A 72,089-nucleotide genomic window follows, 5' to 3' on the forward strand; every position below is an offset into this window, starting at 1 on the left:
ACAAACCACTGTTCAATGAAATAAAAGACGACACAAACAAATGGAAGAACATACCATGCTCATGGATTGGAAGAATCAATATCTTGAAAATGGCCATACTGCCCAAGGTAATTTATAGATTCAATGTCATCCCCATCAAGCTACCAATGAGTTTCTTCACAGAATGGGAAAAAAACTGCTTTAAAGTTCATATGGAACCAAAAAAGAGCCCACATTGCCAAGACAATCCTAAGTCAAAAGAACAAAGCTGGAGGCATCATGCTACCTGACTTCAAACTATACGACAAGGCTACAGTAATCCAAAACAGCATGGTACTGGTACCAAAACAGAGATATAGACCAATGGATCAGAGTAGAGTCCTCAGAAATAATACCACACATCTACAGCCATCTGATCTTTGACAAACCTAAGAAAAACAAGAAATGGGGAAAGGATTCCCTATTTAATAAATAGTACTGGGAAAATTGGCTAGCCATAAGTAGAAAGCTGAAACTTGATCCTTTCCTTACTGCTTATACGAAAATTAATTCAAGATGGATTAGAGACTTAAATGTTAGACCTAATACCATAAAAACCCTAGAAGAAAACCTAGGTAATACCATTCAGGACATAGGCATGGGCAAGGACTTCATGTCTAAAACACCAAAAGCAACGGCAACAAAAGACAAAATTGACAAATGGGATCTGATTAAACTAAAGAGCTTCTGCACAGCAAAAGAAACTACCATCAGAGTGAACAGGGAACTTACAGAATGGCAATCTACTCCTCTGACAAAGGGCTAATATTCAGAACCTACAAGGAAATCAAACAAATTTACAAGAAAAAAAACAAACAACCCCATCAAAAAGTGGGCAAGGGACATGAACAGACATTTCTCAAAAGAAGATATTCATACAGCCAACAGACACATGAAAAAATGCTCATCATCACTAGCCATCAGAGAAATGCAAATCAAAACCACAATGAGATACCATCTCACACCAGTTAGAATGGCGATCATTAAAAAGTCAGGAAACAACAGGTGCTGGAGAGGATGTGGAGAAACAGGAACACTTTTACACTGTTGGTGGGACTGTAAACTAGTTCAACCATTATGGAAAACAGTATGACGATTCCTCAAGGATCTAGAACTAGAAGTACCATATGACCCAGCCATCCCATTACTGGGTATATACCCAAAGGATTATAAATCATGCTGCTATAAGGACACATGCACACGTATGTTTATTGTGGCACTATTCACAGTAGCAAAGACTTGGAATCAACCCAAATGTCCATCAGTGACAGACTGGATTAAGAAAATGTGGCACATATACACCATGGAATACTATGCAGCCATAAAAAAGGATGAGTTTGTGCCCTTTGTAGGGACATGGATGCAGGTGGAAACCATCATTCTCAGCAAACTATCGCAAGAATAGAAAACCAAACACTGCATGTTCTCACTCATAGGTGGGAACTGAACAATGAGATCACTTGGACTCGGGAAGGGGAACATCACACATCAGGGCCTATTATGGGGGGGGGGAGGGATTGCATTGGGAGTTATACCTGATGTATATGACGAGTTGATGGGTGCTGACGAGTTGATGGGTGCAGCACAGCAACATGGCACACGTATACATATGTAACAAACCTGCACGTTATGCACATGTACCCTAGAACTTAAAGTATAATAATAATTTTAAAAAAATTAAAAAAAAAATCAGAATATATAGGTTCATTGCAAGGGTTAAATGCAATATTACATGCAAACCTCTTAAAATGGTACTTGTCTTATACTAAGCACGAAATTTGTCATCCATATTAAATGCCATAATAATAATAATAATAGAGGCATGGAATACTGATCATGTATCCTGAGTATCTCTAAATGCCATCTATACCACTTTGTATATAGACTTCTGATTCTATATTCAATACAGTGTATGACTTAGTACAATTGTCACTGGACTAAAATTAAGTACTACATGTGTTCAGCATTTTAACTAATACACAGCATAATTCAAAACACATAGATAACACAAATAGCTGAATTTTTGGGGGGATTTGTTATTGGCATTTATTTTCATTTCACTCCAGAAATGAATGGAATAATTTAAATTCTTCAGCTATAATTGACATGTAAGAATTATATATACTTAAAGCTACAACTTGATATTTTGATATATAAATGCATTGTGAGATGATCATCAATATCATGCTAATTAACATATCCATGACCTCAATAGTTATAATTTTCTTCTTGTGTGTGTGTGTGTGGTAGTAACACTTAAGATATATATTTGAATTTATATTCCTTTGTCCCAGGATATTGTTTTCCTCCTTCTTGTCCTTTTTTTTTTTTTTTTTTTTTTTTTGGTACAAAGTGAACATCATTTCTAGTCTCCTTATCTGGTTTGATTCCTACCCCAATTTTCTGTTCCTATTGAATCCGTGAAGACTGGCCAGTATGTGAATTGTCGTTTGACTTTTTGTTGTGATTTATACAAAAATAAAAACACATATTTATAATCTATTACAAGTTCTAAGAGATATTCAGTTCCCTTCAGCATAAGAAACTGTAATATGTTTGCTTCCAATATATTTCCCCTTTTTTGGTTTAAATATTAGCATCTATCTGTTAAATATTGGGTAAAATTTCAGAGTGTTGAAGAGTTTTATTACTTGCCTCTCCTTCTGTAAGTTCCCTTTACTTTTGATGAATCATCTTCTTCCTATTTCTCATTATCAGAAAAAAAGGAAATCATTGTAGGAGATACCAGTCCACTTATGGATTGACTATGTATCAGCAGTGAGAAGATTTTCTTATCATTAGAATTATATTCTTTATCATTTGGCCCCACTATTGATGCCATTTTTTCTTCCTTCTTTTAGGCCCAACACTACCTCTTAGTCAATTCTAATATTACGTATCTCGTTATATTCTCTGATGTTTCAAAAATTTTATATGTCCCACATAGTTATCTCAAGGTCCAGCACACATTTTCCCAGTACTGATTATCTTAGTTATGCCTGCTTCATTACTTCATTGCCAGAGAGAATCCTACCACCATAACTTTGGAAGGACGATTTTTCCACAGGGATGTCTTAAAACGTGTGTTTGTCTTATGGAACTTTTACTTCTTACTCTGTAACTACAGAAAAACTCAAAAATCTTTGCCTCACCTTGGGATTTTATTGATTATGCGTTTTTGCCCACTCTCATGTATCTCTGCCATGGGTATTGTCTTTGAGAAACTCAAGATCTCTCCACTCCTGCCTGCCAGCATTTATTAGGGAAACAAAGTGACAGCCATTGTATTCTCACACATTCAACTAAACTATTTTCCATCTTACATGTAGCTCTACAGAAAAATAATTCTAGAAATGGTCATAAGATAATCAAAAACAAAGTGAGAGATTAGGAGAGAGGTGAGCTCAGGACTCAAACAAAAGGGGGGAAAATGAAGAGTCAAACAAAGAGTAAATATATGGAACATTTGAGGAAGATGTGTTAAAAACAAGTCATGATGAGAACTGAAAGTCTCCATTAGATTTCATGGCTAAGAAGTGATAAATGAGGATAAATAATAGGTCAAATGGATTGCAGTATATATTCATAGTATCATTTTCCATTCACCTTTTCTAGAATAAGCCGATTAGTGATTATCTTCATAAATAAATTATAAATTTCATAAAGGTAGACAGTACGATGTCCTCATTTATATATATAAAGTATACACAAATAATAGATATAGAAAATTCACATATAGTATATGAGCTTTGTTCTGTTTAATTTTAATTTTAAATCTCATTTCATTCTTCCTACAATTCTCATGACTAAAAATTGATGAACCCATAATTTAAACAAACATGGTGCCATCCAGAATCCATCTCTTAACTTCAGTAATTGTGTGTAGTTAGATATTATATTATTGTAAAAATTGTTGAATAAAAGGATCATAAGATTGTCTTAATGTGACAAAAAATGGAGCTAGTAAGATGAAAATGATGTATAACAAACATATGCTTTACCAATTTCTAATGTTTATTTGTTCCATACAGTGTTAAAGAATATAAAATAATTTTAAAATAAGTAAAGTTATATTAATATACACATTTCAAAGTATTTGGCAGGGTAAAATGACATCTGTGATATTGGGCTACACATTACTGCCAAACCTGGATCACTAAAACCACTTGACTGAAGCTGTATAATGTGTACTGTCTGTTCATTGAAAATAAGAATTTAATTTCAGGCTTCATATATCCTTTTTAACTTCTTAATCTTTTAAATTATTTATGTTTGCTACTTGGTTCCTATAAACATTAAAGACTGTTTCCTACTGTAGAAAATACTTTTCACATTAAAAAAAAAAAGTATTGATGAAAAACTTGCAGTGGAAGGAAGGTTAAACATCCAAGAAAAGGGATCTGGGTTGATACAAGATGTCATAAACCAATTTTTTTTTTGTCCCTATTAAAACAACTATAATCCCGGGAGATGGTGCACAAGACAACCAAAGGAGAACTCTGAGAGCGTAAGAAAAAGTCAAGCTGATTTGGGAACTCAAGGAGGAGCAGGACATCAGCAGGTCTTTTTACATCCCCCCTGTTAAAAAAAAAAAAAAAAAGAAAGAAAGAAAAAATACAGAAAATACAGAAAGCTCCTCAGACTATGAGTTTACTGACCCTGCATCTAAGAAAAGAAGGAATCCCACAGAACCAATAGAAATCCCCCAGGAAACACCAGGCGATTTCTACATCACTCACAGGAAACACAACTGGGAGAAAGCAGTCATTAAAACCAAGCATACAGGGGAAATAATCTCTTTATCATGACTGAGAATCAATTTCTCCTTTGAGAGACACTAGAGTGAACAGATTCCCAAAAAGGGGCACAGTCACAGAAAATGGCCCAACCAGATAACCTCTTTTTTCACTCTGGTTAAAACTTGTCTCTACTCAGAGACACAAGGGAAGTCAGATGTCACTAATAGGATGCCACTTAACCCTCCACCATCTGAGAGTTGCCAGCAGGCACCAGATTAACCAAGCAGACAAAAATAACACTAAAAGGCTCTGGAAACTCAATTGTCATTTGAACCACAGCTCAAAACAGAAGGCCAAGATTATCACTGTGGTAAATGTAGGTATACTGAATGTCTACCAAACAAATATTTTTTAAAAAGAGTTAACTGAGACTCAAAATCTCTTAATATAATGGACACAATGCCTAGGATAAAGTACAAAATAGCCCATCATATCCAAAACCCAGTAAATCACAACTTAAATGAGAAAAAAAAATCAACTGATGCCAATACTGAGAAGAATAATATGCTAGAATTAACTGACAGGAATTTTAAAGCAGGTGCCATAAAATTGCTTTAGCAATTGCTACAAATATTATTGATGAAAATAAAATGGAAAACATCAGCAAGGAAATGAAGTTATAAAACAAGAAATAATTGGAAATTGTTACTATAAAATGCCAAGTTAAATATAAAAATTAAAACATAGTACACACTAATATTGCACAATACGGTATTACAATGCAATATAATAACAAATACAAAAAGTTGAACATAAAAAAAGACTTGCTTAGCAGGGTTACTAGCAGAATGAAGACCAGAAGGCATGAAAAAAGCAAACTTGAGGAAAAATAAAATATTCACTCACTGTGAAAAACAGAGAGAAAATTGACTATAATTTAAACATACACAGAGTCTGAGAATCATAGAGGAATAAGCAAAGAATCAGTATTTCTATCACTAAATATCCATAATAATGTACAGTGAGAGTAGGCCTGAAAGAGTATTCAAAAAAGCAATATCTGAAAACTTTCCAAAAAAATGGTCAATTATGAATTTTAAATCTGGGAAAATTATTCTTCAAGAATAAAGAAAAAATGAAACATTCTCAGATGAAGTAAAACTAAACAGATTTTTACACTAGCAGACCTGCCCTTAACAAAATTGGCTAATGGAAGTTATTCAAATTTAATAAAGGAAGCAGTATTGAAACATGACAAAAGAAACAAGGAATAATGGAAAAAGCAAAATGTGGATGAATGCAAGCAACAGACTTTTCTTTTCCTGATGAGTTTTTAAAACCATATTTGATGATTGAAATAGAAACTCTAACACAATCTGATATTTAATACAATAATATTTGAAAGTGGTGGAGATTAGGTGAATTAAGGGAAATGTGGTTTCCCTGTTTCACTCAAATGTTGAGTAAAATATTCAAACCAGTAGACTAATATAAGTCACACAGGTGTATTAGAAACACCAGGCCAACCTCTACAAAAATTACATAAAAAGAAGGCCATTACCCCAACAGAAATAACTCAGGAAAAGACAACCAATACCGCATGTTCTCACTTAAAAGTGGGAGGTAAACAACAGATACACATGGACATATGGGGGGAAATACTAGACACTGAGGACTCCAAAAGTGGGGAGATAGAGAGGGAGAGAGGGTTTAAAAATTATCTACTGGGTAAATTGTTCACTGTTCAGGAGATGGGTACACAAGAAGCCCAAACTCCACCATTATGCAATATATACATGTAACCTAACTTGCATATGTACCAACTGAATCCATTATATATATGGATTCAATGTGTGTGTGTGTGTTTACATAAAGAGATGCATTCCATACACTATAAATAAATTAAGAAACTAAATCTTAAGTAATTTTCAAGTAACCTTCAGAAAGGCAAGGAAAGATATACGGGGAAATAAGAACCCCAAGATATGTATATTTAAAGCAAAGAACAGAATAGCACACCTAAGTGGCAACATACTAATAATTGATTTAAGTGCCAACGATCTATGTACAGCAATCAAAAGATAGAAATTAGCGCAGTGAATTAAAACAAAATTATACAGCCCTTACAAGAAAGTAATTTCCAATTCAATAAAACTGGTAGAATAAAAGTGAAAGGATGGGAAAAAATGCAACATGCCCACATTTTAAAAAATCAGGAATATGTCTGAACCAAACTACAGACATTCAAAATGCATGAATAAAACATGAATAGATCTGAAAGAAAACATATAGATAAATATAAAATTAGGTCTGTGGACTTCAAACTCTACCACGCTCCCAGCTACTTATTGATCTACTAAACAGAAAATAAGTAGGAGTAAGCATTTATTGTATGAATAACACACTTAACCAACAGGGACAGACTGACATACATATGACACTCCACCTAACAACAGTAGAATACACATTTATATTTTTTCCAAGTGTCATAAAATATTCACCATGATAAAGTATATGAACCGTAAAACAATTAAAACAAATGAAAATATTGGAATTATAATAACAGAAGACAAAATATATATTCAAAGAGAGAAAATTAAACAACATACTTCTAAAAAATCTGTGGTTCAAAGAAAAAGTCTCAAATGAAATATTTTAAAAATAAATAGAACTAAACAAAGTCAAAGGATTACATATGAAAATATTTGAGATATGCTTAAAACTATGTTTAAAGAGATTAGTAGTACTAAATGCTACATAGAGTACATAGAGTAGTACATAGAAATATGAAATGGTCTCAAATCAACACTATTGAAATTAGGAAAAAAATATAATTTCAATGAAATAAAAGAGTGCTTCTTTGAAAAGTTGCTTTAAAAAACGAAGCTATAGCAACACTAACGAAAATGAAAGGGCAAAAATACGTAAACTAACAATATCATATGTGAAATAGAGAATAGACCTAAATCTTCTGCAGCCATTAAAAGATAATAGGTGAATATTACAATTGTGTTTTCATAAATTTAACAGTTTAAAAGACATGGACTTATACCTTGAACTCCACAAACTACCAAAAGTTAACTAAGATGAAATAGACAATCTGAACAACCAACAAATATATGAAATCTATAATTACATAGCTCAACCCCAAATAAATATAGATGCTCAGGTGGTTTTACAGAAGAATTCCACCAAAAACTTAATACAAAATTATCACAATTTTGTCATCTCTTACAAATAATAGAAGTGGAGGAATCACATCTGTATTTAATTTATGAGGCCATTATTACACTGATAACCTAACCAAAGACATTACAAATAAACTTGCTGTTTTAGTCTGTTTTGTGTTGCTATAATGGAATATCTGAGACTGGGTAATTTCTAAAGAAAAGAGGTTTATTTGACTCATAGGTCAGTCTATACAAGAAACATGGTGTCAGCATCTGCTTGGCTTTTGGTGAGGGCCTTGTGCTGCATCAAAACATGTAGAGAAACTCAAAGGGAAAGCAGGTGCATGTGAAGAACGATCAAATAGGAAGAGGAACCTCACTTTATAACACCTACTCCAATGGGAACTAATTAATTCTCTGAAGAATGAATCCCATTTTGCCAGAATGAGAAGACACAACCTCAAGGGGAGTGCTAAGCCTCTCACGAGGAATCTACCCCCATAACCCAAACCCTCATCCCTGGTACCAACACTGCCACACTGGGGATCAAATTTCAACATGAGTTTTGTGGGAGGAAAAATAAATCATATATCCACAGTCACTACAGACAAATATCTCTCATGAACCTTATGTGCACGAAAATTCTCAACCAAATAATAAGGTCATCAGTGAGAATGAAAGTAAGGATATGAATTAAAGTAATTTGGAAAAAAAATGCCAAGCAAAAATAGACACAACGGGATGGAAGATCATAGATTACTCACGCTAATTATACCACTTTATGTAATTGAACTTTTTTTTCCCAGCAGCACTCATCTTTGCAGTCATGTTGTTAGAATGATTCATAAAAAGAGGCTTATAGATGGAATGGAAAACCATCAAATTATTTCTTTATGCAAATTCCACATTGTGATTAACACAAGAATCCTGTGAAGAGCAAAACTCCTGGTCTTACTGATCACAAAAAGAAAATAAATTTACCACTTTCTGGGTATATCTTTCTAATCTCTGTCAAAAAAAAATTGATGATTTTGTAAAGGTACAGATACTCATTTCTGTGCAGCAAACAGTGGCATAATATTAGATATCGAGGTTACTACTATAAATCAAAAAGTAATAATTGAAAGTCAGCCCTTATAAGCAGAAATCTTGAATGAAAAGAGTAATACATTTTATAAGTTAAGGTTTATGATAGTTTAATTGATATCAATTTACAATGATTAGTCTTCCTGTATTAATCATATGCTGACATTCAATATAATTATTTGAAGATAATACATAGAAATCCAGCATTTTAAATGTTGATTAGCATTTCATTCTGTAATTAATGTCACCCAGGCTATACAGTTTGGTAGTCTGCAGTTTGTCCTTCCATTTTTAGAAAACCTATGCAATATATCTCTGTGTGTATGGTTACGGAGGAGGGATTTCTGCAGATTATTTCAAAGTGTCTAAGCCAGATTCAGGCCACTTCTTTCCATTTTTATCATTTCTGCTAACTTATACGTAATCTCATTGTCAACTAACTGGTCTATTGACTTTTATAATACCAGTGACCCATTCTGACCCTCAAGATTCCATACAGTACCTTCCCAATATTTTCTAATCCTTATGGGAATAGTGAACATTTGAAAATGTAAATTTGACATATTATCCCGCTTTTACTAAATATTTTTGAGCTACTTATCTCATTTTCAGAACACTTTTAGTCATAAATTTAACATATCATGCAGAGTCCTATATGACTAGATATTTATTACATCTGTTTTTTGGCAAGCTTAGGAACCATTTGTCTTTCCTCTGTTAGTAGTTCCTCCAGTGTTTCTTATGGGATACAGACATCTGCCATCATAATATAATAGTTTATATGATTTAACCTGAAAGTGTCAGATGTGACTTAGACTAGGTTATTCATTTCATAACATCCCTCTAACCACAGGTATTATTCAAAGATATAGCAGAAGACCCAAATAGATTCAATCCAAAACAATCCAAAGGTTGTTTGTTAGAATTTTAGTGAAAGAAGATCCTTATTGTTGAGGTTCAGAACTGATGGAAACTAAATATCATGGAAGCCATCTTGTGTGAATGAGAAAGGAGTCAACTAAAAATGAAGACAATGCAAAAAAATTCCAAGCCAAGTAATTACAAAAGAGTCAATTCTTGGTTGCATCATTTAAATACTAAATTCAATCATATCTAAATTTTTCAATTATTCAAGTCAGTTATATTTTATGTATGTATGTATTTATTTTTTGCTATGGGAAGCCTGATTTCGTTTCCGTAACTAATAGTTAAAATACCCTGCCTATTATTTACTTTTCCACTCTTCCCTGAGATCACAGGTCCCCTGACTTTTCCTTTTCACAGTGCCCTTTTGAAATCTGTCCCCAACTTCTTAGTATTCTTCTCTTTAAAATACGCCTAATGAACCATTAATTTCAGTTCAACTATTATGTCCTCAGGGAAGTCTTCCCTTAAGCCCTAAATTTGGCAAGTTCTACTTTTAAACACCTCATTAGATCCATAAATCACTCGTTCAGAAACTTTTGAGGCTAAAAATTTTACATTGTCTTCTGTGTTTATCTGAATACTAACTGACTCTCACACTAAAATATAAGCTGCTTAAGAGAAGACTATTTTATCTCTGACCTGGCCCATAATTGGTGCTCAAAACGGATAATACACTTTAAGTTCAGTTTATGCGTGCACTATTCATTCTACTCATTAGGGTGAATCTGCTGGGTTTATATCCATAACAATTTTTAACAAGTAAACCTCTTTATCTTGCCAATTGAATCAGTACCTACTAGCATCAATGAGCTTGTTTAAAGCAAAACAGTGTGTCTCTCATTGTTTTAATCATTTCATCCCAAAGTTATGTCCCTATTCCATACTGGCAATTATTCATTGTATATTATCACATCTATAATGATAATCATTGCTTTACACATGATCAAGCCCTCTCTGCCTTCCAACTGAAAATCATTTAATTGAACACTCAAAACCCACCATTCCATAACTATCTAACTTATTTTTTCTGTATGTTCTCTGAACTATAAAAATGCTGTTGCTTGCAGCAAGTAGTATGTTGGTGTTGGCCTATACTGAGAACTAATTACTAAATTTTCAAACTCTTTGCAAGAGAATCATTATATACAACCACCATTAAAATTAAACTAGCGGGCACATTCAGCAAAGTTGGAAGATTAGGGAGCACCAGGAATCTGTCACTCCACCCAGACAAGTACATAGGGAAAATCTGCCTGTTGAAACTCTGGAGCTTATTAAAGTCTTGCAACTTCCAAGGAAAGACTTGGATAGTAAAGTGCGGTTAATTTTGGTCAATTTTAGCTCAGCTCAGCAGCAGCAACCAATTCTCCACACCCATGGTAAAGAAAAGCCCTGGACCTGATGGCTTCACAAGTTATTTCTACCAAAGACTTAAAGAAGCACAAGCATCAATCTTTCTCACACATTTCCAAAAAAAAAAAAGAGAGAGAGAGGGAGAAGAGAATGGATGGAACACTTTCTAACTCATACTCTGGAACCAACAGCATTGACACTAAAGCCAACAATACTATTAAAAAAAAAAAGAAAAAAAAAAAAAAAAGAAAACTACAGACCAGTATCCCTTACAAATATTTATGCAAAATTCCTCAAAAATATACTAGCAAACCAAACTGAATTTAGTAGCATATTAAGATAATTATATGACATGAGCAAATGGAATTTATTTCTGGAGTGCAAGGATGATTCAGTATGTGAAAATTGATTAATGTCATATGCCACATTAACAGAATAAGAAAAAAATACATATGTTAATCTCAATCAATGCAGAAAGGGTATTTGACAACATACAAAATACTTTTATGATAAACAGATCACTCAGCAAAATATAAATAGAAAAAATCTATATGTAATAAGAGCCACATATGAAAAACCCATAATAAAATTATACTTTTAATTTATAGGGAAGGACTGAAAGTTTTTTTGTAAGGTTAAGGAACAAGACAAAGATGCTTGCTTCCACCATTTCTACTTAACATAGTACTGGAAATTCAACTAAGAGACATTAGACAATAAAAAAATTAAAAGACATCCACATTAGAATGAAAGAAGTAAAATTATCTTTGTTGACAGATGATATGGTCTTACATAAATAAAATTCTTATGTTTCCACACACAAAAAAAACTGATAAACAAATTCGGTAAAGTAGTAGAATAAAAAGTCAACATGCAAAAATCAATTTCATTTCCATTCACTAACAATGAACAATCCAAAAAGAAAGTTTTAGAAACTAATTTTATTTATAGTAGCCTCAAACAAATAAAATACATAGGAAGTAACCAATGTAGTAAAAGACTTACAGTCCAAGATTGTGTAAGTAAAAATGAGTTAAGGTCTACAGAAAATAAATAAAACTGGTAAAATCTGAAATCTTTTTTCTAGTAGATTTATAAGAGATAATATTGTTTGACCATTAAAAGAAACTCTATATAGAATACTAAAAGATATATTGATATAAGTAAATTAATAATATTTTGTTTAGCTTTTTTGAAAGCTCCCCAAATTCTTTGATATCTACGGTTTTGCTGGGATAGAGCTAGAAGACTTAGAAAATAAATAAAAGCAAAATATATAAAATTTAAAACTGTAAAATAAAAGCTTGAAATTCATTTTTACTGACATTTATTAGTAAATTTTATGAATAATAACTGTGACAGCATTAGCAATGTATTATACTTAATTTGTAAGGCAATGCTCTAAATACCATAAATGTATAACATTAATTCTCAAAACAGATATATAAAATAAACTATTCTTTATTTTGCCTATAGAAAAGCTGAGATATTCAGTTATTTTCCTATTAAATAATTGGAGATAAGCAAAATTTTAAGAAAAAATATTATTTTAACAAGTATAATATACAAGTGGTATAATCTGGGTTGGAAACACAGAGGGAATTAGGAGTTCAAGAAGCTTATTGATGAACAATGGCCACGAAAGTTAAAAAAGAGAGAAAGTAGGATTAGGTATGACATGATCCCAAAATGATACAGATTAGATATCTGTGAAAAAAAAATGGTGGAAGGTAGCAGGAGTGAGCAGAGAAAGCCTTAAACTTTGATGTAGATATGTCAAAGTCTGGCTAACTCAGTAGGGAGATCCAAAGCTAAGATTACCATTTAGAAGATAGTTCCAATTTGAGCATAAGTGACAAAGCGAGAATATTTGCACCCTGCCCCTGCATTGCCTGGAGGAGACTGCATCTGAGAAGAGATTGACCTTAGCTTAAAAGGTGAGTTAGTTCTAAAGGCTATAACAGCTGGAGGTCATCAGCGAACTTCATTTCTTGCAGTTGAACAGCAAGTACTTTCTGGTAGTACACTGAGTTTTCTAAAATTTTTGTGATAAAAAGTGTAGATAGTAGCTTCAAAACAATAAAAGCTTAAAATGGAGCTAGTTGGATCAAAAATACGCAGTTTTCGCTTCAAATAAGTTGATTCAGCTGGATTTTTTTTTCAGTTTAATTTTTTACAATTCTATTTAGTTTGCTAATGGCAAATAGAGAGATGTGTCATTACATTCAACATGTACAGGACTTGGTAGTTGTTATCCCAATTACCGCAAAAAAGGGAAAATAAAGAAAACTGAAAATCAACAACTTTTCTTGGACATATCAGAAAACAGGTTTTAGGGAAACACCACCCTAAAATCTAGAGAGACAAGTGCATCCAGAGAGATGTAGCCATCTACGTGTGCTCAACTGGAGGAGAAAATACTGGAACCATAAATTAGGAAACACTCTAAAAATGGTAATTTTGTGAGATTTCTTGGGAATTTCTGGGAGCAAAAACTCCTGGGGCCACAAATTTAGATGACGCTCATATTTCCATTCTCATGGAGTTTTCCTTGCAGAAATATCACTAGGTTCTCGTGATCAGGATCTGAGAAAAAAAATGTAACTCTCTATGTTTTGGCAGTGGAAGGAGAAGAACAATCATTGTGAAACATTCCCAGAGTCTTCTCCTTAACAAAGTGTATTCTCCAAGGGAATGGAGATTGCTAGAGTGCAATTCTGAAATTTCATCCAAAGAAGGAAGTAAATTGATCCCCATTCTTGCCACATCCTACCTTCCAGTTGTGACTAAGGAAATAAATGAACATACTCAAGTCAGATCTTCAATAAAAGGACTGGGAATGCTGCAATTTGGAAAAAAATAAATAATAGGGAGGAGGGAGAAAATAGACCATTGAAAAAACTCTTTTGGAATGTCACAACTACAAAATCTCGGCACAAAACTGAAATTTAGTCATAAAGTGATGGGATACTGTATCTCTCCTAAACTTTACAATCTCATCAAGAGGACTTTAGAGTAATAATAGTATTTTACCACAAAGACTGAAATAGTGTTAGGAGGAGCATATAAGAAACACAAAGAAAAGAAGGAGAAAAATAATGGAGGAATTTGAAGCATTTCATGTCTTTTTATTCAGCAAACATTAAGCACAGCCAAAATCTCAGTGAGATTTTCATAAATATTTATACTACAGATCTACTCCTCTCTTTTCCGATTACCTAATATAACATATCTAGCTTCCAAAAAATATGATCTATTAAAAAATAAAAACATGTCCTCTTAGGAGACAGCAAAATTATTACAGCCATACTCAGTTATGACACAGGTGCTCGAATTATTCTAAGGAAATTAAAGTTACTATGATCAGTATGTTAATGACTGTCATGGAAAAAGTACACAACATTCAATAACAGATGAGCAATACAAGCAGAGAGAGGAAATATCCCAGAAAGAAAGAATTAAAAAGAAATATTAGAAATCAAAAACATAACTAGAAAAACTAAGAATGACTCTGAAAGGGTGATCCATGAAATATATAACTGAGGAAGGAATTCATGATTGTGAATATAGGTTAAAGAAACTCCTGAAAATGAAATTTAAAAAAAGATCCAAGAACTGTGGAATATTATCAAAAAGCATAACAAATGTGAGATTAGTACATGAGAAGCAGAAAAAAGGGAGAAGAGAGCAGATGAAATATCTGAAATAATGATGGCTAATAAATTTGAAAAATTAATGACCAAGGTACATTTTATTCAAACTGTGTAAAACCAAAGACCAACCAAACATTTTGAAAAAGAAGTCAGAGAAAAGTACAACCTATTTATAGTGGAGCAAGCATGAGAAGTACAGTGAACCTCTCATCAGAAACTATGGAAGCAAGAAGAAGATATACTTAAATACAGCACATGTTGAAAAAACAAACAGCAAACTAGAATTGTATAACTAACTATATTATCATACAAAAGTAAAAGAAGAAAGAATGATTTCCCTAAATAATCCTAAACTGAAGAAGTTCATTTCCTGGGGACTTGCCTTGAAAGAAATGTTAAAAGATGCATTTCAAGAAGAATCAGTAAACTGGATCTAAATTAAAAAAGAATAAGCATCAGAAAAGAGTGGATGAAAGTAAAATTTTAAAAAAAAATTTTCACTCAACTGATATAAAACTTTAATAAAGGATTAATAGCACTGTATTAAAAAGTATAGTTTATAAGTGAAGTGAATGACAGCAATAGCACGTGATAAGAGGGAGGAATTGCTATAAGGTTATGTCATGTTATAAAGAAATACTCTGTTATACCCAGAACACATGTAAAGCAATATTCTACACTCTGCTTCCATCTTTTAATCTTTTTAGATTTTCTGTATAAGTGAGATTATGCAGAATTTGTCTTTTTGTTCCCTGGCTTATTTTACTTAACAAAATATCTTCCAGGTTAATCTTTGGTGTCAAAAATTACATAATTTCCTTTTTTTTTTTCAGGTGTTAAGTATTCCATTGTTTGTACATAACACATTTGCTTTATCCACACATCCATTGATGGACACTTATGTCGCCTCCATAACTTGGCTATTGTGAATAATGTTGAAATAAATGTGAGCATACACATTCTAAAAACTTTTCATTTGTACACTTATACCACTTCTTTATTTTATATTTGTATAAATTTATGGAGTCAGTTGTAATTTTGTTACTTGCATGAACTACATAGTGGTTGGTATTGGGAGGTATCGTATTGGTGGGAGATGGGGAAAAGGTGAGATGTTGAAAAAAGGGTATAAATTTAAAGCTTGTCAGGAGGAATGTTTTTAATTTGCTAAAAGCATAGATTTTATACATTCACACCTGGTGTGATTTGACTCTCTGTCCCCACTCAAATCTCATCTTCAATTGTAATAATTCCCACATGTTGAGGGCAGGACCAAGTGGAGATTATTGAATAATGGGGACATTTTGTTTGCTCATGCTGTTCTCATGATATTGAGTGATTTCTCAAGAGATCTGATAGTTTCATAAGGGGCTTCCCCCTTTGCTTGGCACTCATTCTCTCCTTCTGCTCTGTGAAGAGGTGCCTTCTGCCATGACTGTAAGTTTCCTGAGGCCTTCCCAGTCATGTGGAACTGTGAGCCAATTAAGCATCTTTTCTTTATAAATTACCCAGTAGTGGGTATTTCTTCATAGCAACATGATAACAGACTAATACATCACCACAAAATATAAGTAGTTGAGGTGATGGATATGTTAATTAGTTTGATTTAATTTTTCTACATATGTCAAAACATCATACAGTACCCTGTGAAGTTATGCAATAAAAAAGTAAAAAATAACAAATCATGATATGATGTTGAATAAAGAAACACGCTTTACATATAAAGATTCAGACCACTCAAAAGTAAAGGGATGGATAAAGTTATCCTATGAAAATGATAATTATAAAAAGCTGAAATAGCTATGTTAAATTTCAGACGAAGCACACATCAACATAAGGAAGATGACTGGACAAAATAACTCACTCTCACCTGTGATCCCAGCATTTTGGGAGGCTGAGGCAGGTAGATAGCTTGAGCTCAGGAGTTCAAGATCAGCCTGGGCAGTATGGTAAAACCCCATCTCTACAAAAAATACAGAAATTAGCTGGCATGGAGGTGCAGGCCTATAGTCCCAGGTACTAGGGAGGCTGAGGTGGTAGGTGAAAGGATCACATAAGTCTAGGAGGTTGCTGCTGCAGTGAGCCATGAATGTGCCTCTGCACTTGCACCTGGAGTGAGTGAGACCCTGTCCCCCCAAAACAACAAACAAAAACGAGAAAGAGTATAAGGATGAAGGTGAGCATCAGAATTACATTATGTTATAGTAGTTAATTATCAAAAAAGATGTAATTCTTACTGTATATGCACCTCTATTTTTCAGGGTTCTCTAGAGGGACAGAACTAATAGGATATAGATATAAAGGGGAGTTTGTTTATTGAGATAGATATCTAAATAAATAATAAGATATATCTTAATATATAATTATATAACATTAACTATATTATATAATTATAATAATATGTAATATATATTTAATATATATAATATATAAAGGGGAGCTTATTAAGTATTAATTCACACAATGACAAGGTCCCACAATAGGCCATCTGCAAGCTGAGGAGCAAAGAGAGCCAGTCTAAGTCCCAAAACTGAAGAACTTGGAGTTTGGAGTCCAGATACCAGGAAACTAATCATCACAGTTCTATATACACTGTGGGTAAGGGAAGAGTCTCAAAAAAGTTTTTAAAATTTTCAGAAAATATAACAATGAAAACATAAATTATCAAAACAAATTTGGATGCACTGAAGATAATGCTTAAGGAAACATTTATAGATTTAAATGCATATGTTAGAAGAGAAGAAAGTCTCCAACTTAAGAAAGAGAAAAATTAGAATTTAAGCAGAAAGTAAGCAGAAAACAGTAATAGAATTAAAGCAGTAATTGATGGAACTGAAAACAGTGAAACAGTAGAGAAAATCAACAATACCAAAAGTTGGTTCATTGAAAAGTTCTATAAAGTTATTAAATCTCTAGCCAGGTTAACTAGTGAAAACAGAGTGGGTGGGGCAAAAGTGAAATAAATGTGATATCCTTATTATTGATAACACTGATTCCAGGCACATTAAAAGATAAAAAAGAAATGTGAAAAACTCTATTCCCACATATTTGATAACATAGATTAAATAGAGATTCAAACTACTGAAATTTACACAGGGAAAAGCAGATAACTTAAATTGTACTATAAAAATGAATTAAGGAAATTGAAAAAATTATTTAAAACTCTCCAAAAAGTAAGTACCAAGCATAAGGTGGCTTCACTGTTGAGTTTTACTAAACCTTTACAGAGAACCATTAGCAATTCTTCACAATTCTTTCCAGAAAATAGAATCAGAGGGAAATTTTTGCAAGGTTTATAGGCCAATATTATGCCAATACTATAAGTATTAAAAATATTATAAGAAAGGAAAATTCCATATGAATATCTCTCATGAACCCAGACAGAAAAATCTTCAATAAAATATTGAAGTCAAATGTAGCTATGGAAGGAATTATGAAACATGACCAAATGAGATATACTAAATATGCATATATCTAGTAGTGTACTAGATATGCAAGATAGATTAGACACTCCAAAATCAATGTAGTCTACCAAATCAAACTTTTAAGTAAATATAAAATTATCGTGTAAATTGACATACAAAAAGCATTGTGTAATCCAATACTCATTCATTATGTAAAATCTCAGCAAATTGGAAATAGAGAGAAACTTTCTCATAATGATCAAGAACATCGACTAAAAAGAAACAAACTCCTGACATCATATATAACTGTGAGAGAGTAGATACTTTACCCCTACGGCTGGAAACAGGATGTCCTCTATTCTCACTTCTATTCTATATCATACTCTTGCAATAATATGAATTAAAAATAAATTATTGAAATTTATTTATATTTTAAAACTAAATAAATCTATCTTTATTCTCAGGTGGCGTGATTGCTTATGTGAAAAATCCCACAGAATCTAAAAAGTACTACCAGAACTAATAAGCATAACAAGGTATCAGGACATAAGATCAATATACAAATATCAATTTATTTCCTATATACCAGAAATGAAAAACTAAAATTTGAAATAGAAAACACATCATTATTTCCAATAGGGACAACAACAAAACTCTGAAGTATTTAGGTATAAACCTTTCAAAATACAGAGTCATTGGTGTTACCATAATAACTTTGAAAAAATTTTTAATGACTTGTGTTTACAATCCTGTGCTCTACAGACAGCAATTTATAGACAATCCTTGTCCTATAGCAAATATCTTGTGTGGCTCTTTGTATTAATCATTACATTTTACTCCAAACATTGATGATGGTTGACCTATTTTCTACATCTATCATTTTGCTTTTTTAAGAATATCGTAATTTCCAGAATGTACATTTTGTATCTGGGTTCTTTTACTTAAAAACTCATATTTAAGTTTCATATTTTTTGTTGTGTGAATTGATAGTTTATTACTTTTTATTGTTAAATAGTATTCTGTTATATAATGAGTTGTTCAATCTATGGATATGATTTATCTCTCCATTTATATATTAATCCTTATTTGGTTTCTTTCTGTAGTGTTTACATTTTTCATCATTAAGATTCCGTGTGTATATATATACTATATATATGTATATAAATACATATGTATTTTCTTTTTGTTATTGTAGTGATACATATGTTATATATTAATGCTCTTGTATATATATTTATTATTTCTATATTTATGTTGTATTTCTATTTATGTATTAATTCTATTGTTATGTATTTTAAACTACAAATTCATATTTTTCATTGCTAATATAGAGAAAACAACTGTATTTTGTATATACTAAACTTACTTATCAGTTCTGCAAACTTTATTTGATAGAGTTTTGGGGATTTTCTACATAAACAATCATGTAAAATTCAAATAAAGACAGTTTTATTTCTTCCTTTCCAATCAGTGAAATTTTGTTTTATAAAGCTTTTTTCTTGTAGAGTTTATGTCCATAAAATTGTCCATAATATTTCCTTATTATCTTTTTAATGTTTGTAAAATCAGTAGTGATGTCTGTTTTACTTCTGCCTCAGTTAACAAGAGTTTTCTATTTATGTTTCATACACCTCCCTGGGAAAACAAAGGGAAAAAAAAAACATTGTTGCCAATTTTTTTCCCTGTGTTTTCAACCAAAGATTCTTTAGTGCTGTAGCAGAAGTTAAATTTGCTTATACAATAAAATATTGTGAATCTCAGGAGTTATTTTAGTAAATAATAAGAAATTGCATCAATTCAATTGGATAAAGAATTGAATTTAGGAGTTTGAAAAGTAGTCTCAGTAATATCTACAGATTGTGAAAAAAGTGAGCAGAAAAGTGAAATATTTCAGTGGCATATTTCATGTACTATGTATATGTGGATTTTTTAGTGATCTTTGAGGAATATTGATAAAGCATAGTGTATCTTTTAAGTACATATTTTTTTCCTCACCTAAACTTCTTGTATCTGATACTGCTCAGAGTTTATATTTTGTGAGTTTTAGTTTTATCAAAGTTAAAACCTACAGAATGTTTAATTGTAATTATATATTTACGTATTAGTCTCATCTACTAGATTGTAAGAGTCTAAAAAATTGACACTATGTTTTACTTATATTTGTATTCCTAGCACCTGTCATGACGTTTATGAGTACAAAATAAGATTAATTAATGCACACAGATATTTTTGAAACAAAACATTTTTATTATATTTTTAATGTGGTAAAGAACTATAATCACCACTGCTTTCCAGGGATTTATATAACATTAGCCTTGCAAAAGTGAATTCCTATATTTAAAATGTGTTTGCTTTATTTAGTTATTTATTTTTTTCTGTAGACGTCTGTGCAACAAACCAGGTAGGCTTGCAGTACTGATTAAAAGCTGGGCACTGCTAAGAGCACTCTTCCTGTGTTAGCGCTCTAGGTCTTAAACTTATTAGTAGAAAAAGTGACTTAACCTCTCGAAGGCTAAGTTGTGTTTTTGATTTCCTATTTGTAAAATAGAACCATTACAAACCTTTATATTTGTGAGAAATAAGTCAATTTGTGTAAGTAAAGTCATAGGATGATGAGACTATAAAACGTTAACAATTCATTTTCCTTCTTTGTCTCCCCTTCTTTTTCATGTCTTGTTCCTCCCCCTCTTCGTGATTCTCTCCTCCTCATTTCCTCTTTCTCCTCCTCTTTCTTTTCCTCCTCCTTCTTCTTAGTGTCTGCAAATTCAAATCATTAGATTATTATTATCAAGAGAGTACTAAAATATTCCATTAGTTTGATATACCTTCAGGATAAACCTGCACCTAGTGAACTTTGTTAAGACAGAAAGTCATTAAACAAGTGTGACTATATTAGATACAGAAACCAAGTTTAAATTGGTTCAGACCAAAAGAGAATCTTTCTCTCTCTCTCTCTCTCTGTCGATCTCTCTCTTTCACACACACACACACACACACACACACACACACACACACACACATACGAAAACATAAAACACAGAAAATCAATTTTATTATAAGCATAAAGAACTCCAGGTCAAAAATGTGGGCTTTCCTTTTATTATGCCAGATACAGCAACAGAAAAATCATTAGGCTTCACTCTGAATTGTGCATGTCTAACTGAGATAAGCATTGTTTCGGCTCTGAAAGTTATAGACCACATGTCCTTATGACTTCCCTTTATCTCCTGATGCTGGTGATCTAAGCTGGAGAATGACTTCTTAGATCACAATGAAAATTCTCATATACTCGTATACTCCTCATATACTTCTTCAACAGATTTTTATTCTTAATATTTTAGTATAAAGAATCCCTTCTTTGTTAACTACTTGTTAATTTTGTCATGCATTTACACAAAATATAAACATATAAAATATCCTTCTATATTTTATATAACAATCCTTTTGAAGCAATTGTTATAGAGCTGGCCTATATTCTCTCATATTTTCAAGATATTCCTAGGACATTTCAAGTTATAGATAATGATAATGTGATTATTTCAAACCATATTTTTCATGAATAATTCTTGATAATTATTTACTCATGACAATGATAATAATATTTATTCATGATAATGATAGTTCATGATAATGATGATAATAATAAAATTAATTGAAATAAATTATACCCTCTTTTGTGGCTTTCTTTTAGTATATAATCCATAATTGCAAATATAAAATAAAATAAAATAAAATAAAATAAAATAAAATAATGGGCTGCATATTTGTGTGTTAAAGGTCCTGAAGCTTTTATATTTGTGGGATTCTTTTTAATAAATAAACTCATCTATTGAAAATTAGGGAAAATGATGAATACACACAAGAAAAAAACAAAGCATAAATGTTTTAAAGTTAACAAATACCACAGCACCCAGGAAAACAAAGAAGCCAATGTTTAGGGTAACTGCCTGTCCACACCAGTAATCCTTTCTTTCTACACAAGATTCATTAGTTTCTAACTCTAATCACAAAATATCCTCTCATAACAGTAAGCAGACTGTTGACACAAATGATACTGTTACAAGAGTATAATGCATGTGTGACTCTGACAATCACCTTGCAAAAATGATGTCTCATCTTTTCTCCTCAGTATCCTTTTCTCTGTTGTGGACACTGTCAGGGATTTCTTAAAACATCCCCATGCTTTCTCTTTTATTTTATTTCACACATCTCTGTGGGTGCCAAAGGATCTTTCAAAATTGAAAATAAAATCATGTAACTTGCCCATGTAAACATGTGATTATCTTCACTCAACACTTAGAATCAAAATTCTTTTTCTATAGTTTACAAGGTTTTATATGACTTGACCCTTATTTATTCTCACAGCTGCCTCTTTAACTGCTCTTTTCTTTGTTCAATACACTCTTGTCTCATGTCATTTTCAATTCTTATTATTTTAGAGACTCTCGCTTGTGGATTCCAAGGTTTTCAAAGGTTCTTTCTCCAGCTTTTCATATAGCAGTTTTAAAATATGTCATCTTTTACTGTGTTATCTTTTCAAAGATGATTTCTATGACCATCCCATGTAAGTAATTCTATTTAAATAATTTCCATGATCATCCCATACAAGTTCTTCCCACAGCATCATTTTACTCTCCATGATAATATTATTCTTTATTTTCTCATACAACTTAATAATTGTGGTATAACTAATTAATTTGATATTTTGTTTTGTGTCTGTAATGTTTTCTCCAATTTTAAGCAAATCAACAAGTCATTTGTATTTCTTTGCCCCACTCAGATGTACTTCATCTTATGAATAATATGAGGTATATGAAGAAGAAAATACAAAGATCCTGACAGAAAATGAGACCCTAGGTTTTGTTCTCTGGAAATCTAAGCTCTTTAGGAATTATACAAATGGTAGGTGGGGAGAACTGAATGCCTGTGAGGAGAAAGAAGTTGAAATAAGAAAAAGAGTATTAATTTAGTTCACGTCTAGGGGAGAGTGGCATTCCAAAGTTAGTTGTTCTATATCCCATTACCTTTCAGAAACCTGAAGAGGTGGTTTTAATGCCAGGTGGATGTTTTTCATTGTTTGGTTTAAAATCTTCTAGAAAAAATAACTGAGTTTTAAATTACACATTTGCAACTCATATCATCGCATCAAGGTACTGCTGAGGATGGATAAGAAGCACATCAAAGGTGGCCATGATGGGATAAAGACATGGGGTAATTGGCGTGCCTTTTCATCCCGCAGTTGACTCCTACTATTGTGATGACCCAGAGAAAGGAGCATGGCACAAATAATGCAGTGGATTCAATTTCCTGCCTGCATTACAAGATGGGACCTCAAAGTCAGATTTAATATGATTTAAATAAAATAAAGAAATGTGGCTTTTTGTTCTCACATCTGAATTTTTGTGTAGAATTCACATGAATACGAAAGCATTTCTTCAAATGGTGGTTTTACCTCTCCCTTTATGAGTTAAGTTCCACATCGTTAAGACTTCTGTCTGCTTAAATCAATATTACATACCCCAAAAGAAATAGACCTACCTGGTACAAAGTAGGGGCACAATATGTATATTTGTTAATCATTTAACAAAATATGATTTATTTTATGGAAGAGAAAGGAAAAGCTCAGTGAAATAAAATAATAGCCAAAATTAAAAAGTGTTTAATGCCTGAGTCTGTATTTACTTATAAATCCTGAGCTCTTAGCCACTGTCTGAAATTTCATTTATGTAAAGAGAAAAGCAACTGAAAACTGTCAGCACTGGTAGTTACAGCATTTACAAAACAATACACACATTTGAACATATAGAAAATGATAGTCAATAATAGTTAAAATAAAGTAGTAGGGAACAAGCCTCAACCGCTATAAAGCAGCGTAACAATGATTGATAGTCCCACCTGGCAACAAGATGATTACAAGGACTTTTCAAACTATGAATATATAGCACATGAGAATAGAAAGCACAGTCAATTGTCTTAGAATCAGAAATTTTATGTAGTTTCTTGAAGCAGGAGCCAGCTCCCACATCACTGGCCTATGTCAAAAAGTTAGGAGAGCTGTTTGAAGTGATAAATATGAGAAGGCAGAAGCAGAGCTTTCTTTCAGATCTTAACAGGTGTAACAAAAAATTCTGAGCTAAACTCAGTAAGAAGCAGTTTTAAATGTTTCCCACAGTGAGTTCAAACTTCTGCAGTTAGTAGATAATTGGTGACAGATGTTGTAGAAGTAAAAGAATCAACAACCTTTGAGCCTCCTATGGACCCATAGCCCCATTTGAACCTCACATAATTATCTGCAAGTGTCCCTATTAAGGGGAATTACCATTCCAATTAAATGGGAGACCATGTCGTCAGATTTAATTTAGTTCCTTGGAAATGGTGCCAATTAAGTGCATATCCTGTTGAAAAGCACATTCCAGTTAACACAGGGTACTGTATTTAGGAGAAAATTTAAAAGTAGAAAAAAGTAATCAAAGTTTTAGTCATTTGTGGTAATACAAATTAAAGGAAAATTCATTCTGTGGAATAAGAGTTTGTATTAGTTGTTTACATAAAAGACCTAATTTAAAGAAACATAGTTGTTTTCAACTAATTTTTCTATTCATTTTAGATGTGTAAAGCATAGCACATAAGTAACGACTTTAAATTTTAAATAATTTATTATAATAATCTGGCAACCATCATAAGAAAAACACAATGTATCATATATTGTCTTCCCATTGTATTTTCTTTACACACACAGACATACACACACACACACTGACACTCACATTTATATGCCAACATAGATTTTAAATTGTCTGGAATAGTGAAGTCCTGTTTATAGTCTCACTCATTTCTCAGAATCAAAGCTGCTACTTTTATTATTCATATGCCATAATTTTCAAAAATATTTAACCGGTTTAAGTAATCAAGAAAAAAAATCGTAAACTACTTCTGTAACCTAGAAATTTCATTTAGGAAATTTAAATATCCCTATAATCCAAGTGCAACTTTTCCATTCTTATTTAAAACAGAAGCATTTACTCAACTCTACTAAAAGAAAACAGTCATTATTTAATAATAAGGGTTAAATATTATTGCATTTAGTGAATTATTTAATTCTTTAGCAAATTACCAAAAGTCAAGTTTTAAAACAACACGTAACCTCAGATTGTGGTTTTCTTAATTACCAGGCTATCAGTTCATCAGTTACCAAGTCTGATCAGATCAATCTCTTTTCTGATCTTTTCTTTAACGTTGAGAAACTTTAAGGTTTTTGAATTTTTGTCTTTTCTTCCTGTTTTTATGCTGATGTCATTACAATATTATGTCCAATAGTACAGGTTGTAATTCACATGGACTTAGCTACATTGGTTATAGGCAAGATATTTAATCCCTATAATAATAGGTTTTTTTTTTTTAACCTATGAATAGATAATGTTGGTGCAATTGATATAGTATTATAAATTTTGATAAGACAAATTTGTAGGGTTTCTGACACAGTGGCACAAAATAAACATTTAGTTTTTAAATAACCTTTACTTTTACCAATAGAGTTGTGAATACGATTATATTTCACAATATTTCAATAATATTCTAGCAGAGGAATTTGAACACATTTAATCAAAAGACTGCAAATTTAATGACCTAAAATCAATGAGCTTATAATTCAGAAACACTGTAAAAAGCTATTTGAATTAGTACAATAGATTATGACTTTTGAGTCTTTATAAAATAGAATAATACAACCTACATTGTATAGAAATTCTACTAATTAAATAAAATACAAATATTAAGTGTTACTTAATCTGACATGTAGTATGTTCACAATAAATGGTGAAATTATACTAGAATTTAATTTAAAGAACATTTCATCTGGTGATCCTTAAAATGTTTATTGTCCAAATAAATAATCGAAGAGAAATGGCTCAGAACTTTCTAATACTAAATAAAATATTAGGAAGTAACAAACTTTCTAGAAATGTTTAAAAGAATAACTTAATAGTCTCCTATACCGAGGTGAACAATAGTAAACTGATGAAAGCCAAAGACAGTGAGAAAAATCTTACATAAACTACCTTCAAATAAAATACATTTTGTCACCATAGAAGCAATATGTACACTCACAGATGACTTCTCAAAAGAGACAATTAGAACAAGAAAATAAGGGAACAATATCTACAAAATTTTGAAATGAAATGATTAGTCTTGTAGAAATCTTTATTCAAAAAATGTATCCTGGAGAACTGATTACAAGCTGACTTGCAATAAAAAGAATACTAAATTATTTTCATTAGGGTCTAAGAAAATTACACCATAAGTATCGTAAGAGTTGTAAATTTTTTTATGAACAATAAAAGTAAATCTAAATTAAAAATGAATATATAAATGGTAATACATTATATGTATGTAGAAATTTAAATATGATAGATGGATATCAATAGCATATTAAAAACAAAGTGTAAAATACTAAACTGTGGTAGGTTATATAAATATTTGCAATTATTCACACTTGCTTGTAGAGGGGATTTTTAATTCTGTCTGTTGACATCTGACTTGTGGTGCCTTTTCTTGAGAAAGAAACCTGCTTCCAATGGCATACAGAGTCAAGGGTTTACTTTAGATAGTTAAATGTACGTGAAAGTGGCATATTCCCTTTCAGCAAGTATAAAAACCATTACAGGGCTTCATCAACATTTTATTTTCTGTGCTAGGAAAACTTCATGAACCAGATAGGGGTTGTTATTTTAACTTAGAATTGAGAATGAAAAACTGGTAGAGCAGAGCTCTATTGATCTCAAATGATGTGTTATGTAAGCAAGAAATAACAAGTTGTAGTGAAACAGGATGAGGATAAATAAATTATAAAATGGTATCAATCAAAAAGCAAGCTAGAAAATAGTGCAAATAATTAGGAAAATGGCAGATTTAAGCCAAATGTATTAGTAATTACATTACATGAAAATAACGTAAAAGTCCAGTGGAAGATAAAGATTGTAAGGCAGGATTATTTTTCTCTAAAATGTGGTGCCTAAGATAAAAGTACACAAAAAGATTTGTGCATAATCCAAGGAAAGCTTCTGGAACTATGTTGATAGATTTTTGGATATTTAAAAAAAAGAGGGGAATATATGGATAGATGGACAGATGGAAGGATCAACAGAAAGAGAGACATATAGATAGAAGTAGTCAATTTATAATTATAATACTTTCAATTCATCTGTAAAAACAAAATTATAAATTTCTGGTATCCAATTATTTGGGTTAAAATATAAAGCAAAATTAGACAAATATATGGAGATAAAATAATCCATAATCACAGTAGACACTTTTAAAAAAATTCCTTAGTAATTTATTTAATTTGAAGACACAGAAAGTAAAACCAATGTTATTTAGTGTGTTTTTATTCCAAAACAATTGCAAACTTACAGAAAAGTTGAAAGAAAAATATAAGTAACTTATGTTTATCCTTTGTCTAGAATCTGTAATTGTCAGTACATTTATCATTCTACGTATATACATATTCTTTTTTTTTTCTGATATATTTAAGGGAGGAAAATTAAAAAGCCTGCTCCAATATCTAATTAGGGTTGTGTATTGTGATTAGTTACCCAAAAAGTATTTTTAAGAATTAAAAGTTATTGGCATTGAGGATTGGGTGTGGTTTATTTTAATGGGTTTTTAAATACTTTTGTTTTACAAGATGAAGGAATTCAAAGGTAGTTTGATGAATACATTAATTCAAATATTGGACTTCCTTTTCATGATTTTTAAATGCATACTTACATATAATTAATTCATTTGTATCTATGAAATCACAATATTGTAAATATATTATTAAATTTTCATTTACTGTACAACTAAGTTTGTTTTGAGGAGTAAGCAAAAGAGTTTCATGTACAACTGCTATAGTAGTCTCTATTTTGTAGCAATGAGGTTGGATCAGAAGATAATAAAATAGAAACAGGTGCGCCTACTAGAAAGCAGCATGACACCATGGGAAGTGTGGCTTGTTGGCAAAGAGAAAGAAGAATGTGACTTGTTGCAACAGAAAGCTCTAGAGGTAAAACTAGACAGTGTTCTTTCTATTTAATCCATGAGCTCATAAAATAGAGCTGTTGTAAATTAAATGTTAATGTTCTTATCCCAACACAAAGATTTTGCATTTGTTTGTGTTTACTATATCAGGTAACTATAACTCATTGTAGAAACAATATATGTTCACTATAAGAGCATTTGGAAAATATAATTAAGCAAAGTTAAGAAAAGTAAAATCTAATCTCACCACTTGAAGATAACCATGACTATTATACCATTTGGCCTTCCAGATTTTCTTCTATATAAATTATTTTAAAATAAATAAATGCAGACACACGTATATACATATTATAGACATATAAACTGAAGCTCTACTTTATGTACATTTATTTATTATTATTATTATTTTAGATGGAGTCCCTGTCTGTCACCCAGGCTGGAGTGCAGTGGTATAATCTCAGCTCACTGTAACCTCCACCTCCCGGATTCAGGCGATTCTCCTGCCTCAGCCTCCTGAGTAGATGGGACTACAGGCATGTGCCCCACATCCGGCAAATTTTTGTATTTTTAGTAAAGACGGGCTTTCACCATCTTGACCAGGCTGGTTTCAAACTCCTGACTTTTGGTAGTCTGCCTGCCTCGGCCTCCCAAATTGCTGGGATTATAGGCATGAGCCAATGCACCCAGTCTTTATATACCTTTAACTGAGGTAAAGTCAACTGCACATACCCAGTAAAAATGTTAAATGTACCAAAACAAAAATTAAAATAGAGACAGGAATCTATCCCCATTTATCACTCAAATAGCATATGCTTCAGATTGAGTATGTGCTTGGTGATAACAGTCTACTGAGTATGTGCTTGGTGATAACAGTCTACTAGTCTTTAAGGGTTACTATCTCTTTGTCCCCATACCTTGCTTATGAAAATGTGTATGTTTGTGTGTGTATGTGTGGGGGTGTGTGTGTGTATTTTCTTTTTGAACTCCCACTATCCAAACTTAAAAAAAAAAAGATGTGTTTCACATGAATTCTCCAATCTTTAAACTCTTACTGTTTGATATTCAAAACACAACAACCAAGTAGAGTTGGACAATTTGGCATCCCTCAAACTCACTATCCAGACTCACTCTCTGAATTCTTCATATCCAAAAGCAGAAACCAAATAGATGTGAATGGTGAGGGATACTTCCTATTTTTAATAAATGGGATAAAATTATTTTATAGCTTGCTTTTTTTCTGCATGTCACACTATTAATTTATTTCTGTTGGTAAATAATTTTATAACATGATTTAAAAATAGCTGCCTAATATAATCTATTTATATTAGATTATATTTAAAATATATTAAATATATTTAAAATATATTATATTTAAAATATATTGAATATATTTAAAATATATTATATTTAAAATATATTAAAATAGTTTCACTATTGTTGGATGCTTTTGTTTATTCTAGTCTATTCATAACTGTGTTGTCATAAAATTCCTGCATAATCATTCATGGAATAAACTTCCCGTATCAGTTTTGAACCTAGTTATTACTCTGATGGGTTTCCAACCAGGTAGGTAGTTATATGTCAGGAGGCTTGGCATGATTCAAACAACTGAAAACCAGTACATTCCCCTATTTCCCTATTACATGATATTTGGATGTATTAACACAAATGTGTTCCTGGAAAAGTGAACTGTGAGAGTAGTACTTATTTCCTCTTGGGAGGGCACAAGGCTTCAAGAAAGACCTTAGGTTTTGGCATCCGGCAGGTTTAAGAAGCCCTTGTTTTAGCCTTATTATTTGTCAAATAATCTTAGGCAAGTTATTTAAACTTTTATCCTTCAATTTCATCATCTGTACAAAAGGGATAAAATAAAATCTGTGTCACTGAATTTTTGAGAAGACTAAATGAAACAAATTATAAAGATGGCTGATTTGTTTTTACCGGTACTGTTATTGATGTCGTGGTTATTAACAGCCTTCTTAAAGTTTGTTTTTATGTATTTCCATAATTACTATATATTTTTGAGATATCAGACTCCTCTTGCTTCTCTTACCTTAACATAAACTTACCATTATTTAATGCATTGTCTTTTAAAAATATTTGTTCATAGTGACAAATCTGTTTTTCACTTTTTCTTTTTCTTTTCTTTTCTTTCTTTTTTTTTTATTTTTTTATTTTTAGTTTTTCAAGACAGTGTCTCTGTTGCCTAGGCCTTATGCAGTGATTCAATCACAGATCACTGCAGCTTCAACCTTCCAGGCTCAAGTGATCCTCCACCTCCACCTTCTGAGTAGCTGGAACTACAGGTGTATGGCGCCACACCTAATTTTTCATTTTTTGTAGAGATGGGATGTTGCTACGTTGCCCAAGCTGGTCTCAAACTCCTGGCCTCAAGCGATCCTCCCATCTTGGTCTCACAAAGTGCTAAGATTACAGACGTGATCACCACACCTAGCCCTGTTTTTCTTCATGTTACCCATAAGCACAAACCGAAATATATATGTGTACATACATACCTGAAGTAATGTTAATTTTATACCTGGTATCAGATTCTATGTTTTCTTTATTTTTAAAGACAAGTCATAACTCATTAAATTAATTTTGGACTCACAATTTGAAAAACACTGATTTAGTAAACAGAGGTAGAGCTAGGTAGAACAGAGTTCAATTTGTGGAATGTGGCTGTATCTCTAGCCTAATCAGAAGTCACTTGTTAAGAAAAGGAGGATAATTTCAAGTCATTTTTAGTAAGTATACAAATAAAAGTCAATTAAATTACAGAAAATTAGTAAGAGTTCCTGGGCTATGGAGTCACAAAAAATAAGGCTGAAATTTTAGCATAGCCATTCTAAATCCATAAACTTGAAAAAAATTCATTAACTTTTCAAGCCTCACTTTCTTCATCTATAAATCATATGTTAGAGGCAATAATGGAGTGGCTAAAAGTGTAAATTCTTTTTGGGCAATTCTGATATGTTATCTGTATTTTTAAAAATTGTATTTTTAAAAAATTTCTAGTTGACACATAGTTGTACATATTTATTGTATATACAGTGATTTTTCAATACATGTATATGCAATGTGTAATGATCAATTCGGGGTAATCAGTGTATCTATCTTTCAAAAATTTATTTTTTTGTGTTGGGAATATTCAAAATTCTCTCTTCTAACTATTTGAAAATATACAATAAATTATTGTTAACTATAGTCACCCTATTATGCTGTAGGACACTAGCACTTAATCCTCTTCAGTGTAACTTATTTCCTTTAGCCAGCCTCTGTCTATTCTCCCTGCCACATCCCCTGTTCAGCTTCTAGTAACCACCATCCTACTCTCTACTTCTAAGCGATTAATTTTTTGAAATTCCACATACGAGTGAATACATGTAGCATTTATCTTCTTGTGCCTGGTTTATTTTGCTTAACATAATGCCCACCAAGCTTATTCCATGTCACCACAAATTACAAGATGTCTTTCTTTTTATAACTGGATATTATTCCATTGTGTATGTATACCACATTTTTAAAATTGATTTATCTGTTGATGGACACTTAAGTTGATTGAATGTCTTGGCTGTTGTGAATGGTGCTGCAATACTCATGGAAGTACAGATATCTCTTTAATATACTGATTTCCCTTCATTTGTGTATATACCTAGTAGTCAGATGATTTTCTAATCTGACTATGTTTAGTTTTTTAAGAAACCTCCATACTGTTTCCATATGGTTGTGCAAATTTACATTCTTCCCAATAGTGTATAAGAGTTCCCTTTTCTCTGCATTATTCGCAGCATTTTTGAGGGGCGGGGGGTCGGTCTTTTAGATAATAGCTATTTTAACTGGGGAGATATGATAGCTCACTGTTGTTATGATTTGATTTGCATTTCCCTGATGATTAGTGATATTTACAACGTTTTATTATACTTGTTGGCCATTTATACAATTTCAATGAGAAGTATCTATTCAGATTATTTGCCCATTTTTAGTTGCATTATTTGTGTGTGTGTGTGTGTGTGTGTGTTTTTTTTTTCCCCTGTTGAGATATTTAAGTTCCTTGTATATTCAGGATATTAATCCCTCATCAAATGAATAGTTTGCAAATATTTTCCCTCATTTTGCATATTGTCTCTGATGATTGTTTCCTTTGCTACACAGAGACTTTTTAGTTTGATATAATCACATTTTCATACTTTGATTTTTGTTGCCTATGCATTTGAGGTCTTATCCATGAAATCATTTGAGGTCTCATCCACGAAATCTTTTCCCACACCAATATCCTGAGGCATTTCTCCCATATTTTCTTCTAGAACTTCTATAGTTTTAGGTCTTACATTTAAGTCTTTAATTCATTTTTATTTGATATAATTTTTCCCTCTTTCCTTGAGAGAAGGGATCTAGTTTTATTCTTCTACATATGGATATCCAGTCCTCCTAGCATCATTTTTTGAAAAGATTATCCTTTCTTCACTGTGTGTTCTTGGTGCCTTTGCCAAAAATCAGTTAGCTGTAAATACGTGAATTTATTTCTGGGTTCTCTATTCTGTTCCTTTGATCTATATGTTTTTGTTTATGCCAGTACCATGCATACTGTTTTATTTACTATATAGTTTTATAATGTATTTAAAAGTCAGGTATTGTGATCACTAGACACATCTAGTGTCTAGTGACACTTTTGTTTAGAATTGTTTTGAGTATTTGAAGTGTTTTATGGTTCCATACAAATTTCATGACTTTTTTTCTTACTTCTGTGAAAAATGTCATTGGTATTTTGAAAGGGATTGGCTTCAATCTATAGATCACTTGGGTAATAAGGTCATTTTAACAATCTTAATTTTTCCAAACCATGAACAAGAGATCACTCTGTGTTTTGTGTGTATTCTTTTCAATTTTCTGCATGAATGTTTTATAATGTGTATTGTAGAGATCTTTAACTTCCTAGGTTAAATTTATTTCTGAGTATTTTTTGCAGTTATTGTAAATTGGATTGCTTTCCTGATTTCTTTCCTGATATTTTGTTATTGATGTACAGAAATTCTCCTGATTTTCTATGTTGATTTTGTGTCCTCAACTTTACTGAACTCATTTATCCGTTCTAGGAATTTTTTGGTAGAATTTTTAGGTTTTTCTGTACAAAAGAACAAGTCCGCTGGAAACAGGGACAATTTGACTGCCTCTTTTTTAATTTAAACACTATTTATTTCTCTTCCCTAATTACTCTAGGACTTTGAATACTATGTTGACTAAGAGTGATGAAAATGAGAATTCTTTGGGTTTTCCAGTTTTAAAGGAAAAGCTTTCAACTTTTCCCCATTAAGGATGATAGCTATGGGTTTGCCATGTATTGTAATATTTATGAGATTCATTCCTTCTATGCCTAATTTGTCGAGTGTTTTTATTATAAAAGGATGCTGAATTTTATCAAATGCTTTTTCCATGTCTATTGAGTTGATCATATGGTTTTTCTTCTTTATTCTTTTGATGTTATGTTTTTTGTGTATTGATTTGCATATGTTAAACCGTTCTTGCATCTCTGGGATAATTCAAACTTGATTATGATATATAATCCTTTTGATGTGGTGTTGGATTTAGATTTCTAGTACTTTGTGGAGGATATTTGAATCATGTTTATTGGGGATGTTAGCCTATAGCTTCCTTATTTTTGTTCTTATCTGGTTTTGTTATCAGGGTTATAGTAGCCTCCCAGATGAGTTTGGAAGAATTTCCTCCCCTTCATATTTTAGAATAGTTTGAGAATAGTTTCTAATTATTATTTAAAAGTTTTATAGAGAAATGCAAGTCAAAACCACAGTGAGATACCATCTCATGCCAGTCAAAATGGCTAATATTAAAAAGTAAAAAAATAACAGATACTGGCCATTGCAGACAAAAGGAAATACTTGTACACTACGAATGGGAATGTAAACCAGTTCAGCCACTGTGAAATCAATTTAATTTCTCAAAGAACGTAAAACAGAACGACCGTTCAACTCAGCATATCATTGCTGGGTATACACTCAAAGGAATATAAATAATTCTACCACAAAAACGCATGTGCTCATATATTTATCACAGTAGTGTTCACAATAGAAAAGACATGAAATCAACCTAGATGCCCATCAACAGTGGACTGGATAAATAAAATGTGATACATATACACCATGTAATAGTATGCAGTTATACAAAAGAATTAAATCTTGTTCTGTGCAGCAACATAGATGAAGCTTGAGGTCATTATCTTAAGTGAATTAATGCAGGAACAGAAAACCAAATACCATATGTTCTCTCTTATAAGTGGGAGATAAACACTGAGTACACATGGACACAAAGTAAGTAGCAACAGACACGGGCCCTACTTGAATGTGGAGGGTGGGAGGAGGGTGAGGACAAAAAAAAAAAAAAAAAAAACCAAACTAAATATTGAGTACTATGCTCATTACCTGGTGAAAAATATAATCTGTACACTAAACACCTACAACACACAATTTACCTATGTAAGAAGCCTACACATGTACCCTCTGAACCTAAAATAAAAGTTGAACAAAGTATATTTGTAGATAAACATAGAGATGATTGTGGTCATACACACAAGTATATGTAGACTACTAGCTCTTTCGACTGAGATAGCCTAAAAGTAGGGACATGCCAGGAACAATGAGCATATTTTGTACCTAGATGGTAGTTTTTGAAGAAAAGAATCAAAGACTCTTTTTATTAATGTTTGATTCTAAGGCTGAGGAAGGAACATACATTATGTCCCGTAAAATAAGAAACATTAAAAAACACAGACAAGAGGCAACTGGAAAGAGATTCTTATCCAAGGCTAAATAATCTGATCAACAAATTAAATAGCTAGAGTATTGGCTTCTAACAAAAATAGCCGGGCGCGGTGGCTCAAGCCTGTAATCCCAGCACTTTGGGAGGCCGAGACGGGTGGATCATGAGTTCAGGAGATCGAGACCATCCTGGCTAACACGGTGAAACCCCGTCTCTACTAAAATACAAAAAAAAAAAAAAAAAATTAGCCGGGTGAGGTGGCGGGCGCCTGTAGTCCCAGCTACTTGGGAGGCTGAGGCAGGAGAATGGTGTGAACCCGGGAGGCGGAGCTTGCAGTGAGCTGAGATCTGGCCACTGCACTCCAGCCTGGGCGACAGAGCGAGACTCCGTCTCAAAAAATAAAAAATAAAAAATAAAAAAAAATAAAAAAACAAACAAACAAACAAAAAATAACAAAATAAACATCTATAATTTCTCCTGTTGTAAACAAATAATGGATTAAATAAGTGTGAGTAAAAAGAAAGATTTCTTTTCAGAAGATTTCCAAATAATAAATGTATAAACAATTAGAGAAAGAGAAACACCATCAGAACACCACAGTAACAACTGTTGTAGCCAATTCCAGTGATTTTGTGGAATGGTGAGTAAAATGTTAAGACACAAAATACGTGCATAGCCTCAAAACATCTCACCAAAAATAATTCTAATTAATATAGTGGTTTTAACATCTGCCTCCAAATTATTTGATAATTCTCCCTTCAGGAGGTGGAGATTAGTTTATTTCCCTTAAGTGTGATTTGAATTTATTAACTTGCTTCCCATAAAGTAAGTATGGGAATGGAAAACAGTGACTATGTAATGGCACACCTCACCTTAACTAGTAGATCAAGGTTAATGTCACCATGTTTAAGTCATAGTAACAGCATGTTGACATTACATATGATGTGATGAAATCACCTATGGTACTCTTCCTCAAATCCATAACCCCAATATACATTAAATAAACACAAATCAACGGGCAATGTACAAAATATCTGGACAGGGGCAGAAATCTTCAGAAGATTCAAGGTCATAACAACAATAAAAGGGGATAAAAAACTGTCACAGATTGGAGGTGACTGAGATGGCATGTCAGTAAAATGCAAAGTAATGTCCTAGATTTGATCCTCAAATTGAATAAACTCCAGTAAAAAGTGTGGGGATATCCAAATGCTGCCTGTACTTTGATGTTCTTTGATTATACAAGGTGTTAACATCAAGGGAAGTTGGGTAAAGTGTACAGAAAATTCTGCATTACATTTTTATGTCTTCTATAAATCAAAAATTATTTCAAAGAAAGTAATTTAAAACAGCATGTATACATGTGCTTTTTTGAGCTAAATTACACCAAGTTCACACTTTGCATACTTAAATTGATAATTCAAGAGTCAGCACTCATTGAAATTTACAAAAATGACTTTTCATTAGATTTTAAATATACTTTGATTTTCCTTATTTAAATAAAAATTTTCTGCAATGCAAAAAGACATTTCCTTTAATAGTACTATTTTAATTTTTAGACTAAGTTGTATCAAGCAGAAAATCTTTATCACATAAAATTATGGGATGATTCCTAATACTACCTGGAATAATCAGACTTTGCCCCAATGTTTTATATTTACACAATAATACAAATTACTGCAGAGGGCAGACTTTTTTTATTTTGAAGAGCAGAACCTTCACCTTTGAAGAAATGCAGAAAGAGATGACAATGAAAGGTGGTTTCTATCAAGATATTGTATAATACACCTTCTAAAATGAAACATTTCTGAGAGTAAAAGGGAAAACTGACACAGGAGTCTTTCAGTGCCACTTCAACAGTCAGAAATCTCTGCAGCCAGCACCCCTGCCTGGGCATTGCTGGGCTCTGGGCTTGCCACTGGGCTCACTCCACCCACCTGGCCTGGTGGACTGCACTCAGCTTGTGCCTGGCCCTGATCCTGCACTCACATGTAACCCACATTCAGCCCACGGCTGAACCTGGTATGCTGCGACCTGCTTCCACCTTGAGCGGTGGAGGCTGATTGAGCGGAATGTGGTGGCACCTGAAACCTTGGAGATGTCAGCAACTATGGAACCCCAAGAGGTGTTATGGATCCCACTCGGGGAGTCTTAAGGCCTGAGGCCTCAAGGACTGTTGCAGCTCTCCTCCTTCCTGCCACCTGCAGTGTGGGTAATGGTGGGGGCATGTTACAGTTCCTTTGTGTTACAGCTCATGTTTGTTCCCACTGCCTGCAGCACAGTGAATAGGGGTATGTTGTAGCTCTGGCTTAGAGAGTCCCCAGGTCTGGGCTCACAAAGGGGTCACAACTTTCCACGCCCATAGTCCAGTGAACGAGAGCATGTGGTACCCAGAGGCTTGTACTCCCCCAGTGCTCAGTGAGTGTGAAGAAGGGTTAACGTGTTACAGCTTCTTTTGCACCTGCCATTGAGTGGGTTTCAGGCTCTTGTGTCCAAGAAGAATGAACTATGCGGACACCAGAGAGTGAGCAAGGAGACAAAGAATTTTATTGAGTGACAAAAACGCTCTCCACAATAAGAGGAGACCCTAACTGGTTAGCCGTCTCTGTGAGAGGGGGATTGAAAGCAGGAAGCTCCACGTGGGGCTGAGTCCAGGGGTTTTTATGTGCTCAGAATGGGGGCGAGGCTGCTGATTGGTCCATAAGCATTCCTAGATAAAGCACCATTTGATGGGCTAAAAGGCATCAATGAAGTTTTCACTCCGGGCATGCACTCTACCTGGAACTGGTAGCTCAGTTTTCAGGCTTTAAATTGTCTTTGGTTTGAAGGTCTGGTTTCATGAGGACCCACCCCTATCAGCCTAGAAATTTGCTTCTGCCGTTATCAAAACTATCAATTATATAAACATCAGGCATAAAGCTAAACTATCTCAGGCAGACTAGTAAATATATCTCACAATTTTCATAACAGAACATAATTTTTAATTGCTTGCTTTCTCTAATCTGATCTAGAAGATAATGCAACCCCAAGTAAACTTTTGAATTATTAGGTATATATATTCTGTTTTATATGTCTATTTCACAGAACATTAGACTCAACACATACAACGTTGTATAGATATTAATATAATATGAATACATATATTTCTATATACATTATATACAACCACCTGATCTTTGGCAAACCTGACAAAAACAATAAATGGGGAAAGGATTCCCTATTTAATAAATGGTGCTGGGAAAACTGACTAGCCATATGTAGAAAGCCGAAACTGGATCCCTTCCTTACACCTTATACAAAAATTAATTCAAAATGGATTAAAGACTTAAATGTCAGACCGAAAAGCATAAAAACCCTAGAAGAAAACCTACGTAATACCATTCAGGACATAGGCATGGACAAAGGCTTCCTGAGTAAAACACCAAAAGCAATGGCAACAAAAGCCAAAATTGACAAATGGGATATAACTAAACTAAAGAGTTTCTGCACAACAAAAGAAACCACCATCAGAGTGAACAGGCAACCTACAGAATGGGAGAAAATTTTTGCAATTTACTCATCTGACAAAGGGCTAATATCCAGAATCTACAAAGAACTTAAACAAATTTACAAGAAAAAATCAAACAACCCCATCAAAAAGTGGGCAAATGATATGAATGGACACTTCTCAAAAGAAGACATTTATGCAGCCAACAGACACATGAAAAAATGCTCATCATCACTGGCCATCAGAGAAATGCAAATCAAAACCACAGTGAGATACCATCTTACACCAGTTAGAACGGCGATCATTAAAAAGTCAGGAAACAACAAGTGCTGGAGAGGATGTGGAGAAACAGGAACACTTTTACACTGTTGGGGGGACTGTAGACTAGTTCAACCATTGTGGAAGACAGTGTGGTGATTTCTCAAGGATCTAGAACTAGAAACATCATTTTACCATTTTACCTAGAAATACCATTTTACCCAGCCATCCCATTACTGGGCATATACCCAAAGGATTTCAAATCATGCTGCTATAAAGACACATGCACACATACGTTTATTGCGGCACTATTCACAATAGCAAAGACTTGGAACCAACCCAGATGTCCATCAATGATAGACTGGATTAAGAAAATGTGGCACATACACACCATGGAATACTATGCAACCATAAAAAAGGATGAGTTTGTGTCCTTTGTAGGGACATGGATGGAGCTGGAAACCATCATTCTGAGAAAACTGTGGCAAGGACAGAAAACCAAACACCGCATGTTCTCATTCATAGGTGGGAACTGAACAATGACAACACTTGTTAACAGGGTGGGGAACATCACACATTGGGGCCTGTCATGGGGTGGGAGTGGGTGGGGGGATAGCATTAGGAGATATACCTAATGTAAATGACGAGTTAAGGGGTACAGCACAGCAACATGGCACATGCATACATATATAACAAACCTGCACTTGTGCAAATGTAGCCTGGAACTTAAAGTATAATAATAATAATAAAAGAACTGACATTCTCACCAGTTTGATACTCTCAGGTACATAACAAAGGTGCAGAATACAATAATGTAATTTTTATTTTAAAAAGAAAATTGTTGCCCCCTGAGGGTGCGGAGACCAGGGGCTGCTTGAGGCCCAGGGCAGTTGGCCCAGGGCTAACGGTCCAGGGTGGGCGGTTGGGGACTGACGCGTGGGGAGAGGGGCGGTGGTATGTGGGGTGGGGGCGGGGCCTGGCCTGGCGCCTGGAGGGGAGGAGTCCCGGTGGCTCCTAGGACTTTTACTCCCAGAATCCCTGCCTCGGAGGCAGGGTAGCTGGGCCAGGAGCAGCCCAGAACATTTGAGTTGCCGCCCCGCTGGGAGTCCTACGCTCCCCAGAACGATGGGATGCGGGGCTCTGCAGCCGCCAGACGAACATGGCGCCCTGGACGCTCTCTGGCTGCTGCCAATGGGTCATGGGCTGGGTGCTGGTGCTCTTCCTCACCTTCATGGTCATTTGGTCCCACTACGCGTTCGTGGTGGAGCTATGCTTGTTTACTATTTTTGGAGATGAAGAAAATGGAAAGACCGTGTTTTCCCTTGTGGCTTTCCATCTGTTCTTTGTTATGTTTGTATGGTCCTAATGGATGACAATCTTCGTATCTCCCGCTTCCCCCTCCGAAGAGTTCTACTTGTCCAATTCTGAAAAGGAACGCTATGGAAAAGAATTCAGCCAAGAAAGACAACAAGAAATTTTGAGAAGAGCAGCAAGAGCTTTACCCATCTACACCACGTCAGTTTCAAAAACTATCAGATACTGTGAAAAATATCAGCTGATTAAACCTGATCGGGCTCATCACTGCTCAGCATGTGACTCATGTATTCTTAAGATGGATCATTACTGTCTTTGGGTGAATAACTGTGCTGGATTTTCTAATTACAAATTATTCCTGCTGTTTTTATTGTATTCTCTATTATATTGCCTTTTCATGGCTGCAACAGTTTTAGAGTACTTCATAAAATTTTGGAGGAATGAACTGACAGATCCGCGTGCAAAATTCCACGTCCTTTTTCTTTTCTTTGTGTCTGCAATGTTCTTCATCAGCGTCCTCTCACTTTTCAGCTACCACTGCTGGCTAGTTGGAAAAAAATAGAATAATAATAGAATCATTCTGTGCACCCACATTTTCATATGGACCTAATGTAAATGGTTTCTCTCTTGGATACAACAAAAATTGGAGGCAAGTCTTTGGTGATGAAAAGAAATATTGGCTACTTCCAATATTTTCAAGGCTGGCTGATGGTTGCAGTTTCCAACTTGCCTTATGTGGGTGGATCCAGAACAAGCTTCTGTTACAAACCAGAAAGAGTATGCCAGAAGTGGCTCAAATCAGCCTTTTCCTTTCAAACAGCTTAGTGAATCCAAAAACTTCTTGTTGGACAGTGAATTTTTCACTCAGTGGCTAGAGAATGGAGCTGAAGAAGGCATTGTCATACCAGGTGTATGAAAACATTATAGACTGATATTTTCAATTTCATTTGCAAGAAAATGATGAATGGAATGAAATAATTGAAGTATAAGAGAAGTTATATTTTTTTAAAAACTAAACCTTTGTACAGTTCCTGGGATCCACAGAAGCACTACTCCAGAGCAAGACGATGCCTTAATCTTAAGTGCCGATTTGTGCAGCATTGACTTAGAGCTACAAAAGTGACTTAATGTTATTCTGGAAACAATACTTACCTGTTATGAGATGCTATAGTAATGAGCTATCATCACATTTTAACATGTATATGTATTTTTTGATACCTGAATTACATAATTAGAATTGTGAGTATCCATGTAAATTTTCACTCCAAAAACACAAGCTTAAAAACTTGTCTTAAGTAAAATACATCTAGGGCAAATGGTGGCTGAAAGTGAAAAATATCCAAATTACCGTTGCTTGTACTGTATAAGGAAAACTGCTTTTTTAAATTGGGTATTTGCTAATTTATAATCACTATTTTATACTTTTCCACATTTTAAATAACATTTTTATTGTTGGTTCTAACAGAAGGATTCAGATATCTAAATATCATTTAGAACATAGAACACTTTGGTCTAATTCATCGAAAGCTTAGTTATAAGCATTAATACAACCATGTAGTGGAGCAGGTACTCAAGACTTAAAGGGAACTAGGGAACTTGGCAGTGTAAGAAATATTTTGGTTTCTCTCTGCTTTCTATGACTTTTTTGGTTGAGCTTTCAGGGGTATGTACATGGGCAGAGAAACACAGAGGTACATGTACTGGAGAAATACTGGACACAGTGGGAAGAGGTGTAAGTGTTCAGAAGAAAAGATAAGAGGACTATTGTAATCTGTTAAAAAAGTAGTTTGAGTTTTAATGGTAGTTAGAATAAAGTATGCTGTTGATGTGACTTTCAAATTTCAGTGTAGGTGATGACCAAAAATTACTTTGAAACTTTTATAGTATTTCTGCAACAGCTTAAACAGTGACTTAAAATGCAATTCAAACTAGACAATAATAATAATAATAATAATAATAAATAACTTTAGGATAAGTTTTCCTCCTGGCTGTCAGTTAGTTATTCTAACCTGAGTAATTATTTAACATCCCCAGTCTCTGAGAAGTGGATTCTACTCTTAGATGCACAATCTTAAGTCTGACTTCCTAAAAGCAACCAACCCCTTTAGAACTAGATGCAGTTCTCCTTTTTCCTTTTAAAATCTAATCTAAGTCACAGGAGTTGTTACATTAACTCCAAAGAAAAGTACAGAATAAGCAATGTAGAAATGTTATTCCTCATGTATACTTTTTAGTTAGACACACACACACTACAAAATAACTGATTGCTTCCAGTTAGTGAGGTGGAGATGAATCTTAGCAGTATCTGTGAGTAGTACAGGTTGGAGTTTCCCCTGTAAAATGGGACTGTAGGGGAGGGTGTGTTATGAATGAGTTGGACTGGATGACTTCTAACATTCTGCGATGCCTAATTTTGCAAAATCACTTTTCATTCACCCAATAATTTTTTTGTTGTTTTTTTGGACAGAGTCTTGCTCTGTCTCCTGGCCTGGAGTGTAGTGGCTCTATCTCTGGTCGCTGCAGTCTCCGCCTCCTGGGTTTGAGAGATTCTCCTGCCTCGGCCTCCCGAGGGGCTGGGATTGCCAGCTCATGCCACAATGCCCAGATAATTTTTACATTTTTGGTAGAGACAAGGTTTTGCCGTGTTGGCTGGACTGGTCTTGAACTCCTGGCCTTGGGTGGTCCGCCTGCTTCGGTCTCCCAGGGTGCTGGGATTGCAGGCGTGAGCCACCACGCCCAGCCCCACTACATTTTTTGGAGTACCTTCTATATGCTAAACAATACATGAGGGATAGCTCTATTATTTCCTACTACAGCATAAATTTTACGGTTGCTACTGTAGATTTATAATTTGCAAGACTGGTCTAATTTCCATCAGCCATACTAATGTTAGATTTTAAAAGGAGGTAACTTTTTTTCTCTTTGAACCAAAGGAGTGAGTTAACTTTGAAAACATAGTTTGGAATACTATAGAATGGATTCTTCTACCTTTGTTTCAACTCCTTAGTCTTAATAGTCTTGAGTCTAGAAAACTAGAATGAGAGTTAAGAGATACCAATTGTTGCTGGGCATGGTGGCTCATGCTTGTGATCAGAGCACTCTGAGAGACTGAGGCTGGTGGATCACCTGGGGTCAGGGGTTTGAGACTAGCCTGGCCAGGATGGCAGAACCCCATCTCTACTAAAAAACACAAAACAAAAACCTGAAAAACAAAATAAAAAAATGTCCAGGCATGGTGGCACACGCCTGTGGTCCCAGCTGCTTGGGAGGCAGAAGCGGGAGAGTCGCTTGAACCCAGGAAGTGGAGGTTGCAGTGAGCCAAGATTGTGTCACTGCGCTTCAATGTGGACGCCAAAAGTGAAACTCCATCTAAAATAAATAAATACATAAAAATAAATCAGTTACCAACTAAAGAACATAACTTCAGTTTGGCGGTTTACATAGTATAAGGAGATAAATGTTTAAACATACTTGACTACTTTCAGAAATGTTTTTCTGGTACTTTTTGTGAGTATTTCTACTTTCAGATCAAAAGAGTTGCATGCACCTTACAAACAGCCGAGGAAGCTTCATTTTTTTCTTCATTACTATGCACTTTCGTGGTATTGTAGTCTTTCTCAGTTCTTTTAATTTTTGTTATTTAACATCATCTTTAATAGCACAGCAAATATCTTTTAGGAAATTTTCAGTTAAGGCCTTTGAATTATTTATTTTTGATTTAATTTACAGCCAGCATGTTGTCACATTCTAAATAATATTTAGCTGAACTTATTCATACGTATTAATGACCATTCTAGCAAGGGCCTATAAGTGGTGTGGGAAACAGGGAAAGGTTGCCTCTTTGGTGTCTCAATTGGTATTGATTATTGCTATCAACTATTTTGGGAGAAAAATAAAAATGAAGCCCTGTAAAATTTTATAAGTACTATCTTTGTTCCTTCAAACACTCGAACATTTGTGATGACACTTAAGAAAAATAAAGTTGAAGTTCAGGTCTTGCCATTGCCATTCAAAACAAATTGGACAGGAGACTTAGTTTACCTGGGAACAAATTTACTTAAATATTTAGTACCTGAAACCATGCCAAACAAAAGAGCAGCTGCAGAACATTAGTTATTTTAAATGAACAAGTTTACAAAGTTTCTTTTCATCTTTGCATAAGAATGATTTTTTAAAAACTATTTTTACATATTAGTGGTTATGAGTCAATGTGTCATGAGTTAATTTAACTGTAAGGTGGTTTAAATCAAATATGCAATGTTTACTTGAATTGTATTTCTATTAGAAAGCAGATTTGGACTATGTTTACAGGACAATTTAAGGGTTATCGCTAAAGCAGATATATATTAAGGGCTTAGATTTAGGATCTACATATTCCAGGCATTGATTGAATAGCAGTAACTTACAAATAAGGTTTGTTTACTTTTTGTTCTAGGGACTAGCACTGCTATCAGTGGAAAGTATTTTTACCTAATCTGTTATTAAGAAAGTAATATTTTTGTGTTTCAGCCAAAACAAAGACTGTATCTAATAATCTGTTAGAAACAGATAATATATGTCTGAGATCCATGTTTCCTATGATCTAAACTGTATTTTCCGATTTAAATTAAAAATATAGATTCAGAAAGATTCATATTTTTCTAATGACTTCATTCTATATTATTTTGTTGGATTGCAGAAAGAAGCAAGGAATTGTACTTGTATTAAAAGATAAAGAAAACTATTAGGTATATTTGTACATGCGTGCAAATGAGTCTATGCCTGTTTAATAGAAAAGATGGAAATTATTTTAAAGTGAGCTTTAATATACTTTTATATAAACAATCTTGAAGTACAGTTTAGTTTGGTTGTATTTACCTAACAAGTACCATAAGCCTTGTATTTATTCTCATTTGTATAATCCTAGCCCATGACTTAATGTTGACGGTTTGCTTTGTCTTTTGGATGACCTAACCTACGTTAACAGGTACACAGAACATTTTAGAATTTTTTCAAAAATAATAATGAATCACTTTATCAATAAACAAATAAAGATTTAAAAAAAGGAAAATTTGTTGAAAAAACTGACTCACTGATTTTCTGTGAAACCAAAATCTTTGTACTGCTACAGCTCACTCTGACTGAGAGTGACAAGATAAAAAATAAAATATATAAAATAAAATTTGTTGACAAAATTAACTTATTGATTTTCTGTGAAACCAAAATCTTCAGACGGCTACAGCTTGCTCTGACTGAGAGTGACACTAATCACCTTGGGTTTTATAAAAGAGCAAGTTGAAATCAAAACATTGGGTATCTGAATTTGTCCTACACAGATTTATGGGTTGTTTTTTATTTTTAAGATTAAATATTATGTATTGTTGACTGTACTTAAGAAAAAAGTCGCTTTTATAATTTAATCCCACAGATAAATGTATACCTGTTACTGAAGGCAAAAACTAACGTATCATTAATTATTCTCAAAATTAAAAATATACTGTCAATTTCTAAATAATGACAATAGTGAATATAAAGTTTCCTTTCTATTTTTCACTTCATCCTCTGGTAATGAATGAAAAAGAAGACAGCTTTAGAAATATAGGACAGGGATTTTCTGTTGACGAAACAGGAAAGTTCTACAAAGGGACAGTCATTTGTGGCTCTAGGGCAGAAAATATGTAACAAAGAACACAACCTAATATATAAACACATGAAGATTAGCCCTAAAGCAGCTATTTGTTCCATCCTTATTTAAGTTCATTCGTTGATATATCTTGGCAAACCTATTTCAAAAGCACCTGATATTTATTCACACACTGTATGAGATTTCTGACATCTCTGTATCACATACATTTCTTACTATTGTGGACCTTCTTTTTAAGCTAGTGATTCTAATTAGAAGAATGTGAGCATGCACATGTAGCAGAGAATGAGGCTAGTAGCAGAGCAGAATAAGCCTACATGCTATAGCTATTGTGGCAAGAGCAAAAGAAAACAACAACAAAAAGTGCTGCATTTCTTTGAATAAACGCTCTGACTTAACAATAATGTATGCATGCCTTTGTAATCTTACATATATTTATTAGCTAGCTGAAAAACTGAGAAGAATTTGATGAAGATAATGGATTTGTTTTTAAACACATTTACATTAAAGTTTTGAATTTGTAGAAAAATTGGGAAGGTAGTGCAAAACATTCCTATATGTCTTGAACCTAATTTTCCCTATTATCCACAACTTATATAAGAATGATTAATTTATTTATTACAAATAATAGACTGATACTGATACATCCTTGTTAACTAAAGCCCATGGTTTATTCTGATTTCCTCAATTTATAAATAATGTTCTTTTCCTTTTACGGTATCGCATTTAGGTTAACAATTCCACTGAGTTGTCATGTTTCTTTCGGTTTCTCTTGGCTGTGACAGTTTTTTAGACTGTCTTTGTTTTTGATGATCTTGAGGGTGGTGAGAAGTGATATTCTGAGGAGTAGTAAAATATTTTGTAGGATACCTCTCCACAGAATCTATTGTTTTTCTCAGGGTTTGACTGGAGTTACAGGTTTTGGAGAGGAGGACCAGATGTAAAAGTGCTTTCATCACTTCATATTAAGGGTACATATTATCAGTAGGTTTTTCAGCATTGATGTTAACCTTGATGGCATGTTTAAGCTAGTGTTTGTCGGGTTTCTCCACTACAAAGTTACATTTTTTAACTCTTTTTATATTGTACTCTTTGAAACCACTATGCATAGCCTACACTAGGGATTTGTTCTCCCTTTCATTGGAGGAAGTGTCTACGTTATTTAGAATTCTGCTACACAGGAGATGTGTATCTTCTCCAATTATGAATTTCATTTGATCTCTTATTATAACAACATGAACTCACGGTTGTTTTGTATAACTGATATTTTTAGAGTTTTTTTTTTTTTTTAACTTTTACCTTTTTCAGAATGTCATATAATTGCAATCGTAGTATGTGTAGTCTTTTTTATTTTTACATTGACTTGTTTCACTTGACAATATTCATTTTAGGTTCACTCAGGTCTTTTTATGGCTTGATAATTCACTTCACTTCATTGCTGAATAATTCTCCTGTATATGAACATACAATTTGTGTATTCATTCATACTCCTGCATATGAACAATACAATTTGTATATTCATTCACTTATTAAAATATTTGGGATTCTTCTCATTTGCAGTGATTATGAATAAAAGTGTTATAAATATCAGGTTTTGTATAGACGTACATTTTCAAATCGGTTAATATCTAGGAACATGACTGTCGGATCTCCTCTTCAGCTATGTTTAGCTTTACAAGAAATCTTCAAAATGTTTTCCAAAGGGGTTGTGCCATCTGACAATCCTACCAGCAGTGAAAGAGAGTTCCTGTTGTTCCACATCATCAGCAACATTTTAGTGTTGTTAGTCTTTGGATTTTGATGTTTTAAATCAGTGTGTAGTACTAGCTTATTGTTGCTTTCATTTGCAACAATATAATTTTATCTAATGACAAATGGTATTGAGCATCTTTTCATGATTATTTTCTTTGATAAAGTATGTTTACAGCTTTTACCTATTTTTAAATTTGGACTTTTTTCCTCATTGTTGCATTTTAGCATTCTTTGTATAATTTAAATGCAATTATTTTATCATACGTAGGTTTTTCATATATTTTCTCCAAGTGAGTGACTTGTCTTCAAATTCTCTTAACAGTATCTTTCACAGAGCAGAAGTTTTTAATTTTAAAATGTCCAACGTATTTTTCTGTAATTACTTTGTTTTGCTGTTATATCTAAAACTTGTCACCAAATCTGTGGTCAACTTGGCTTTCTCCTGTTTTCTTTTGGAAGTTTTATATTTTGTCATTTTACATTTTGTTCTATGATCTAATCTTTGTTCAGTTTTACAAGAGGTTTAAGGACGATGTTGAGATTCATAGCTTTGTATATAAAAAAGTTTAATTTTTTGCATGTGGAAAAATTTACAATTTTATAGCACTATTGCTAAATCTTCTATCTCTTCTCATTGAATTGCCTTGATCTTTTCTGAAAGATCAGTTCACGTTATTTATGTGAGCCATGTACTCTTTCCCATTGATCCGTATGTCTATGCTTCACTAATACCATATTATCTAGATTATGGTAGCCTTATAATAAATGTTTTCCACATGTCACGTGATCTCAGTTATGATTATTTGTTGTAACATATTGCTCCAGTTTTGGAGATTAAGGGGATTCTGTGTGACCTCAATTATCTGATGTGCCCAAGAAAATTCATTGATTTTTCAACTTGTTTGTCTTCTTTTTTTTTTTTTTGTCAAGAACATGGGAGTGGTTAATGTTAGGTTTTTTACATAACAAAGCTTAAATTGAAAGTGTTACAACTTTCAGACATATTATATACACATAATTTGTATATTATATAATAATAAAAATTTGGTAACAATTGTCTACCAAGTCCTCATTGAAAAAGCAAAGAAAGTTTAAGGGAACTAAATTTTTTTCCTACAATAAGAAATTCTAAATTAATTGGGATAAAGAAATAGTATGTTCATTTATAATTTAATCTGTGCTAAATTTTCTATAGGTACAAAAATTACCAGTTTTAAAATTCATCTAGATATTATCAGGTATTTACTATGTTGATTATTGTACTAAAAAAAAGGAGTGATTATTGTACTTAAAACAGAATGCTACTCAATTTTAAAGATATAAAAAGGGATAGCTTAAGTAAAGAAGTAGTTCTCATTTTTATTCAACAATTGGTAAAATAAGACCACCTTTTCTTTGTGCCTGCTTCAGTATACTTGTAAAATATGGAACGGGTAACTTTTCCATTGTAGGACTAATTTCAAGGGAGTCAACTAGGTAAGCTGGTCTTAAGTTATGTTTTCCATAGAAAGTATATTTTCAAAGTTGTTAATATATTAGATATTGGATTTGATTGATTTGTTATAGAAAAAAACAATTTCTATGTCATCACAGAGATATGCAGAGGAGTAAATAATTTAATCATTTATTTAATATATTTGCCAAATAGGTTTATATAAAACTTTTTTGCCAAAAGGTTTATATAACACTTTTTGCCAAAAGGTTTGTATAAATCGATTATGATATTAGAAAATTCATGAATTTTGTCTATGTATTAGTCATCTATAGATTTTAGTGGAAAAGTAACATAAGCAAAGGAGTTTCTTCTTGATATTTTTTATACTGCAAAATATTTACTTATGTTTTGAGAGGTCATTTATATTTCTGAACTTGATTGTGCATGCTAATTATTTAATTATAATTTATTTTAACTGGACATTTATCAAATGCATATAATTATGTGCGAATTTAGGACTATCTAAATACAGGTACCTAAAGTACGTACCTAAAATATATACCTAGAGTACATATGAACTTTTAAATTTTGAACTAAGCTATTTAAAAGTAACATTAAATATATATCACAGAAAAAGAGGTAGAAGAAAATTGATTTTTTAAATAATGAGATTTTTAAAAAACAATTATAATGCAAAATTTATTTTAATTCACCTTTCTTGTCTCTGTGCACATTAAAGAAATAATACATATCTTTTGATCCCAGGAAAATTCCACTTAGTGACTAGATAGGCTAGCTGGCCTTTCTGAATGTTGATTATTTCCTCTGTGGAAGCAAGGAAGATATACTTAGTCTACCAAAATTATGAAGGATTGTCTAGATGAAAACTTGAGATATATTCTAGCTCTAAGAAAATAACTTATCTGTTCTATTATATTATTTTTTGAGAGGACACAAATCGCCATAGATGGAAAAAAATATATTTTTCTGTTTGGGTTCTAGAAAAGTGTTCGTTGTTGTTGTTGTTGTTTTTCCTAGCAGCTGCAAAAGTAGCAAAATATTTGCTTTCTATTTGTCTCTAAAATTTTTGGCTTTCAGGATTTTAATTTAGATTAACCACTTGTCATTTTCATATCAATCTTCTATTGGTGTTTGAAGTAAATATTCCAGAACCCTGTACATTTTTTACCCTCTGTATTGAATTTATTCTCTCTATTGATTCCGATTGCTTTAGATGTTTATTTAGAAGATATTTTTAAAATGAACTTTCTTGTTTCCTTCCATCTTAACAATTTGAAGGCTTATTGGTTCAGTTATGTAACTAAAATGCAGTTTTGGTGTTAATAATTCAGGCCATAAGTAAACTGAATGTATAACTTTTATCTTGAATAGGTAATTGATATAAATGTTTTCAAAAATATATCAGTAAAGAAACAGAAATTTATAAAATATTTAACCAATTATTCCCTTAACATCACATTTTGTTGAAGGAACTACACCTTCATGTGTTTATGCATTTTTAAACTACTAAAACTTAATTTCATACATTTAGTGGAAGCTTTTGGTTAATATTAACGCCTAAGTAAAGCCAGACACAGAAAGGCAAACCACATGGTCTCACTTATTTCCGGGAGCTAAAAATTAAGCCAGTTGAACTCATGGAGATAGAGAGTAAAACAATGGTTACCAGAGGATGGGAAAGGTAGTATGGGGGAACAGGTATTGGGGATGGTTATTGAGTACAAAAATATAGTAAGAATGAATAAGATCTAGTATTTGATATCACAATAGCATGCCTACAGTCAACAATAATTTATTGTACATTTAAAAATAACTCAAAGAGTAGAATGAGAATGTTTGTAACACAAACAAATGATAAATACCTGACATGATGGAATATCCAATTTACCTTGATGTTATTATTACATATTGTATGCTTGTATCAAAATATCTCATGTACTCCATTAACATATACACCTACTATGTAATCCCCAAAATTAAAAATTATAATAAACACATGAATAAAAATCGATAAATACAACCTTAAGAGAATTTTTTTTTTTTTACAATGTAATTCTGAAAGCTTACAGTTGATTCTTCAACTTACACTTTCAGGTAATAATTTTCAGTAGTGCCTTACTCAGGCCAACTGGAAGCCTTTTTCAAACCACAGGAGCTCTCACTGTTTCAGAAGTCACTCTCTGTGAGTTCACTTTGCCTTTGGATCGCTGTTGGGGAGAGAGGTCTTGAAACAGAATGAATGAATAAGCAAACATATTCTAAGGAATGTAGATGTTTGTGTCTTGGCATGACAAAAACAATGTTCTTTTAAATTTGTCTCTCTACATGAATACTTTGACTAGTTTTGTAAGTGCACGTTTACAGTTTTCTTTTTCAACCACCCAAGGGCTTACACACTTTGAGGCTTTGTACTGATAAATTACAGCATGCCTTTCTTATAACAAAACATGTCTGTCTTTAGAACTTCATAAGAGCTTCTGATATATGTAGTGAATTAACATTCTTATTTTATAGAGTCAAAAAGAAAGTGGTTGTTTCAATAGCTATTTTCCTGTTCTAATATTTCTGTGTTATTATAATAGTACAGCCTGCATTGACACTTGAACCAAGAAGCCTGTAACTGGCTGGTGAATGTGCCATTAATTTTTGTTCCACATTCAATGACAATGAAGTGCCCAATATGCATGAAACTACAATTCTCATAAAATGACTTGAAAATAGATGGCTGAAAAATTTGTAGCTCTCTTATGACTCTTGTTTGAGAAACTATTCTAATAACCACTTATATGTAATCAGATGGACTTCATGCAATCTCATCTTGTAAATGGACCATGTGAATGTTTTCCTATTATTGCTGCCATAGCTCACAGATTATATAAGAATTGCTAGTCATTCTGCCCTGAAACAAATTACTATTCTAACAATAGAAATCTCAATGGCCTTCACATAAGTTGTGGCTTTATAATGTGAAGACTGACATAAGAACTGCTTGGGGGGCATAGAATTCACCCATTAAACTGTCTTTGCTAAATTTGCCTCTGAGCTGTTTTCTGTAGATAAATAAACAGGGAAAATGGCTGCAAAAAAAGTAATTTGGGGTCTACTGTATCAGTCAGTCATGGAGCATGGTATGCTAACATTTTTAAAAAGTATTTATGAAATATGAATATTATATATGCATATATGTCTGTATATGTATAAAGTGTATACATAGGAATGTTAAATATGCATATATGCATATACCTAAATGAATAAACATATATCCATATATACATATGTATATATGTACATATATATGTGTATATATAAATAAATGTCTCCAAAAGGTCACCATTCAGGTTAGTCAGTTCTAGATAAGATTCATTACATTTATGCTCTGAGTAATGATATTGAAAGTACTTCATTTACATTTTGACCATTTTAGAGTAAGACAAATCTCAGAATCTAAGAATTAAAACATATCTGGAAACTGAGAGATGCTTTTCTTTGCTGGCATGTGAATCTATTTAAAATCATGAGATAATAATTGTTGAATGAGATCTGTATATAAGTATTGCATTAAGTTTGAGAGGAAAGAAGCACCTCATTAGTATTACATATAAGATGGATAGAAAAATCTAAAGTAATAAAATAAGCACCCACAGAGATACACACATACACACAATATATATTTTGAAAAAGACATGGTAAATATCTTGCAATGTAATTGAGGTTTTTGCCATCGAAAGAAATGGCCAAAATGCAATTACTTTTGCACCAACCTAATAATTATTTTGACATGCTGATATTATGCATTAAATAATCTAAATAGTAACTTGTAAGAAAATTATGGAATAAAGATTTCAGCAAAACAGGCATAAAGAAAATAAACCGTAAAACACTTCTCAGCAATACTCACATTTTAAAATTTTTCCCCAAATTTTTATTTGCGTATGTGTGATCTATGGAAAATGTACCCACATTTAATCAACATAATGAAAAATTAATTTATTCCATGGCTTTTAAATATGTTTTAATTTAATGGTATCCCTTGAATAGGATAGCACTACTTATCTAGTTGTCTATTTCAGCATTGTAACTTCAACATCAAGGAGGAGATCAATGTTTGTTTTTATTTTTTATTATCTTTCCACAATAATATTGAACATTTTATGTTTTTTTAAAAGTATTTATATTCCAATACAGGGTATGCCTTCTCACTTGAAAATCATCAATGGTAGTAAATATGACTGCACTCATTATTTACAGTATGCCATCTGGAATTTGGCAAGATTCCCATGATTCCTTGGCATCTCATGAATGAGAGATACAACTCAGTGCTTTAACTTTTCTTTTAGCCTAAGTGTTCAAGCTTATGAGCAAAGAAGAGTTTATGTATTTTAGCAGCATTGATACATTAGGGTTATAAAGCTTCATTTTTGTCCTTTTCAGGCAAAAGAGATTTTTGACTTTTATAACTTTTTCTCAGGTTAACAGAGGAAAAAAATAGCATTAAAAGTGGAAGATCAATGTTCAGTAGAAAACAATCACGTTAATTATAACAACAGTAATACGGTAATTAAGTAAGTACTGATGTGCTGAAAGTTCTGCTTAAATTTGTTACACATTACGGCTCAGATTCATTTGAATATTCCTACTCTATTATTGCTATTCGACAGAGTTAGAATTAAATGGGCTTGTTGTCAACCAATATGCCATGTTTTATTTTGACATCCCAACATGAGATCAAGACTTACAAGGCAATAACTATTTGTAAACAAAATCATTATTATTTAATTTTCTCATTCTTGTTTGATGTGAGTATATATGTGTGCATGTATAGGCACATTTAAAGACATATCCAGAGTATTATTAAACAGTATAATCCTGTTTCAAATAAAAAGATATAATAGTTCATTTTTACTTTGGGCAGTGACAGATTTACACACATACACACACACACACACACACACACACACACACCCCTTCTTAGAAAATACATTAAATTATTTTAAAAGGAGAGTTTTAAAACACAAAGCCCTTAAAATATTTGGAAATAAATATAAAACAATTTCTAATTAATAATAAGATTATAGAAATACAATATTTTTTTAGGAAGCAACATTTTGCTTATAAACAAAAAGAAGTTTTTGCTAACATAAGTAGTAAGTTTCAAATGTTTATCAGTCTTAAGTAATTTTGCTTCAAAAACACCTTACTAATTAATATTAAACAAAAACAATAACAAGAAATTTATTATATATATGTAAAAATATCTCTAAGAACTTTAGAGAAACAAGTATATCTATAAGGTAGTATAAATTGAGATGTAAACAAATACAGACATATAATTTTCAAGAACAAGCATTATAAAATATGCATTTTGTTAAAGTAATTTATATATTCAATATCTTTTAATTGGGAGCATTTACATTCAAGGTTAGTGTTGATACATGTGGATTTGACCCTGTCATTATGATTTTAGCTTGTAATTTTGCAGATTTGTTTATGTAGTCATTTTATAGTGTCACTGCTCTGTGTACTTAAGCGTGCTTTTGTAGTGGCTTGTAATTGTCTTTCCTTCCCATTGGTAATGCTTCCTTCAGAAGTTCTTGTAAGGCAGGTCTGCTGGTAATGAATTTCCTCAGCACTTGCTTGTCTGAAAAGGATATTATTTCTCCTTTGCTTATGAAGCTTATTTTGGCAAGATATGAAATTCTGGTTTGGAATTTTGTTTCTTTAACAATTTTGAATATTGGCTCCCAATCTTTTCTGGCTAAGAGTGTTTCTGCTGAGAGGTCTGATGTTAGTCTGATGGGCTTCCATTTGTAGGTAACCTGACCTTTCCCTTTCTAGTCACTTTTAACATTTTTTCTTTCATTTTGACCTTGGAGTATCTGATGATTATATGTCTTCAGGATGATATTTTTATGAAGTATCTTACTGGGGCTCCCTGAATTTCTTGAAATTGAATGTTGGCCTCTCTATCTGGGTTGGGGAAATGCTCATAGATGATCTCCCAAAATGTGCTTTCCAAGTTGCTTTCATTTTCCTCATCTCTTTCAGAGACACCAAAGGGTCATAGATTTGCTCTCTTAACACAATCCCATATTTCTAGGAGGTTTTCTTCATTTCTTTTATTTCACTTTTCTCTATTCTGTTCTGACTTTCTGATATGATTTGGCTCTGTGTCCCCACCCAAATCTCATCTTGAATTGTACTCCCATAATTCCCATATGTTGTGTGATGGACTCGGTGGGAGAGAATTGAAAAATGGGGACAGATTCTCTCATACTGTTCTTGTGGTAGTGAATAAGTCTCACGAGTTCTGATGGTTTTATAAGGGGAAAACCCTTTCACTTGTCTCTCATTCTCTCTTGCCACCACCATGTAAGAAGTGCCTTTTGCCTCTGCCGTGCTTGTGAGGTCTCCCTAGCCATGTGGAACTGTAAGTCCATTAAACTTCTTGCTTTTGTAAATTGCCCAGTCTCAGGTATGTCTTTATCAGCAGGATAAAAATGGACTAGTATACTGTCTTATTTCAGAAAGCCAGTCTTAAAGTTCTGAGATTCTTTCCTGTGTTTTGTTCATTCTGCTATTATGATTGTATTATGAAATTATTGTGGCTGAGCATGGTGATTCATGCCTGTAATCCCCGCACTTTGGGAGAGTGAGGACAGTGGATCAATTGAGGTCAGGAGTTTGAGACCAGCCTGGCCAACATGGAGAAACCCCGTCTCCACTAAAAATGCAAACATTAGGCGGGCGTGGTGGCAAGTGCCTGTAATCCCAGCTACTCAAGAGGCTGAGGCAGAAGAATCGCTTGAATATAAGAGGTGGAGGTTGCAGTGAGCCGAGATTGTTCCATTGCACTCTAGCCTGGGAGACAAGAGCAAAACTCTGTCTCAAAAAAAAAAGAAAAAGAAAAAGAAAAAGAAAAGAAAAGAAAAGAAAGAAATTATTGTAGTGTGTTTTTCAGCTCTGTCAGGTCGATTATGTACTTTTCTATACCGGCTATTTTGTGTGTCAGCTCCTGCATTGTTTCATTATGATTTTTAGCTTCCTTGGATTGAATTTCAATGTACTCTGATAGCTTAGTAATCTTTGTACCTATCCATATTCCGAATTCTATTTCTGTTATTTCCGCCATATCCTTGCTGGAGAGGTGATGTACTGAATGCTCCAATTAAAAAAAGACACAGAGTGGTAAACAGGATAAAGAACCAAGATCGATTGGTAGGATAAAGAACAAAGATCCACTGTTTTCTTCCAGAAACCCATCTCACATGCAGTGAAACACATAGCCTCAAAATAAAGGGATGGAGAAATATCTACCAAGCATATGGAAATCAGAAAAAAAGCAAAGGTGGCAATCGTAGTTTCAGAAAAAACAGACTTTAAACCAACAAAGATTAAAACAACAACAACAACAAAAAGACAAAGACCAAGCAGGACATCACATAATGGTAAAGCGTTTAATTCAACAAGAAGACCTAACTATTTTAAATATATATTCCCCCAACACAGGAGCACCCAGCTTCATAGAGAAAGTTTTTGGAGACCTTCAAAGAGACTTAAATTCCCACACAACAATAGTAGGATACTTTAATACTCCATTAAAAATATTAGACAGATCATTGAGACAGAAAATTAACAAAGATCTTCAGGACCAGAACTCAGCACTGGAACAAATGGACCTGATGTGTACCTATCTCTCCACCCCCAAACAACATAATATACATTCTCCTCATTGCCATATGGTACATACTCTAAAATTGATCACATAATCGGAAGGAAAACACTCCTCAGCAAATGCAAACATTACTAAATTCATAACAAACAATCTCTTGGACTACAGTGCAATTAACTTAAAAATCAAGACTAAGAAATTCACTCCCAACAGTACAATTACATGGAAATTGAATAACCTGGTCCTGAATGATGTTTGGGTAAATAATGAAGTTAAGGCAGAAGTCAAGAAGTTCTTTGAAAATAATGATGACAAAGATACAGCATACCAGTATCTCTGGGACACAACTAAGGCAGTAATAAGAGATAAATTTACAGCACTAAATGCCCACATTAAAGAGTTATAAAGATCTCAGTTTAACCACCTAACATCACAACTAAATAAACTAGAGAACAAAGAGCAAATGAATCCCAAAGCTGGCATAAGACAAGAGATAATCAAAATCAGAGTTGAACTGACAGAGATTGGAATACATAAAAACATTCAAAAGATCAATGAATACAGAAACTGTTTATTGAAGAAAAAATAATGTAACATATAGATTGCTAGCTAGACTGATAGAAAAAGAAATGAAAGAAGATTCACATGAATATAATCAGAAACAACAAAGGGGATATTACCACTGACCCCACAGAAATACAAACAACCATCAGAAAATATTATGAACACCTCAATGCACATAAACTAGAAAATTTACAAGAAGTGAATAAATTCCTGGACACATACACGCTCCCAATACTGAAACAGAAAGAAATTGAATCCCTGAGCATATCAATAGTAAGCTTTGAAATTGAGTCACTAATAAATAGCCTGCCATGCAAAAGAAAAAAAAAAAAAGGTTAGAAACAGACAGATTCACAGTTAAATTCTACCAGATGTACAAACAAGAGGTAGTATCATTCCTCCTGATATTATTCCAAGAAATTGAAGAAGAGGGCCTTCTCCCTAATTCATTCTATGAGGCCAGCATCATCCTGATACCAAAACCAGGCAGATATAACAGAAAAAGAAAGCTTTGGGCCAATATCTTCGACGAGTATCAATGCAAAAATCCTCAACAACATATGGGCAAACCAAGTCCAGCATCACATCAAAAAGCTTATCCACTAGGATGAAGTAGGCTTCACCCCTGGAATGCAAGTTTGGTTCAACACATGCAAATCAATACATTTGATTCCTCATATAAACAGAACTAAAGCAAAACTAACATGATTATCTCTATAGATGCAGAATAACATTTAGATAACATCCAACATGACTTTATGTTAGAAATTATCAATAAACTGGGTATTGAAGAAAATACCTCAAAATAATAAGGGCCAACTATGACAAACCCACAGAAAACATTCTACTGAATGGACAAAAACTGGAAGCCTTCCCCTTGAAACCCAACAGAAGACAAGGATGCCCTGTCTACTCCTATTAAGCATAGTACTGGAAGTCCTGTCCAGGGCAATCAGATAAGAGACAGAAATGAAGGGCATCAAAATAGGAAGAGAGGAAGTCAAACTATCCCTGTTTGCAGATGGCATAATCCTATATCTAGAAAACCCCACACTCTCAGCCCAAAAGCTCCTTAAACGGATAACTTTGGCAAAGTCTCAGTATACCAAATCAGTGTGCAAAAATCACTAGCATTCCTAAACACCAGCAACAGTCAAGCTGCAAGCCAAATCAGAAATGCTGTCTCATTCACAATTGCCACAAAAATAATAAAATACCTAGGAAAAGAATTAACCCCAAAGGTGAAGGACGTCTATAAGGAGAACTAAAAATTGCTGCTCAAAGAAATCAGAGATGACACAAAAAATTGGAAAAACATTCCATGTTCATGGATAGGATGAATCAATATGGTGAAAATGGTCATACTGCCCAAAGCAATTTATAGATTCAATGTTATTTCTATTAAACTACCATTGAGATTCTGCACAGAACTAGAAAATAAAACTATCTTAAAATTCATATGGACCCAAAAAGGTGTCCAAATAGTCAAGGTAATTTTAAGTAAAGAGAAGAAAGCTGGAGGCATAACATTACTCCATATCAAACTGTACTAGAGGGCTGCAGTAACCAAAGCAGAATGGCACTGGTACAAAAACAGAAACACAGACAAATGGAACAGAATAGAGAGCCCGGAAATAAGTCTGCACACCCACAGGCTATCAGAGCTTCTACAATCCTGACAAATAGAAGCAATGGGAAAAGGACTCTCTGTACAATAAGTCACGCTGGGAGAACTGGTTAGCCATATGCAGAAGACTGAAACTGGACCCCTTCCTTGCACCACATAGAAAAATTATCTCAAGATGGAATAAAGGCTTAAATTTAAAATGCAAAACTATAAATCCCTGGAAGACAGTGAAGGCAATACCACTTTGAACACAAGAATGGGAAAAGATTTCATGACAAAGATGCCAAAAACAATTGCAACAAAAGCAAAAATTGACAAATAGTATCTAATTAAACTAAAGCCCTTCTGCAAAGCAAGAGTGAACAGACAACTTACAGAACGGGAGAAAATTTTTGCAAACTATGCAACCAACAAATGTATAATATCCAGCAACTATAAGGAACTTAAACAAATCTACAGGAAGAAAACAAACAACCTCATTAAGAAGTGGGCAAAAGACATTTTCAAAAGAAGGCATACATGTGGCTAACAAGCATATGAAAAACGCTCAGCATCACTGATCATTAGAGAAATGCAAATCTAAGACACAATGAGATGTCATCTCACATTAGTCAGAATGGCTATTAATAGAAATTTAAAAACTAACAGATACTGGTGAGATTTCAGACAAAAAGGAGCTTGTGCACTGTTGGTGACAGTGTAAATTAATTCAACCATTGTAAAATACAATGTAGTTATTCCTTGAAGACCTAAAAACAGGAATACCATTCAACCCAGCAAGCATATGTTCAGTGTAACATTCTTTACAATTGCAAAGACATGGGATCAACCTAAATGCCCATCAATATTGGCCAGATAAAGAAAATGTGGTACATAATACACCATGGAATACTATATAAACTCAAATAAAAAAAATGAGATCATACGATTAACAGGAACATGAATGGAACTAGAGCCCAGTATCTTTAGCAGCTTAATGCAGTAACAGAAAACTGAATACTGCATGTTCTTACTTATAAGTGGGATCTAAATGCTGAGAACACATGGACACATAGAAGGGAACAGCAGACACTGGGGGCTCCTTTACGGTAGAGGGTGGGAGAAGGGAGATGATCAAGAAAAATAATTAATGGGTACTAAGCTTAAAACCTGGGTGATGAAGTAATCTATACAACATACCCACATGACACAAGTTTAGCTATTTAATAAACCTGCACACAAACCTCTGAACTTAAAAGAACAGTAATTTATATATTCTAAATAATTGTAATTTAATTCAATATACCTTTTTAAGGTAGCATGAAAAATTAAAGGTGAAAAAATTGTTGTTTTATGATGAAGATTATGAAGAAGATTACCAATAAACTTAATTTTATTGATCTCAAAATTTGGTATCCAGTCATTGTGATCAATATAATGTGTCACTGGTTCAGGTGAGTAATAATGGATAGAAAATAGGGCACATAATCTCACCAACAGGGCCATAACATTCCCTTTATCTTGACTCAAATTTAGAAAGATTTCACCCCGACTATTGCCTTGTCTCTTTTGTTTCTCTTTTCTTGTAATATCTACTTTAGAAAATGTGCAATTGTGTATTCCTTCTTTGCGCATTTGATATATACATCATCTTCTTCCAGCTTCTTGTCAGTTTTATAACTCAAGAATATGTAGGGAAAAAGATAGTTTACCTATCTCCCAGTCTCGATGGCAGAGGAGGAGCCAACTTCTACAAGCACTAGTTAGCAAACACAGATGGCCCAATTACCTTCAACAACCTCCTCTCTAGTGTCCTCCATTATTTTATCACTAATTCATCCCCATGCACAAAAGCTCTCCTGCCTTTCGATTCAGCAGAGTTCAGTTTAATCTCTCTCGTCTATTGCAATAGTCTTGAATACTGTTTTCCTCGCTTTTGGAACTTGTCTAGTGCAATTTTTTTTTGACAAAACATACACATGTACACATGGTACCTTGTTATACAATACAGTGAGCACACTTGAAGGAAATAATGCCATGAATGGCTTTGGAGTAATTAACTATGCATAAGAAATTACATTGAATAAAACTTGTAATGCTGATTATTTTATGACCATTATGCTAATTGTTATATTTCTATTTATTTTACAAATAACTTGAATAAAATTTGTTCAAAATAAGTATATATTATTTTTCAGGAAAAATGTCTCCCTTCTTATTCCCTACATTTAAGAGTTTTTAATTGTTAAAATTATTTTTAACACTTCCCCTTCTGAATATTTGAAGATTCTTTCCTTTAACTAATAGTTTTAGAATTATTAAATAATTGCCTAATATTTAATTATCTATATTTTTATGAAGTTCTGATATACTTTGATTTTCAAGTCTTCTAGGACTCAATTTAGTAATATTTAAGACTGTGTATGTATCTACTAATGTAAAATAATTTTATAGTTTTCTATTTCCATTTATTATTTTCTTTTATCGTGACTTATGGACTTGTGATGCATTTGGAGGAGGACAGCTGACTCTTCTAATAGTCTGGCTTATTCCATCGACCATGACCTAAGATTTTTTAATCTGAGTTTTTAAAACTGTGTTTTCATAACTCCTGACTTTACATTCACTTTAACAAATTGCAATTTTACATAACAAACTTTTGTCTATATCTTTACTGTAACAGAGATGTCACTGCAGAATGCTTAAGTTTTAACCCATATATATACATATATATGTAGATAGATATAGATATATAGATATATGGAATGTTATGGCAATGTTGGTCAGATTCTGTGTTTTATTTTCTATCCATTGACCGATGTTACTCACCTGAAACAATGACACATTATATACATAAGTTTACATAACTGAGAGGTGACAAGTGATATTTGCTGATTGCTAGTTCCATAGGATTAAACTATATCTTAACGAATTATGTATTAAGGAGCCAGTTAGACCTCTTCTCTATATTTGATATTGCAGTATGGTTTCCAGAAGGTCTAAGGTTGCATCTTCACATTCAGGAGATGAAAAAGTAACAAGAACTCCATTCTACACAGACTCAAACTCAAACTTTGATGTTGGCTCACATTGGACCTGAAACTTATGGATAAGGATATGTGTCCAGTAGGCCAGATCGGGGTCTAATATCTACCTGTCAGCTGATAGTAAAATTAGTTTCAGTTGAAATACATTGGAATCATGTAATAGGTTACCTGATTCAATTTTATATCATTATTCTCCCTTATATGGATACCTGTGCCTCACAGAGGAGAAAATGTAAACTACATATCCTAGATTTCTTTACATTTTTAGTCCCATGTAGATCTGTAAAATGCAAAATAAATAAATAAATAAATAAACAAACAAACAAACAGATAATATTTGAAATGAAGAGGAGAAAGAAAAATCCATTATTCTCTGGAGGCAGGTGCAAAGAGTTACATGAGCATATTTGAGAAGCCTCCAGCCTTGTATTGGTCAAGAATACACAGATGAAATAAATTTAACAACTAAGATAATCAAGAAAAATAAATTCACCCTATGGTAATGATTTATTTATTCATTAAAGAAATATTTCTTAAGCTCCTACTATATGCCAGACAGCAATATATGTGCTGAGGGTACAGATTAGAACAAAAAAGCAAAAATATCTGCTTTACCATGAGTAATCTTAATATTCTAGTGACATGGAAAGAGGTACATGCCTGCCCCTCTCTCTTTCTGTGTGTGTGTATGTGTGTGTGTGTGTGTGTATTTCCTGAAGCTAAGGTGACCTTTTGATTGTGTTGAGCAATACAATGAAGCAGAAGTAACATTGAACAATTTTTAATTCTTCCCTGAAAATGTTTAAACATTTCTGTTATTGCTCTTGGAATCTGTTGTTCCATATGAACAAGCCTCTGCGAACCTGCTGGAGAATGACATACCATATGGAGGACTGACTTTCCTCAGCAGTTCCAAAAGAAACCGTGATAACAGACACATTTTTTAGAATAATTGTAATAAATTACAAGTGAAAATAATAATTTTTTTGTTAAAAATGGTGTATATTTATATAGCAAGTTTAAATATTGGATATTAATCAAAGAGAAATATTGGATAGTCAAATATTGGATACTAAAATGAAAGATAAAAGATTTAACTACTTACTTACTCATTTGAAAATTAGTAAATTACAGTTAGCTGCCCCATAGGATAAAAGTTTCTGGAACATTGTAACAACTTCATTATAGCCACTACTTTGTTAGTAAACAAAAAGTTTAAGTATAGGTTAAGTATTTTGTATTAAAGGGGTTGCCAGTCTATTCAGTTGTGTAATTTGTATTTTTCCACATGACTTCATTCAAAAATGTGCTGAAGATCTCTGATAATATTGGTTTTAATCTGTTTAATTTCCATAATATACATAGATAATGCAATCATTTATAGTATATGAAAATAAGAACTTTCAAAAAACTGAGAATTAAATTAACATATAAAAACAACAAACATAAGACTTATTCTTTACCTGTAATAAAATTTGCACCATAAAAATGTTTCAAAAATATTTTATATACTATAATCTTTTTTAAATTATATTTTTGTAGAAAAAATATTATTTTTTTTTCGTTAGTACTAAATCTAAATTCTATTTTTCAAGTTTCATAAACGTGTTTTCTAATTTGAAAATATTTTGGAAAGGAATGTTTTGTCAAATGATTTTCTTCAATTGTAGATATATTCTTCTGTTCTCATGCTGCTAATAAAGACATATGTGAAACTTGATAATTTATAAACAAAAGAGGTTTAATAGACTCACAATTCAGCATGACTGGGGAGGCCTCAGGAAACTTACAATCATGGCAGAATCAAACATGTCTTTCTTCACATGGCAGTCATAAGGAAAAGTACTCAGCAAAAAGGGAGAAAAGCCCCTTACAAAGCTATGAGATATCATGAGAACTCACTATCAGGAGAAGAGCAGGAGGTTAACTGCCCTCATGGTTCAATTACATCCTAATGGGTCCTTCCCATGACACATAGATATTATGGAAAGTACAATTCAGGATGAGATTTGTGTGGTCACAGCCAAACGATATCAGTAGATTTATTGCCATTTTTTGAGTGAGCAGTATATTCAGAGTGGTCTTACTGTTTTATAGAGCAATGCTATTTCATTCTTGCTAAATTTTACTAATATCACATAAAATCATGACAGTGGACATTAATATAAACTAATAATTACAAAAGAGCAATAAACTGTAACAAAAGGACATATCATTCAAAGAAAAATGCAGGTTCTTATTAAATTGTGCATGGTGGTAAATTAGGCTTCTCAATATTTCTGTGAGCATGTCTTCTTTCATTAGAATCAGTTTTATTTATGTTACTGGTGAATGCTCTTCTTACAGCCTCTCTCATGTAAGTGGATTGAAAAAATGGGGGTGGAGATTGATAAAACTTAGTTACCATGGTAAATTACGATCTTATGAAACTAAAAGTGAATAAAAAATATACAACTCAACACACTCCATTATTCTTATTGTTTGTTTCTTCATCACTATAATGAAATGCTGTGTACTAGAATTTGTTATAAAGAGAAGAAAAAAATTCAATAAACACTCTAAAAAGAAAATTAAATTTTGAAAGATTGACTAAATTACAGACAATGTTAGGACATTATATGAATAGTAAAAATATAGAATTTCTGTTTAATTTATTATAAGCAATGTATTCTATTTCCTGAGTAAATGTGTTTATAAAATAAATAACATACTGGTACTTCTTTATGGTATTAAGAAAATACTCTGATAAAAATTTTAGTGATAGAAACCTGTAAATAGTAACTGACACTTTTCTTATTAGTATAAATTAACTTACTAAGAAGAAAAGTTAAATTTTTAATAAAATATTGTGATTGAAGAGCTTGAAAAAATAAGAAAATAAAAAATACTTATTTTATAACCTAAAATGAACACTTATTCTTCTAAGTTAATTTAAAATGTATTTTGACTCTGCTATTCTAGACATAAGTTTATTTTATTATGATAGCACTTGTAAGTGAAAGTACAATAAATAAATAACTGGATTTGTTGACCAGCCCTGACTACTATAACTAGCTCCAAGTGACAATTCCCTAGGCATCTAAGAAAGACTAAGAGCCTATAAGCAATATTTTTGTAGCATTATCAATCTAAAAATTTTAGTAGCAAAAGCAAATTTAGAGCAGTCGTTTTCAAACTGTAGTGCATGGAGCTGTCCATGGTGCAGCAGGGTATGAGAACACTGGAAATGGAAAGCCAAGTAAACAGGATTTCTTGTCCTATTTTAATTTAATTTTTAAGTTAATTTAAAATGTATTTTGACTGTTTGTCCACCCCTTTTTCAACCAGAGATCCACTTCTCTCCTTTTTTATATAACAGTATTTCTCATCAAACTTTGCTTAAAGCAAAAATACACGTAAATGTGTATTTGTTCGTGTGTGTGTATTGCTTTAAAACGCTTCATACAGCCATGATTGATTCAATTCGTGTTTAGTAAGTCGAATTGTTACATCAGTAAGCTATGAGAAAAATTTACAGACTTACATATGTGATTACTTTTTAAAACTATTATGATTATATAAAAATGCATCTCTTATGTAAAAAATTAACATTTTTACCTTCTAGATTTGATTGTGACATATGCTGAATATTGAAAATTTTCAGTTTTTTCCCTTAATTTTTGTCTTCCAACTATGCCAAGAAAATTTCAAATTTTCTATTTTTCATGAAACCAAGTTAAACATATGGCAGTAGTATTATAGGAAATGAGTGGGTAGCTGGTATTTGTTATTATGTTTATTCTGAAAAGAATTGAATATTCACTTAATTTTGAGTTTATATTATTGATGTGCTTATATACTAAGACAATGTAATAGAATAAAAAATAAATTTTTTATTGATAGAAATCATTTGCATTAATACATATTCTAAATTTAACATTATTTTTTCAGTCATATAAATTATATTTCCATGTAATTTGACAAAGTTTCTTAACCTTGCCATGAGCTTGTTTCAATTGAAAAACTAAAGAAATGACGATTTTAGCTAAGTATAAAATATGGACAATGTACCTTCAATATAAAATTATATTTACACAAATATTTATAATGTTTATTATCAACTAGACTTTTGGCACCCTCTAAAAAATTCTTTTTTTTTTTTTTTTTTTTTTTTGAGATGGAGTCTCGCTTTGTCCCCCAGGCTGGAGTGCAGTGGCCGGATCTCAACTCACTGCAAGCTCCGCCTCCTGGGTTTACGCCATTCTCCTGCCTCAGCCTCCCGAGTAGTTGGGACTACAGGCGCCTGCCACCTCGCCCGGCTAGTTTTTTTATATTTTTTAGTAGAAACGGGGTTTCACCATGTTAGCCAGGATGGTCTCGATCTCCTGACCTCGTGATCCGCCCGCCTGGGCCTCCCAAAGTGCTGGGATTACAGGCTTGAGCCACCGCGCCCGGCCTAAAAAATTCTAAGTGTAAAATAGAAAATAAAACAAATATACTTCAATAATATTTTAACATTACATAACAGTTGTATGATAATCAATTCTGTGTTAGAGCATTGACAAACTAAAGGGTATACAAAGAGCACATAACAAAATTAAATAATTTCATTAACAATTAATAAATATTAACATCTGTAATTAATGTTTGAACATAGCATTACAAAATGGAGAGTTGGAAATTGTTGTGAAAATATTATCCAAAATTATTAAAAAATTACTCTGCTTCAGATGACTTAGTTATTTGCTTTTTATTACATATTTGTCTTTTCTGATTAAGGGACTTTTATATAGAAAGAGATTTAAAAGTGTCTTGGAAATAAGAATGCCAAAGAATCAGAAGCCTAAAGTAATAAATTCAGTATTATTTCTTTTCAATAAGAGAAGCAAGATAGTATTTAGTCATGGCATGAAACTGAAGACATAGAACATCACTTACTAAATAGGTTGCTAAAGGTGTTATGCTGTGGACAGATGCATATTGCACTCATTTGTTTTGTATAGTATTCTGAATAATAGACTGCTTCATTAAGCAAAACCCTGTGTGAATGTGTGCGTGTTTCTATGTGTGGTTATTAAAATAAATGAAATCATATCAACTTGTCACAGAACTTAAAATACTTTGTACATGCAAAAATCTTTTATAATTTTCTTTAAAGTGTGGGAAAGAATAAAAAATGTAAAGAAAAGACACAAAAAAGTCATTAAGAAGCTACTTACCAAAGCAGAATATTGTCACAAAAGTAGTTACAGATCTTTGAAATTGCATATGAAGAGATGGTGGGTGTAGGAGTATGGAGCAGAAAGTGAGTGCTCCAATTTGTATCTCTTTCAATACTGTGTTTTAGAGGTGGTTGAATGGTGCTTTGAAGTTTAGCTTCATTCAACCTTATTATTAGTCTCTTAATCTGCAATAAAGGTTAAGGTCCCTTAACTCTTAATTTACAAAGATTAAGATCTCTTAAACCTTAGTTGCCTAATCTACAACAGTCTCCTCCCAAATAAACATGCTTTTGTTCTTCTGTTCTTTCCTAATTCGTTCCTTCCCTCTGCCTTCTTTCAAACCTTCTGCTCTCTGTCTCTGTCTCTCTCTCATTCTCTCTCTGTGCACAATATAGTTTGGAATTTAAAAAGCCGTTGTCTTTTACGATATCTTTTATTCTGGAAGAAAAAATCTCTCAACTGATTTCAGTAAGGGTGATCCAGGAAAGACAAAAACATACATACATTTATTGCACGGGATTGAGGAAAAATTTATCAAACAAAAAGCTCTCCGACTGGTCGGTCTCTCACTGACGTAAATAAACCTTTCATTGACAGCGGAGAGTTGTGCTATAAAGGAGAAATACAGAACCACATCTTTTAAAAATTAATTCACTTATTCATTTAACAGAGGTGACAAAACCCATAGAGAGCTGGAGTAGAATTGAGGACAAAATTAGTTTAAAAATGCAAATCTTGTTTTTAAAATAACTTCTTCAGAAATAGAAGAAACACAAAGAAACAAAATTTCCATATGTGGGTTTCCAGATACTGGTTCACCCCAGGTATTATCCACAGATTCTAGGTTCCTCCACCAGAAATGAAAATTTATTTCAATCCTCTTTTAATATAAAATATGTGAGAAAACTTTTCAGAAAACCAAAACACTTTTTACATAATACAAACATCTTTTATTTTACCTAGTTTAGGACTTGCTTTCCTTGATTCTGCTCAACAAAGGGAAGAATTGTGAAGAAAAATCTAAAACTTGGATTAATGTATTGTTAGGGACACAATCAAGTACCTTCCTTTTGTATAAAGATCAATTAATGTATCACACATTACATATGCATGAATAAATCTGAGAAAAAGCATGAAATAATTCCTAAGAAATTAAATACAAATGTGGTCAAATTGATGGCAAATAAGAACAGAGAAAAGAGCAGTCAAAAATTTGTAATGGGGAAGTCCAACAAAGATAAGATCAGTTTTCTCTTCCAAAGAATAGGAGGAATACCTTAGTGCAGATAATCAAAATTAATATCAACACAGGGAGAAACAAGGCATTTTCACCGTGAAAACTATGCGCATTGCATTGTACACTGCAATTGGTATTTATGTTAACTATGCCATGTATGCTTTTATTTTTTTCATGAATATTGACTATGGTATTATTTAAAATCAGGATATAACCTCACAAATTATAAAAATTTGGTCATAAATTACCTATATTTACAAGGTGAATTAAGAATAAAGCAAATGTAAAAATTCAGAGATTGAAATATCATGTAAATATGTGTGTTCTAATAATTTTGAAACAGTACAACTTACAAAGAATTGATAGGAGAAAAGGTGGCATATGGGGGCTGAAATTAATTAGCCAATTTTCTGATCTGTAATAGCTTGGATTTCTTAAAAGCGTATTGCAAAATGCATAACCTAAACTTGTATGACAATTTTAAGATGGTAGTAGATTGATTTGAAAATGAACGTCTCTTTGCATCTATGTCCTTTGCAATCTCTCTTTGCGTATGTGCCCTTAGTAATGTGACATTACAGATCTGACCAGCTAACCAGGGATAGAGATGATTTCTGCATCCTCTTGATTATTGATAATTCTTGCAATTTAATGTGATCAATAGAATTAGGTGAAAACACAGTTGCAAGAAATGTGGACTTGAGGCTCAGGAGGACTTCCCCTGGGAATCCTGCCACCACGTTTGTGAACAAGTCAAGGCTACCATGGTAGATTATGACAGAAGATGTAGACCAATCAACAGAAATCTGGCCCATGATTTATAAACCAACAGAATCAAGATTAGCAGACCTATCTGTTTTACTGTTGAGTGCAGAGGGATGAGAAAACATATCCTACAGGAGAACTAATGCCCAACTGATACAAACATTGATGAATCACTTTTGAGTCACTTTGTTTTAGTGTCATGTACTAAGCAGTAGTATTGACCTTAAATAAAGAAAGGGTAAAACTAAGCATAACTCTTCTATTTGATGACTTAATTTTAATTATTAAAAAATTTTTTACCATATATCTCACAAACAATACCTGACTCTATGGTATATAACAAAGACACACCTAAAAAAAATAAGAATTTTTAAAAGTTGAGAAATATAGGTGAGCCTGACTAGTAAGTATAAAAAAAGGTTAAAATAAAAATAATAATCTTGTTTTGATCAAATATGTATATAAAATAATGTAATATTGAATAAAATATGTCAAAAAGTTGAAAAATAGAGAAAAATACAATGATTCCCTCACCTAAATCCAAAAATTAGTCACATTCTGGAATATTATTTACATATCTCTTTAAATGAATTTGTAGATATCCTGATAGTCATCCATGACTAAACTAGAATCTTTTAAATAATAATATACTTGCTTATATTGCAACAATAATATTATTCATAACAAAATTAGCATAAATTATCAAATATTGCCTTATATCTTATTAATATTCAACATTCTCCAAAACATCTTACATAGGGGTTTTTTATTTTATTTTATTTTATTTTTTGTTAAAGGATATTGTCAAGCAACAATGATTTGTCCAACTTTTGTACCTCTTTAGTCTCTAAACCTACAATAATTCCCTCCCAAACACACACACTTTTTTCCTTTCATTCTTTCCTACTTCCTCCCTTCTCTCTGCATTTCTAACCTGCTCTCTCTGTGTCTTTCTCTTTTTCTCTCTCTCTCTCTGTATAATGTAGTTTGCAATTTAAGAAGCCATTGTCTTCTACAATATCTTTTGTTCTGGAAGAAAAATCTCTCAACTGTTTTCAAAAAGGGTGATCTAAAAAAACAGAAATGTATCCTGCTTTACACTGAAATGTTCAAGGTAAATTAACTGTAAATACAGATACTTAGACTAATTAATGTCTGGTAGATATAAGTGCTGCCCTTTCTATATTAAACTCTACCATCTTTGCTCGAAATTTTCCCCAGAATAAACATATCACACATTTGTTATGTATTTTGAGTAACCCACAGATACTCGTTTTCTCCTAGGCCTTAATTCTTAACCTTAGACTCCAGAAAAAAAGAAAAAAAAAAAAAAAACCATTCAGCTCTCCTCTGAAAATTGATACCACCTGTACCAATTTAATGGGGAAAGATTTACTTTCCAAACAGAATTGTAAGATTATATTCACACAAGGGTGAATAATTCTTGAAATTCAGGAGATTTATCTGGTCATATTCAAGTTGTGTCTACTCCTTTATCTTTGAATCAGATTCCAGATAAACACCTTCTGGGATATGATTCAAAACATCTTAAAATGTTAGTATTATGTCTAGCACGTTATGGGCTAAAAATTCCATAGACTTAGGAAAAATTAGAGAAGAACTCATTAATGGATAGATCCTACCAAATGATTTCCCAAACATCCCTAGTATCACCTGAACCCCAAAGCAGAAGGATACACATCTATATTTGAAGACTTTATATTCAGAAGTGTTCTGGTACACTGTGTTAGTCTTTTAACCACTCCTGTCCTCCCAGTGAGGAAACCACATGAGCAGTGATATTGATTCGTTTCAGAACTCAGGGCCATCAACAAAACTGTTATTCCTTACTTCTTGGAAATAATAAACTAAAATACAATTCTCTCATGAATTCCACCTGAAGCCACCTGCTTCACTGTAGTGTATTCTTGTACAGCATTTTTCAGTGTGCTTCCAAACTAGAATAGTCAACAGCTCTTTCCCTTTGCCTGGTGAGGACAATGACATGTGGGCATTCATATTCCTAGAATTTACCAACCCCTGACCCATCAATATTTTCTCCATGTCATCAGTCAAGACAAAAATCTACATTTCATTTCTGATTCGGTTCTGATGTAATACATAGATGACTACCTACATTGTACAGAGAATAAAGAAAACTATATAAAGAACTTTACTTACTTATTCTCTTAGTATATAGGGAACATAAAGTTTCAAAAGGTAAATTACAATTTTGCCAAAATGCAGTCCCTTTTTTAGGGCATGACTATCTGAGGAAAGAAAAAGCCCTCTTTTATAACTCACTAAAGACTACCCACACTTATCCTAGAAGTCTTACAAAGCAAAAACAAAATAGATTTCTAGGCTTAAATGGATATTGCAGATAATGATTGTCAAATTTTTCTGAGGTTAAAATGCTACTTTATACGTTGACTAATGGTTTAAACATAGTTTTAATGGCACAGAACTCCTCACCATAAGGTCAAGTCTTTCAGAGCCCAAATAGTGCCTCACCCAGGAAGGAGAGGTTCTCACATTTACATGAACCTCCCTCCCTCTGCTTCCTCCTCCTCCTCTGGCAAAATGGGACTTGTGAAAACACTGTAATAAAGATGTTCGGTAGTGATGTGCTCCATAGGGTGCTATTCTCTCTCATGCTAGGTTTAACAAGATTATCACTGTCTCATTGAGTCAAACAAGTAAAGAGTCTGTGAGGTCTCTTCAGCCCTCTCTACCTAAACAAGTAAAAAATGAGGTTCAGTACTGATGGGGCTGTGCCTGGCACCCTCATCTATCTCCCAGTGGAGGAACGTTGATGGCCACAATCTGCAGTATTACCAGAAAGCCTTTACTTTTGAACAGGGTTCCCAAATAACAGGGATGCCCTCTGGGCCCTCCAACAAACCACCCAGGTTCTCTTTCCTTCAAGGCCTCACTGGTCTACATTTGCCATTTGAGTTATAGGTTCC

At 32.9% G+C, this 72,089-nt stretch overlaps 1 long non-coding RNA gene and 1 pseudogene across 1 annotated transcript; one reads left to right on the top strand and one right to left on the bottom strand.

Annotated features, from left to right (window-relative positions):
- Positions 1–20,574: 20,574 nt before the first annotated feature.
- Positions 20,575–39,781, bottom strand: LOC108583943. Its single transcript, XR_001898771.1, has 2 exons — positions 39,654–39,781; positions 20,575–21,107 (listed from the first exon to the last, which is right to left on the bottom strand). It is a non-coding gene; the product is annotated as an uncharacterized LOC108583943 (long non-coding RNA).
- Positions 39,782–39,879: 98 nt separating this feature from the next.
- On the top strand, positions 39,880–42,709 carry LOC103881014 (annotated as a pseudogene).
- The last annotated feature ends 29,380 nt before the right edge of the window (positions 42,710–72,089 follow it).

This window comes from Papio anubis, chromosome 15 (genome assembly GCF_008728515.1).
Source record: "Papio anubis isolate 15944 chromosome 15, Panubis1.0, whole genome shotgun sequence".
Classification (NCBI taxonomy): domain Eukaryota; kingdom Metazoa; phylum Chordata; class Mammalia; order Primates; family Cercopithecidae; genus Papio; species Papio anubis.